At 34.4% G+C, this 70935-nt stretch overlaps 6 protein-coding genes and 1 long non-coding RNA gene across 18 annotated transcripts; 1 reads left to right on the top strand and 6 right to left on the bottom strand.

Moving 5' to 3' along the window:
- Positions 1–17283: 17283 nt before the first annotated feature.
- Positions 17284–20553, bottom strand: LOC112288947 (phospho-2-dehydro-3-deoxyheptonate aldolase 2, chloroplastic). 5 transcript variants are annotated; one of them, XM_024533725.3, is made up of 3 exons: positions 20107–20553; positions 19342–19568; positions 17284–19212 (listed from the first exon to the last, which is right to left on the bottom strand). In XM_024533725.3, the coding sequence occupies exons 2-3, from the start codon at positions 19517–19519 to the stop codon at positions 17792–17794; spliced, it is 1599 nt and encodes a 532-aa protein (XP_024389493.1). In that variant the 5' UTR covers positions 19520–19568; positions 20107–20553; the 3' UTR covers positions 17284–17791. The 5 variants fall into 5 exon arrangements, with proteins under 5 accessions (XP_024389493.1, XP_024389497.1, XP_024389492.1 ...); XM_024533729.3 differs by having other exon boundaries at positions 20433–20542; XM_024533724.3 differs by having other exon boundaries at positions 19941–20528.
- Positions 20554–25381: 4828 nt separating this feature from the next.
- LOC149988114 (uncharacterized) lies at positions 25382–27494 on the bottom strand. Its single transcript, XR_016505325.1, has 2 exons — positions 27184–27494; positions 25382–26688 (listed from the first exon to the last, which is right to left on the bottom strand). It is a non-coding gene; the product is annotated as an uncharacterized LOC149988114 (long non-coding RNA).
- A 2087-nt stretch (positions 27495–29581) lies between these two features.
- On the top strand, positions 29582–34352 carry LOC112289034 (glucose-1-phosphate adenylyltransferase large subunit 3, chloroplastic/amyloplastic). The gene is made up of 13 exons (XM_024533947.3): positions 29582–30025; positions 30513–30626; positions 30826–31089; positions 31205–31288; positions 31467–31522; positions 31856–31949; positions 32109–32221; positions 32461–32533; positions 32742–32822; positions 32956–33042; positions 33336–33440; positions 33594–33761; positions 33904–34352. Exons 1-13 carry the CDS (start codon positions 29747–29749, stop codon positions 34003–34005), a joined length of 1620 nt encoding a protein of 539 aa, XP_024389715.1. The 5' UTR covers positions 29582–29746; the 3' UTR covers positions 34006–34352.
- Positions 34353–43764: 9412 nt separating this feature from the next.
- Positions 43765–48418, bottom strand: LOC112288950 (protein NRT1/ PTR FAMILY 8.1). Of its 4 annotated transcripts, none has more exons than XM_024533733.3 (8): positions 47716–48418; positions 47410–47579; positions 46930–47080; positions 46588–46805; positions 45976–46147; positions 45427–45799; positions 44592–45126; positions 43765–44469 (listed from the first exon to the last, which is right to left on the bottom strand). In XM_024533733.3, the coding sequence occupies exons 2-8, from the start codon at positions 47497–47499 to the stop codon at positions 44119–44121; spliced, it is 1890 nt and encodes a 629-aa protein (XP_024389501.1). In that variant the 5' UTR covers positions 47500–47579; positions 47716–48418; the 3' UTR covers positions 43765–44118. The 4 variants fall into 4 exon arrangements, with proteins under 4 accessions (XP_024389501.1, XP_024389504.1, XP_024389503.1 ...); XM_024533736.3 differs by having other exon boundaries at positions 47410–47588; positions 47716–48014; XM_024533735.3 differs by having other exon boundaries at positions 47410–47588; positions 47682–47821.
- A 2672-nt stretch (positions 48419–51090) lies between these two features.
- On the bottom strand, positions 51091–53886 carry LOC112289008 (uncharacterized). 4 transcript variants are annotated; one of them, XR_016505394.1, is made up of 4 exons: positions 53514–53837; positions 52948–53122; positions 51767–52753; positions 51091–51556 (listed from the first exon to the last, which is right to left on the bottom strand). XR_016505394.1 is itself a non-coding variant. In XM_024533863.3 (3 exons), the coding sequence occupies exon 3, from the start codon at positions 52634–52636 to the stop codon at positions 52055–52057; it is 582 nt and encodes a 193-aa protein (XP_024389631.1). In that variant the 5' UTR covers positions 52637–52753; positions 52948–53122; positions 53514–53886; the 3' UTR covers positions 51091–52054. The 4 variants fall into 4 exon arrangements, 3 of the variants coding, with proteins under 3 accessions (XP_024389631.1, XP_024389632.1, XP_024389633.1); XM_024533863.3 differs by having other exon boundaries at positions 51091–52753; positions 53514–53886; XM_024533864.3 differs by having other exon boundaries at positions 51091–52753; positions 53449–53519.
- Positions 53887–60675: 6789 nt separating this feature from the next.
- LOC112288383 (uncharacterized) lies at positions 60676–65244 on the bottom strand. Of its 2 annotated transcripts, none has more exons than XM_024532499.3 (13): positions 64760–65244; positions 64418–64654; positions 64215–64304; positions 63951–64049; positions 63721–63783; positions 63513–63581; positions 63221–63263; positions 62694–63028; positions 62402–62515; positions 62041–62199; positions 61813–61867; positions 61367–61524; positions 60676–61191 (listed from the first exon to the last, which is right to left on the bottom strand). In XM_024532499.3, the coding sequence occupies exons 1-13, from the start codon at positions 65198–65200 to the stop codon at positions 61033–61035; spliced, it is 2022 nt and encodes a 673-aa protein (XP_024388267.2). In that variant the 5' UTR covers positions 65201–65244; the 3' UTR covers positions 60676–61032. The 2 variants fall into 2 exon arrangements, with proteins under 2 accessions (XP_024388267.2, XP_024388269.2); XM_024532501.3 differs by having other exon boundaries at positions 60676–61185.
- Positions 65245–65265: 21 nt separating this feature from the next.
- On the bottom strand, positions 65266–66226 carry LOC141045909 (uncharacterized). The gene is made up of 2 exons (XM_073537133.1): positions 65725–66226; positions 65266–65582 (listed from the first exon to the last, which is right to left on the bottom strand). The coding sequence occupies exons 1-2, from the start codon at positions 65795–65797 to the stop codon at positions 65281–65283; spliced, it is 375 nt and encodes a 124-aa protein (XP_073393234.1). The 5' UTR covers positions 65798–66226; the 3' UTR covers positions 65266–65280.
- Between the last annotated feature and the right edge of the window lie 4709 nt (positions 66227–70935).

Genomic DNA, 70935 nt, shown 5'->3' with positions numbered 1-70935 from the left:
AATTTCTAATTTTAATATAATTATTATTTAGAATCAACATACAACATCTATATATGGATTTGTAAATATTTTGATACAGATTATATTACTAATTCATTCAAAATATTTTGCAAAATCTTATTATAGGCAGAATATATTTTAAGTCAAATTTTAAGATTAGCTGAAGTTAATTATAATTTAATAAATTCCATTTTTTTATAATTATTAAAGATAAAAGATAAAAATAGATATTAAAGTTATATACTTAAATAATTAAAAAAATGTAATAATTGTAATTACCAATAACCAATTACGTAAGTCACTAAATCAATTCAATTGGGTATTTAGTACTTAGCAGATTGAGAAAAAAGTGGTGCTAGAACAAATGTTTAGTAGTCCTATGTATGTGCAAGATTTTGTTGGATACATAGATAATCATATTAGATACAATATTTTCTATGGCTTAATGGTCGCTAACTTAAAGGTTATGCAATATAATGGTTGAATAAAGACTAATCATACTATAGAGGAAGTAAAAGTTTTTAATAAAAATCAATTTACCATTTAATTCAATATGGTATTTACTTTGGCTGTGAGTTTTTTGAATGTAAAATTGAGTAGAATAATATAGTCACAAGATCACCATATGATTTTATTTGTTGATTTTTTTTTTAATGATAAAAATTGCCTTTGAGTTTTAGTTGTTTGAGATTCAATTTATATCATAGTAATAGCAACTATCATAGTGATGGAGTCTCAAGTTCTCAGCAAAGAAGTGATAGATCCATACTCAAAGAAGGGAGTTGTGTTTTTAGCTAGATCAAATGGCTTATAATGGTCATAAAGTTTCTCAATCTGTAAAGGAACAACCTATTCAAGTCGACTCTACATCAGCAATTAGTGATATATCAAGGACATGAATCAAAATAAGAAGAATTTTAAAACACTCTTGTGTAACTCAAAAAGAATAAATATTTATTCCAAAAATAATACATCATTAAATCTAGAATGGCTATTTTCAAAGACTAAAAGAGTATAGACTCTCAAAACTAAACTAAAAATAAAAAAACCATTGTCAAAAATAAAAAAAAAATGCTTCATTCTTACCTCCATATATATTATCTAACTAGAAACTATATGGTAATGTTTTATAGGACTTCCAACATGTGTTTAAATTGCAAGACACATGTCTTAATTTGCAAGGTAAGTTTTTTACCTTATAGTCAACTTATTCGGCAAGCTACCAATATATGTAATATGTGGCTAACTTATTAGCTAAGTTCCTAACTTATAAACACATGTAAAGTTAAATTTATATCTATAAAGCTCCTAATAAGTTTTTTAAGAAGATATTATAAAATTAATCTATTTTTATTTACTTCTATTTAATCATATAGATAATTATTGAAATAAATAAATATATTTCCATGACATTACGTCCTCCTTTTTGTTTTAGAAATAAGTTCTACAAGGAGCAGCCATCATATGTTGAAAAAAATTATGATGCAACAAATTGTATTTGCTACATATTTTGATCTTTATTCTCTTTGAAGATGGTTGATAAATCTTTTTAGCCATCAATAGTATCTTATGCCAAGATAAAAGATCATCTTTTTATTTGATTATTGTTGAGGCCTTCACAACTCCCTTCAAATAAAACATTTGGAACACCACTTGTAATTATTTTTACGTCTAATAAAATCACCTACCATCAAAAGTCTCTTCTAAGGTCATGATACCAAACATGTTGTATCTTGCCATTTATTTGAAGAAAAATATGTCGTTCTTCAAGAACTTTATCTCAATTATGTCATCATGAAGGTTGTCACAATTATAATATTTTGTCCAATAAGTTAGCAAACGATTGCTTTTGAATTGAATCTAGTAGTTGTTGTTTCTCTATCTCTTTAGTGCTATTATGATGCACTTAATTTAAGTATATAAAAGATATTTGGAGGATAATTAACTTTACTTATAGGAAGGGAGGAATATAATGCTAATATATTTATAAATTTGAATGGAATTTAGAATATGAGATTGTTGGTTTAAATGGATTATTCAAGCTTTGAGTATATTATCTTTTAGGATAGATATTCGATTTTATAATAATTCAAAGCAAATATTAGAAGATTAGGGTAGGGATTTTGGATTTTGGATTTTGGATTTTGGAATTTTTTTTTTTTTTTTTTTTTTTTTTTTTGCTTAGATAGAAGTATGTACAAAGCAAGGTTGCTAGAATTTGGAAGCGGCAAGTTGCAAGACTAGCTTGGGATTTTCAATTCTACTTATTAAATTTTTATCTTTCTATATTGAGATTTGGAAAGAAGCTAAATCTCATTGTTAGTTTTCCAACAAGTTTTAGCATGTAAAGTGAAGAGGTGTAATGAGGAAGATTCATGCGGATTTGTAGGAGGGAGGTCATTGGAATTTTTAAGCAACACAATTCAAGACTAAATTAGATGTTTTTATGTCATTTCTTGTATTTTTTATTTTTTTCTTTATTTGAAATTTTAAAAGAAGTTGTGTCTCATTATTAGCTTTTCAACAAGCTTTAATATATAAGAAGAAGAGTTATAATAAGGGAGATCCAAGGTAATTTGTGGACAAGGAATTTAAAAGCAGCGACTATAGTAAGCAGTCAACTTTTTTTTTTTTGATTTGGCTCTCATTTTTTCAAATTTTTGTTTATTAACTTTTATAATTTTAAGTTTGTAACTTGAACTAAGTTCAATAAATTAAACTTTGCTTAGATTAAATTAATAATAAAATTTATTATAGATATTTTAGTAAGAAGAGATTTGAATTTAAAATTAGAGCTAGGAATTGGAAGCATCTTGGCACAAGAAAGAAATTAATCTAAAATTTGTACTCAAATTTTGAGCTATCTTTTTTATATTTGAATTCACAGAGACAACATTGTACTTTTTATAATCTATTTGCAATTAAAAACCTTGTATTCTACAAAAATAATTAAATAAGTTATATCAAATTTATTATCAATAATAATAATAATAATAATAGTAATAATAGGTTAGATTTTTAATTTGGCTAAAAAAATATAAAACATAGATTCAAAGACTTAACATAATAGGTAATATAATAATAGCCTTAAATATGAAAAAAATAAGAAATTTTAGCATATTCAAATATATATATATATATATATTTAATATTTGAAAATTTGAAATAAAAACAAAAATAAAAAGTTGTTGATAAAAATAACTTTTATCCTAAAAAAATGAAAATTCAATCAAAAATTGAATCCTAAAAGAATAATAAAGTATTACCAAAGAAGATTCTACTTATGAATAAGTAAGAAAATATATTATCAATTATTTACACAATAACTTATTTATGGATCATATTAAAATAGAACAATATCATAAATGTATTGTACTCTAAAATCTCAATTCTAAATATGGATTTTCTTATGACATTTATAAACTAGAAGCTATTATTGCAATAAATAGATCTACAATTTAAAAAACAAATGACATAATATAACAAAGTAATGATTAATAGTCATATATTGTCAATTTTTTAAGCCACATAAAATATTAATGTACCATATATAATTTTAAGATATGTCAAATAGAAGAGACTTAAAAAAAAAATAACATATATATTATCCAAGAATATTAAAAATAACCAATAAAAAATATACATAATTAAGTTTTGGCTCAATTCCTCTATAACTCCAAGTTCTATTGAACTATTATTTTATTCTTCTTTTTATTGAATTCAACATTTTAATAATTTATTTTGCATAAAAATAGTGAATTTCAAATAAAAAAGTAATAAAACCTTTACAATGACTTTTAGATCTTATTTTTTAATAAATAGAATAAATTATATTAATAAAAGAAAAAAAATCTCTATATATTAAATAATATAACAAATATAATTCTTCTAATTTCTACATATAAGATTAGTAAAAATATACTTATTATATATGATATTAAAGGATTAAATGAACTTTAAAAATATATAAATTTAGAAGCTATATTAGAAATTATTAACTTACATATAATACATTAATGTTACTTAAATATAAATTTTGTAAAATTAAGATATAAAAGCTAAATATAAAAATTTATTTTGATATAAATTATTATATAAAAAATATAAATAATTTCTATTTTTATTTCTAATTTGGCAAGAGCTAGAAGTATTTTTACTTTTATAAATTACATCTTAAGTGTTTGATTGATTATATAGTCTTGTTAATAAATAATTGAATCATATTATTTTTAAATAAATTATTAAATTAAGACTTAGAAGTAAAAAAATATATAAATTAAATATACATGTAAATATAATAACTTATTAAAAAAAATATCTTAAACATTTTCTTGTATAATAATTTGTAGAAATGAAAAAAATTAAAATATGAATAAAAAAAATTAATATTTTTTAATATAAAATAAAATATTAAAATATTCATAGAAGAATTATATATTTTATTTTTAGAATATTAAGGAAGATAGTATAAATATTTTAATTAAATTAAATATTTTTTATCTTAGCTTGTATTTAAATTATTTTAAAATAGTTTTTATTATAAAATATAAAATAATATTGCATTATTAAACACCTTTTAACAGAATTTTTTATCTTATTTGTACAAATATAAAAATTAAAATTAATATACGTGATAAATAATAATATTTTTAGAATTACAAAAAGTAGTGACTAAGGTTTTTTCAAAGATAAGAACTTAAAAAATATTAATAATAAAGTAAGATATTTTTCAAAGAAGGTTGATAAAAAGAATAAAATAAATATGCATATTTAAAAAGAAATTGGAATAGTTTTTGTTAAAGATTAAAAAAAACTAAAGACTCTTAAAATTGAATTAGAAGAAAAAAAGAATTAAAAAGAGTGAGAAAGACCTCATTCTTGCTTCTATATATACTAACTAACTAACTAGAAGCTATGTAATGACATTCTAAAAGACCTCCCATTCATGTCCAACTTATAAGACACATGTCTAATTTGCAAGGCAAGTTTTTTTTATATGTACGCTACATGTCCAACTTGTACTAAAAGTGGCCAACATTTATAATATATAGCCAATTTATTGGCCAAGTTTTCAACCTATAAATCACCTATATATATATATATATATATATATATAAGAAAATCTTATTCTATGAAGCTTCTAAAAAGCTTTTTTATAAGATATTATTATATTTATCTATTTTTACTTATTAATATCTACTCTTATTATCTAGATAATTATTAGAAAAAATAAATATATCTATTATAAGTTTTAATTATAATGATAATGATTAATTATTTGAATCATTTCCTAAAAAAAATAAAAAATTTAAATATGTTTCATATAAATTATCATAAAAATCAAAGAATTAAAAAAAAAAAAAAAAAAAAAAAAAAAAAAAAAGATATAAAAAAATCAAAAAAGCTAAAAACATTTAAAACATGATAAAAAAATAGAAAAATTAGCTGAATCTAAAAAATATAAAAATAAAGTAGTTCTTTTACAAAATTAAGAATATAAAGATATAATTTTTTTTAAAAATTAAATAAAAAATAAAGATTTTAGTTCTAAATATTTATTTTAAAAGAATAAAGAATAATATCTATTGTCTTATATAAGAATATTTATTAATATTCATATCATTTATTATATCATTTATGAATAAAATTATAATTTATTTCTAAAGATAGAAATTTTGGAAAGCATTTATAAAGAATAATTTAACATTATAGAATTAATTCTATTTCATATTTGATACTTTAATCAAATTTAGTCATACATAGATAAAATTGCTAATGAACAATTTTCATTACAAGAAAAAATAATAAATTTTAAACAACAAATATAGTTTAACTAGATGTCAAGGAAATAAATCACAAACAATAAAAAAACTCAATATATTCTTATATCACTCAAAAGACTAGATATTCATTTATATATAATATAGTATTAAATTATAATGACTATTGCCAAAGACAAAAAGACTAGAGATTCATGAAATAAGATTAAGAATAAGAAAGACAATAATAAGAGTGAAGAAGGCTTCATTCTTACCTCCATATATAATACCTAGTTCAAAGCTATAAAGTAATGTTATTGTAAGACCTCCAATATGTGTTTAATCTACATGACATATGTCTAACAAGGTAAGTTTTCTACATATGCACCACATGACCAATTTATACCACAAGTTTTCAACATATGAAATATGTGGCAAAATTATTGATTAAATTTTTAGTCTAATATGAAAATAAAATTTATTCTTCAATCCAAATTACAAGATGTGCTCAATCAACAGTTATTTATAATTGATGGTATAAAATAAGACAAGAAAATAGTAAAAAAAAAAAGAAAAAAAAATAAAAAATAAGTAAAATGAATTTAATCAATTAATTACTTACTAAAAAATTTAGTTACAATTTATACATTAAGTTTTTTATTAATAAAAAAAATAAAAAAAAAAATAACAGTTTTATATTTAAAAATCTAATTTTATTATCTTTTTAACGATATGAGAAATATTCAAATCTAACTTATTATGACTAATTTATGTATGTTTAAAGATAGTAAGTAAATAATAAAAAAGTTAAGTGAAAACATTTTATTCCCAAGATAACTTATCTATAGGTTAAGGATTAAAGTCTTATAAAGTCTTGTATGTAATGTATATAAGTGTTATAAATTAGCCGCTAAGCCTTATTTTTATCCTCCTACCTACATCTAAGGTGCTAAAATCCATGTAGAACTTGTCCACCTTCTTTTATATAAGGACTAAACTATTTGCTGGTCTTTTTATTCTTTACTAGTAGATTTTATTTTTTTATTTTTTTATTTTTGATATTATCATGGTGTTTCAAAATACCTCATTAATATAGCAGCTATATGTGACCTTCAAATCTTACTCCAATTCCTCATCATAGCTTCTAAGGTAGTAAAATTCAATCTTATCAAAGTCTTGAAGTTTTCACTAAATTTTTTTAAAAAATTGAAAAAAAATTACAAATATATATTTTTTTAATAATTAAAAGCTATTTTTTCTAATTTGATAATTTTTTATAGTAATAAAATAAATTTAAATCAACTATAAATCATATTTTTTATATGAATAATTAAAAGATTTTTTTCATGCTTCTTTTAAATACTAACTTATATTAATAGATTTTTTATAACTAATATATGTAGATAGAAAGCCAATATAGATATTGGTGTTAATAATTAACTATTAATATTAAAAAATGAAAAAAAATACTAAACTAACTAAGATAATTGTCTCTAAGATCTACTAAGACTCCATTCTTATAAGGTTTCTTCTAATAATATTTTTTAAACTTATAAGTACTCCTAAATTCTAATAAATACTTAAATAATAATTAATTTTTTAATATTAATATTTTTATTATTAAATGACTAAATTTTATGTTTTTAATCAATCTACCAATTAAAATTTATTAGTGGCTCTCACATATGGCAACAATTTGGATCTATTATTAAAAAAAAAAAAAAAAAAAAAAAAAATCCTATTGTTGCCTTAACACAATCTATAAAAAAAATTAAAGAATATATCAAAATAGACACTAAAATCGATTAGAAGAAAAAAATAAGAAAAAGAAAATACTAAAACTTTTATTTAGGAACAAAAAAATCTCTTTGTTTTGGACTCAACATGTTTCAACATAGAACAACTTCCTACTTAGTGTTAGGGACATAGTCCTTAGAACCTTCAAGAGACAAGTTTCTAGAACCTTCTAGAAGCAAGTCTCTGAAACCTTCTAGAAGCTTCTTAGTTGGTAGCAGATGTTAGGGACATAGTCCTTAGAACCTTCTAGAGACAAGTTTCTAGAACCTTCTAGAAGCAAGTCTCTAGAACCTTCTAGAAGCTTCTTAGTTAGTAGAAGTTACTTGAGAAGCTTCCTAAATAGGAGTATATATTGGAATCAAGGCTGAAGAGTTCTTCAGTCCCGACAACACATCTCTTAGAGCTCTTGCTCACCTCTTTGGTGTTGATCTTGTATTCATCTGATTAATCTAGTTCTTGCTAATTCTTCTTGAACTTCTTGTTAGATCTCGAGTCTGTATTTTTGTGTCCGTGATAGTTTGTCGAGACTTCACTCACCTCAGATATCAGAGTTACTTTCTTCCTCGTTAGAGTGTGGATTACTCCTCTGCTTGAAAGTGTACTAGTATTTTAGAGGTTGCGGATTGCCCTCCTCTAAACTGATATTTCTTTTGTTACAATATTGGAATCTTATTCTTCTTAGAGAGAGTGGATTACCCCTTTTCTTGAAGCTCTTAAGGCATTTTAGAGGTTGCGGAGTACCCTCCTCTAAACCAATATTGTCTTCTTGTAGAATCATTTCTGTCCTTCTCTTAGAATGGCTGGAGGCCAAGACATTAGTATGACAAAAAATTCGGAGTCCAAGTTGGATGCTATCATGAATGCCCTCGCTACGTTATCACAAAGAACTATAGAGATTGAAGGAGTCGTGGCAAGGCTTCATAATGATGGAGCATCTGGGATGGCACAATCTAGGTTGCACCAGCCTCAAACTTCTGCACTTGGAGAAGTAACTTTGCCTCAGGTTCGACAAGCACCGCTGGTTCTACTATATAAAGAGCCCCGAGTTAGCCTTTCAGACAAGTTTGATGGTATGCATTCCAAGTTTCAAGGATTCGTCAATCAAATCAAGTTGATAATAGTTTTATTGCCCGAACGCTATTCAATGGAGGAGTCACGTGTTGGACTTGTTGGAACCTTACTTACAGGGCAAGCTCTATCATGGTTTGCTCCTTTGTTTGAAAAAGGATCGTCTATACTAAACAACTTTGAAACCTGTTTGGAGGCATTTGCGGAAGCATTTGGTGAACACGACAAGGTTCAATGGGCTACAACAAAGATCCGGTCACTTCGACAAGGGATGCGCTCTATATCAGTCTAAGCATCGAACTTCAGGCAATTAGCATGCAATATCAATTGGTACGAAGAAACGTTGATGAGTCAATTCTATTGGGATTTAAGGGATGATGTGAAGGATTTGCTGTTAACTCTTCCTAATCCACAAATGCTCAATGAAGCTATTAGCCAAGTTGTGAAGTGCAATAATCGCCTATTCCAACGCTGCCAAGACCAACGTTCAAAATAACATACGGTTCGCCACGCCCCAACTATGTTGACAAGCAGCGTGAATTCACATTCAGAGGTAGAATACATGCAAATTGATGTGGTATGTGTCAAATCCCTTATCTAGGAAGAAAAAAAGCGGTGTATGGAAGAAGGTCTATACTTGTATTGCGGTGAAGAAAGCAAAAAAGTTAGAAATTGCCCCAAGAACCAAAATCGATGTATTGTTGGGACTAGGGGCGCGTTTGTTCGAGAAAACAAGGATGCCCAGCTACATTAGGAACAGTGCGGTTGGACAGTGAAATATCGCAACAACAACCAGGTTCCTTTCTTTCCGCTCAACTTGCCCTTTGCTTTACAATCCCTTTGCTTATTGGCCCTCAAAAACTAAGAACCTTAGCATTATTAGATTCAGGAGCATCTGCTTGTTTTTTAGACGAAGAACTTACAAAGCGTCATAAGATCCCTTTAGTACAAAAATCCAAACCTGTTCACGTTGAGGTCATAAATGGGCGACCTTTATTGTATGGTAGTGTCATCCATGAATCAAAACCTATAGAAGTGGTGTTTAAGGGCCATAGTAGTCATATTATTTTTAATATTATTAGAACCCCGTCAAATCCTGTTATTCTTGGTCTTTCCTGGTTGGAAAAGCATAACCCATCCATAGATTGGAGGTTGCGGAAGATGACCTTTTCCACAAAACCATCCAAGAACAAGCCTAGTAGAAAACCCCAAATAGAGAAATCTTTATTCATTGGAACAAGAGCGTTTATAAGATCGTCCAAGAAAGGCACATCATTTGTCATTTATGCAGCTCCAACTACCGGGGAGAAGATCTCGACAACAACTATATCTGAGCAATATAAGGATTTTAAAGACATGTTTCAAAAGAAGAATGCCGACATGCTATCGAAACACTGACCATATGATTGCGCCATAGACTTACAGGAAGGAGCACAACCGCCTTTTGGCCCAATCTACAATCTATCGCAGATGGAGTTGGCGGAGTTGCGGAAGTACATCGACGAGAATTTAGCCAAGAACTTCATCCGTCATTCAAAATCGTCAACTGGAGCACCCATCTTATTTGTGAAGAAGAAAGATGGCTCGTTGTGGATGTGTGTAGACTATTGAGGCCTCAACAAGGTAACAAAGAAGAATCGTTATCCGTTATCCATGATTTTTTGGTCTCTTAGAACAACTTCGATGTGCAAGGATCTTAACAAAAATTGATCTAAGGGGAGCTTACAATCTTGTACGAATCAAGGAAGGAGATGAGTGGAAGATAGCGTTTCGTACAAGGTATGGCCATTTTGAGTATAATGTCATGCCCTTTGGTCTTACCAATGCTCTAGCAGTCTTTCAACATATGATGAATGACATTTTTCGAGAGCACCTTGATGATTTTGTTGTCATGTATTTGGATGGTATTTTGATATTTTCCAAAAACGAGGAAGAGCATGAAAAGCATGTTCGTTTGGTCTTAGAGAAACTACGTGAGTGAGGACTATGTGCCAAGTTGGAGAAGTGTTTATTTCACTAAATAGAGATGGAGTTTCTGGGATTCATTGCGACTACGGAAGGCTTGAAGATGGACCCTAAGAAGGTGGAAGCAATCGTGTCCTGGGAGGTTTCGAAGACGGTTAGAGACATACAATGCTTTCTTGATTTTGTCAACTTCTATTCCATCTTCATCAAGAATTACTCTCAAGTTGCTGCTCCTCTCACTCAGTTCACATGCAAGGATAAGCTGGAATACGGACCTCTAGCGGAGAAGGCGTTTCAAGACCTGAAGACTGCATTTACTACGGCTCCAATCTTGGTACATCCAGACTTTACAAAGGCCTTTTATTTAGAAACTCATGCTTCGGATTTTGCTTTGGGAGCTGTAATTTCATAAATGAAAGAAGACAAGAAACTCGATCCGATTGCATTCTATTCTCAAAAGTTCTCTATTGCTGAAATCAATTATGAAATCTACGATAAGGAACTTCTTGCTATAGTGGATTCTTTCCAAGAATGGCGTGACTTTCTTGAAGGAGCTGCACATCCAATGACCGTATACACGGATCATAAGAATTTGGAATATTTCATGTCGGCTCGAGTTCTAAATCGACGTCAAGCTAGGTGGAGTATGTTGCTATCTAGGTTCGATTTTGTTATCACTTATCGACCTGAAAAGCAACAAGGACTATCTAATGCCTTATCGAGGAGATCGTATCTTATACCAAAGGCTTGAGAAGCAGCGTTTGATCAACAATGTACGACATTGTTGAAGCTAGAGCAATTTCAGCTTTGCGCTACTATTGTGCCAAATGATGCTGACTTCCTGAATCAAGTATGTGCCGTGACCATTGAAGATTCAGTAGCCATTGATATTAAGTAGCGTGCCAATGACAATAAGTTCAAGGTGGAGGGAGATCTTTTATACTTTGAAGAGCGATTATATATCCCAAAAGGACCAGCACGACTCCAAGTTCTTCAATCTCACCACGATTTTCCAGTTGTGGGACATTTTGGATTCAAGAAGACCTTGGAGCTTATTTCTCGAGATTTTTGGTGGCTCCAAATGTGAAAGGATGTGAAAGATTTTGTCCTCTCTTGCGACATTTGTTCAAGATCCAAGAATCCTCGGCATTGCCCTTATGGACTTCTACAGCCATTGCCAATTCTACGTCGACAATGGTCTTCAATTTCCAAGGACTTCATCACGGACTTGCCATCATCGAACTCATTTGACAACATCTTTGTCGTGGTAGATCGGCTTACAAAGATGGTGCACTTTATCCCTTGCAAGAAGACATGGTCCAATGAAGTCACAAAAAGGCTCTTTCTCGATAATGTGTATTGATATCATGGACTACCAGATGATATCGTATTAGATCGAGGAACCCAGTTCGTATCAAAGTTTTGGAGATGTCTCTTTGAGATACTGAAGGTGGATATTAAGCTTTCTTTGGATTTTCATCTCAAACTCACGACCAAACGGAATGGGTGAACCAAGTCTTAGAACAATACTTATGATGCAGCATCAACTATCAGCAAGACGATTGGACCGCATATCTGTTGCTAGCCGAGTTTGCATATAACAACATTCTCCATGCGTCGACTCAATACACACCATTCTTTTCCAACTATGAATATCATCCGAAGCTTGATTTATTGAATCCGTCAACAAATAACAATCCAGCAACTGAAGGATTTGTGAAGCAACTATTAGAGCTTCAAACTATGTTGAAGCTTCAATTACGATCCGCTCAAGAATCCTATAAGGCGTCTGCAAATAGATTTTGGAATCAAGCACCTACTTTCAAAATTGGAGATAAAGCATGGCTTCTTTGACGAAATATCAAGACCAAGCGACCATGTGATAAGTTGGACTATCGAAGATTGGGACCATTTATCATCTAGAAGCAAATCAATCCAATGGCATACCGTCTGGAATTACCGGCTTCTATGAAGGTACATCCAATCTTTCATATTTCTCTGTTGAAGCCTTATCGAGAGTCGTCTTTTCCTGGAAGAGTGCAATGTCCGCCACTTAGTATTGAGATTGAGAACCACGAAGAATACGAGGTTGAAAAGGTGCTGGATTCACGGCAAAGGTGGGACAAGTTGGAATATCTTATTCATTGGTGTGACTACGACATTAATGAGCGAACATGGGAGCCAGCTGAAAATCTCGTCAATGCGCCACAAAAGATACAAGAGTTTCATCAAGAACATCGTCATAAACCTAAGTCGATTTGACGATAGCTTCCTTTTAAAGCTTGTTCACCCAAGAATATAAGAAAGGGGGAGAGCACCACCAAAATTCGTAGTTGATGTAGTTATTTTCTCCAAGATAAAGTAAGATTTTTTCAGTAGCCATAGTTTGGTCTTCTGATATAGATAGTCAAGAGATAGATACTATGTCAGTCAGATTATCTCAACCGACTAGCTCACGAAGGTGACCCTGAGATGAAGAACCGCCTACACCACAACGACGACGGAGGATACCGAGTAACCGATCATTGGTGATTGTATTTGAGTCCGAGCCTACTTACGATGGTCAGCCAGAAGGCATGTTTGTAGGACAATTTCACAATAAGGATATGAGAGTTCATGCTTGGTCAGAAGTCGAAGGCGTGGGCCACTACCATTAGCTTCAAGGGCCGATGAACCATTTATCTTGTGAACAACAATTGGAGTTCTTAGGAGATGCTAAACGGCAGATCTTCATTTTCTTGCATTAGTACTGATTAACAAGAACATTGCTTCTCAAAGACCTCGAAGCTAAAAGAGGGGGAACATAGTCTTTAGAACCTTCTAGAGACAAGTTTCTAGAACCTTCTAGAAGCAAGTCTCTAAAACCTTCTAGAAGCAAGTCTCTAGAACCTTCTAGAAACTTCCTAGTTGGTAGAAGTTGCTTGAGAAACTTCCTAAATAGGAGTATATATTGGAATCGAGGCTAAAGAGTTCTTCAATCTCGACAACACATCTCTTGGAGCTGTAGCTCACCTCTCTAGTGTTGTTCTTGTATTCATCTAATTAATTTAGTTCTTGCCGGTTCTTCTTGAACTTCTTGTTAGATCTCGAGCTTGTATTTCTGTGTCCGTGACAATTTCTATATCCATGACAGTCACTTACAATCATGCATAAAGTCAAATTTACATTTATAAAGCTTATTCATAAGATATTATCAAATTTAATTACTTTTATTTAATTCTATCTAACTCCTTTAATCTAGATAAATATGTATGTTTATGATAATAAATTATATTCTTAAATAAATATGATGTCTTATTTTAAAATAATACTTTGAATATAGCTACAAAATTTATAAACATTAGGTAGATCACTTGTTTATTTACATTATAAGTTATAATTTTTATTTTTAAAATATATAAATATAAACATAAATTTTAAAATAAAATGAAATAAAATAAAATTATAATTTATATTTTTGATAATCATCTTTATCATTCTTTCTACGTCTATATCTTATTCTATGTTTATATATATTTTTGTATAAATTAAAAAATCTTAAAAAATAACACTCTTGTATTATATAAAATTCCTTGATGAAGTATATGAATCCTTATTTTATTGTTAAAATTAAAGAATATTTATTATAATAGCCTATTTATTTGATTTAGATGAGCAAGTTCTTGATATTTTTCATGTGAATAATAAATATCTATAAACTAAATTTTACTTCAAACAATTTAGTATACAACCTCTATCTTGGTAAAGATTTTTTTTTTTCTAAAATTTTATTATTTTAATCTCATACAAAGAAGATCTCACCATAGTTCATGCCATAAGATACTCTTCAATTGATGTTGGATATAGATATAGGCCAAAATAATAAAGTTCCTATATTTTTCTTGCCTCATCATTTGATAAGAGTATAACTTGCATAATTCAAACCTAATACATTTTTTTGTGATGATTTAGTACTAAAAGAAAAAAAATATTATATATCAAAAATATAAGACATGCTATAAGTATAAGATTTTGGTATATAAAATAAAAGTTATCAAATTATCTTCATTTAGATTCCAATCATTTTTAAAGACTATATTATTAAAGTCTTATTTTTTGGCTCTAAGTCTACTACTAAATAGCTACTATTAAATTCAATGGATGAAAGATCTTGTGATATAACACACATACATATATATATATATATATATATATATATATACATATATATATATATACACACACACACACATATATATATATATATATCATTATATATTATTATATTATTATATAAAATAGATCAAATTGTATTAAAAGAAGAAATGTCAAAGCTAAGTATTTCCTTTGTAGCCATGTCTATGCACATAATTGCATTTGTAATGGCTTTTAAACTATATAAGAATACTCTTTGTATAGAATTTTTATAATCTTGTTCTAAGAAATTTTAGTATTTATGAGAAGACAAAATAAGATCTATCATTAATAAAAAAAAATTACATGTGCTTCTATACTCATCATGTATTATTAATCTATTCATGCTAATTGATTTGTGGATGTAATTTCTATGCTAGATTGCATTATATTTCAGTTTGTACTTTAATGTATTAATGACTACCTTTATTCTATTTTAAGATATTTTACATTTCTATCTTGAATATTTTTATTTGATTGGTGGAATATGTAATGTAGTTAACAAATTTAAAGGTTGGTTTTAATATCTTCTATAGTAGAAAGAGTTAATGCAATAGATTTAAACAAAAAGAATAAGCAACAATCTCACAAGGCACTTATAAGTATTGTGAACTAATACCTTATAGATGAAGGCCACTACTATTTGTAGAAATAAAAAATAAAAATAAATAAATAAATAAATGTTTAGAAGCTTTGCTTATTGGAAGTATCTTCAAGTCCATCTAATTTCTTAATTTGATTTTAGTGGTAGAAATAGCTAATACAAAAGGAAAATCAAGCTTCATCAAGGCCAATATAATATCCTCCCTAGTTGATACTAAAAGCTCAAAAGTTGAAGAAACTATTCTTGTGATTTTTTATAACATAGAATTATTATTAATAAAAAGCTTATTATCTAAAGGAAACTTGTTTTTTTTATATGTGTTAGAGAATTAGGTTTTTCCAAAGTTTGAAGTCTATTTTCTTTCTTTCTTCCAAATGATACTGAAGTATTTGCATTTTTTCTGTAATTCCTTTTTGCCACCTATTTAGATCCATTAAGAGACAAAATATTTACAAATCTCACAAAGTTTAATATGGTTTGTATGCCATGTTTGTATTTTGGCTATTGATTATGTTTTTATTTGTATTGATATTTTGACCCCTCTTTGTATGTTATTAATATCTCTTGTATCTTTTGTTTGTTTATTCTTAATTATTTGCAATAAGATACAATCTTTAATCTTGTAATTTGTTTTAGAAGTTGGAATTGAATATCTCAAAAAGAAGTTTATGTATCTTTTGAGTGGACAATAAAGGATTTTGTGTTATTATTACAGTTGGTGAGTAGGATCCATAGATTTTGTGTTATTATTACAGTTGGTGAGTAGGATCCATAGATTTTGTGTTATTATTACAGTTGTCTATAGATATATGCATATATGTACACTTCTTTTTGTCTCTTTTTTGAAAAATTAATTCAAAATTAATACTTATGCCTGTCAATGTATATGCACTAAATGATGAATGTTTCTTTGGAGGTGACACTAGTTTTTCTAAACAAAATAGATGGCAAAACCGAGCAAAATAAATAGATAAAAATATTTCATCAAATCTCTATCCATTTCTCCCAGATTCTGGTACTCGAACAATGGACAAGATGAGACCAAAAGAGAATCACAATTGACTGGAAAAAAATGGTCCATTTCAGCCAGGCATTGTCTTCATTCAAACCCACATTGGTTAGCTTTTTCTACTAACCTTTTTTCTTTCTTTGTTTTGTTTTGCCCACAAAAAGCTACTCTGAATATGCCTCAAGATCTAAGCAAGAAAAAAAAATCAGTATGTTTAGTATTCTTTTCTATTTCAAATGATGTCGATTCACCCTTCATTGCGATTCCAAAACTGCCACTCTTTGTAAGCGAAGCATTGCAAAATTTGCCCATTGGTCACCCTAGTTTCCGTGGAGAGGGCAGGAATCTCCGCTATTCACAGGTAAAATATTCCCAACATTCATGTGTGCCCACATGTGTGTATTCAAGGACACATGCACAGAGTACAAGAGCCAGAATATTGAATATAGAAAACTTTCTTATTCCAAATTAGTAAGAAGATTGAAATTGTAGTGCATACAGAATGCGACAACGATAATATCACAAATCATCCAGAGCCTGAACAATGACCATCAATTCAACTATAATAAGCTCAACGCATTAGTCGACAAAAAAAAACATGGCAATGAACTTAAAGTAAGATGCATGAAATTGTTGCAAACGATGCGAAGATATGGTGGGCTCTCTCCCAGAACAAAAATTAGTGGAAAAAAACAGCAAAAATATAAATCCAAACGGTATTCTTAACGCAAATCACCACCGATTCTCAGCGATTCGTTAGCAACCTGATGAAGCAACTAGTTTCGGTTCATGCTCTGTCGAGATCCGAGAAGGCGGATGACCTGTGATCCGGAGCCTCTGCTGATGCATAATTCTGTAAACACAGAGAAGTTCCGTACTACGAAGCCTGTGAGATGTTGAGACATGAGTGCATAAAACAAGTATCTCTTCTATACAAAACTTTGGGAGCTACTACAACAATACACCGAAGAGATCATCGAGGTACGCACATGGTCGATAAGTTATTTGAGTTTTCTATGAACTATAAGTAAGGCTCATGATGTAGGTAAACAGCATGACAGCTCTGAAATGCCGACGACCAAGGAGCAACATGAAACCCATCAATTGCTGGAGTGAAAACTGAAATATTACAGCTTCTGGAAACCTACCCAACTCCGTGCAAACATTTTAGTTTGCCTACATTCAGTCTAAGTAATATAAATCAAACCAATTCGGCTTCTGTGGATCATCCTCACCTCTTAGGAGGGCGTTTTCTCTCAAAGTGGAGTATCAAAATTCAGCTGCATGTCCATTATAGCCGTCATCTTCACGTCGCAGTATGGAACAATTAGCTTGAGTCTCGTTTAATTCTCATCACACGTCCTTTTTTCAGAATCCAGCTGGAAATTTGCGCAAAGGAAGAAGCTCTAATGCTCTCTAGAGCACGCCGCTGAGCTGAGAAGAAATGCTCTCCACAAGGGTGTTGTTGGGTCCCGAAAGTCGTCTCCTCCGAAGACGCTCGGCAATGATGAAGGAAAGCTCCAGCGCCTGGGATGCGTTCAGACGAGGATCGCAGTGTGTGTGGTAACGCGAGCTTAGATCTTCGAATGTCAAGTTATTGCCTCCACCGACACATTCTGTTACGTTCTGGCCCGTCATTTCAAGGTGAATACCTCCGGCGTGAGTGCCCTCCTGCTCGTGGACGTCGAAGAAGGCCTTCACCTCCTCCAAGATGGCGTCGAATGGGCGAGTTTTGAGACCTGAAGGAGCCTTAATGGTGTTGCCGTGCATGGGGTCATTTACCCAAGTGACGATGCTTCCAGCCTGACGAACTGCACGCACCAGAGCGGGGAACTTCTCCCTGAGCTTGGAAGCGCCCATGCGCACGACCACAGTGAGCCTGCCGGGCTTGTTCTCTGGGTTGAGAATGTTGCACAAAGTAACCAAGTCTTCAGGTTTCATCTTGTCACTTATCTTGACTCCCAAGGGGTTAGCAACGCCACGGAGAAATTCAATGTGAGCGCCGTCAAGCTGGCGAGTGCGCTCACCGATCCAGAGCATGTGCGCGGAGCAGTCGTACCATAAGCCCGTGGTGGAGTCCTCCCGGGTGAGAGCTTGCTCGTAAGGGAGCAGGAGGCACTCATGAGAGGTCCAGAATTGGGTGGAGGTCATCACAGGATGGTCAAGGGTGAGTCCACAAGCGGTCATGAAACCCAAGGCCTCGTCAACTCTGTGAGCAAGCTCCCGGTATTTGTCGCCTTGCTCACTGTTCGCTGCGAAGTCTAAGTTCCATTGCGCAGTTCGCTGCATTGCGGCAAACCCTCCCGTAGCAAAAGCACGCAATAAGTTCAGGGTTGCGGCTGCCTGGCTGTAGGCTCGCACCATGCGCGACGGGTCCGGGACGCGAGCCTCCAATGTTGGCAGATCCGCGTTGATGTTGTCGCCTCGGTAACTGGGAAGCTCCAGACCGTTAACAGTTTCCGTATCTGCCGATCTCGGCTTGGCGAACTGACCCGCCATTCTTCCGACCTTGACAACAGGCATTTGACCTCCGAACATGAGCACCACGCTCATCTGCAGAAGCACCCGGAATGTGTCCCTGATGTTGTTAGCATTGAACTCTTTGAAGCTCTCTGCGCAATCTCCGCCTTGAAGCAGGAAGGCCTTGCCAAGGGCTGCTTCCCCAAGGCGCTCTTCCAAGCTTCGTGCCTCTCCAGCAAACACGAGAGGAGGAAAGGCGCCAAGGACCTTTTCTGTCTCAGCAAGCTTCTCAGCATCTGGGTAGTTTGGCTGCTGCAGCGCAACTTTGTTTCTCCAGCTGTTAGGGGACCAATCCTTCGTGGTGCCTGGCAAATAATCTGTAAAAAAGGCGATCCTCAAGTAAGAATCGAATATTCCGTCAGGCATGCTACTGAAAAAGATGTGTATAGACAATTGCTACAGAGTACCTTGCAGAAATCGTTATTAGAAAACCTCAAAATGTTTACCCTTGTTTAAATTCGTTTTCGGGTATTCCACGGTTTCGACACCCTTTGCACCTCCATTTGCGAGTGTAGCATTGATTTGCACCCGGCGACTCACGCTCGTGCTTCGGTTGATACCACTGGGATTTGCAGACAGGATCTCTACCCGAGGGGTGACGAGGACCCGGCTGACGAGAGCCATGGTGTTGCCAAAGAAGGGAAAAAGAAAATCTGCTACAAAGCTTTACTGCCTGCGCAATCACAACTGAAAAGTCGTCAGGACAGCACCAAATCCAAACTTCCATTGCAACATGGACATGTAAGTAACGAGGACCTAACCGCCATATCTAAATTCGTAATTTTTGAAGACTGGTATTTAAGTGCGAAGTTCCATACTGACAACGAACGCAACCAGAAAAACAGAAATTCAAAGACAATGTGATTACATGCGAAGAATCTTGACAAGACAATAAATTGAGATTGAAGAGAGTAAACTGAGGGATAAACTTTACAAGAAGAGAAACAACATCAGCTAGAACACTGCTTGGACACTATGTTTGAACATTGAACAGAACAGAATGGACTCATGTGAGCCGGTGTAGAGCGAAGAGTCAATCCAGTACCGCAAAATCTTCTCAAAACTTAGCAATGTTCTCTAGTCACTGCGATCGCAAAATTATTTCTCTGCACTAATCCACAAAGAGAGAGGGCAAAATTAAGGGACGCCTCTCGCAACGTGCAACGCAGACACCAAAACCACCCCCCCCCCCTAACAAATCCTTCCCTCACCACTATCTCCTCCTCCTGTCGCTACTCAAAACGTCCTGCAACCGCAACGAACAGTACGGATCACTTCCAAGTCGTCCAATGGTGGCGGCGCCGCATCTCTCCCCGCAACACACGCGCTTTGCGAACAAAGAGACCATGAAACCACGAGGAGAGATTTTCTAATATCCACCTCACTTCACCCCTGCTACACAACAAAAACGCAGCGAATTCGGCCGCGAAACCACGACCCACCTCCCTTAAACCCTTACACTCCTAAACCCCTAAACCCAATTAGCACACCCCCATAAAGTAACCATAATATCTACCTCTAGAGCAAAGAAACCCACCAGCTTGCTACAAAACGGGACTCACTTTCGAGCAATGTGTGCGAAAATCTAGGCAAGCTGGGGCACTGCACCACACAAGAGATGTCTGACTGCGTCATTCTGTTATTCACGTGTGTTGCCTTCTCGTCTAGGTGAAATCCTAACCCTAAATCTACGTTCTCTACACTCCACTGCATAATTGCATGGTATCATTGTGTTGTTTGTGTTTATATGTCAAATTGTAATCTCATATTTTGTACAACCACATTATATCTCATTTGCGTAAGTTAGATGAGGCAGATGTGAATTAGGAGGTCTTTTTACACAGGAGACAAAGTGAGAGGGACATAATTTTTAAATTCTTTAATTGGTTGAAAATAAAGAAGTGTCAACATAGTAGGTTTAGTACTTAGAAAAATTTGACTAAAGGCCTTCAAAGAAAAAGATGGAATGGAATCACAAGATTTAAAGTTGTGGCGTCTTACATTGTATCCTAAGTATTAAAAATTAAAATAAATTAAAATTAAAAAATCATATGCTCTAATAAAAACTAGACACAAATTGAAATGAAATGTAATCAAGTCAGATATGATTGGGTTGCAATGTGGCAAAGAATGGAGTCTATAATCAAAGAAAAAATAAATTATGACTGAAAGCAATCTAATATAGAAGGTAAATTGTAATTAAATGCTAGTAGCAAAAACAATTTTAAAAAACCAAGAATAAACAATAATCATGATTTAAATTAGATAAAAGTAAGAAACAAGCACATTAAGAAGAAATTAATAACAAAAAACAAGCGCCATGTGAAGAAGTTGAAGATGATTAAAAATTATGATTAGACACACCATGGATAAATCAATATAATATATTGAGAGGAGGTTGAGGGAATAAAATAAATATAATAAGAAACAATTGATGGCAAAAAATTTCAAAATGAAGAGAATAAGTTGAAGGCAAATACTAAACATAACTACAAGAAGTTCTAAACAAACAAAAAGCAATTTTAGAAGAAGTTAAGAATGAACAATAAGTACAATTACAAGAGGTTAAGGATAAACATTAAAGAGAGAAAAAAATAAATAAAAAATGAATAATTAAAGAAGGAATAGGAAAAAAAAATTAAAACAATAGGTAAACAAAAAATTAAAAAACTAACATTTTAAATCTAAAAATGCTAATAATCTAACAATTAGCAATAAAAATAATGTGTAGAAGCTTAAAATAACAACAACAAATGAAAATAGGAGAAATTATTGATAAGGCCTAAAATGATATATAAGTGAGTACATCAAAAAAGAATTAGAATGTAAATTACTTTAAATTAGTGTAAGAAAAGTTACAATAATGTGGAAAAAATAGCAAGCATAAATCAAATCAGTATGATAAAATAAAAATTTAATAAAGCCCAAATAGAATTAGATTTTAGAAAAATAATTAAGGATTAAAGTTATGAAAATTTTAAAAATTAAAACCTAAAAGATTGAAATAAAAAAGAGTAACCAAGATCCAAAAGATGCAAATATTAGTAATTATAATACTAAGAAAAAAAGTAAGAATAAAAAAAAATTAAAAAAAGAAGAAATAACTAAAGGGCATATAAACATGTAAACCATAAGAAGACCAAATTAATAAAATAATCAAAGAAGTACACCAAGTTGAAGTAAAAAATATAAGTGTTATAGTATTTTTATTGACTGGATTTTAGATATGGTTTTGGCTACATTTATTAACTATATTGTATCCTTTTTTCACACAAGCAAGCCGTGGTTTTTATTAGATTTTATAGTGACAATTTTTCATTATCATTTGTTCTTCTACACTTTTAAGAATTTCTTATCTACCAATTTTTTTAAATTGACAACTTCCTTGTGCACTTCATATGAATAGTTTTTTATGATAAACTTATTTTTTATTATTCATTATTTTTGTACTTATATCTAATTCTTGAAATTTAGATATATTTTTTTACATATAGAATTTTTTAGTTTAAAATTTAAACAATGTTAATAAATACTTTAAAAAAGATTTTGAAAAAATTAAATAGTGTTGTGGGCTTGAAATGTAAACAATTTCTTTAAAAGTAACTAAATCCAAATATAAAATATTATAAATTTTTAAATTATTAATTTTAATAAATAAGCAATCAAATAAAATTTGGTTATTTATTATTAAGTATTTTAAGAATATTATTATCCAAATTATAATTCAATTTTTAAAATTACTCTTGATTTCAAATATATATATATATATATATATATATATACCTATGTGTTTTTATAAAAAAAATTAAATAGATATTGACCATCATTCGAATCATCAATAAAAGAATAAAATGATTAATGAAGATTACGTAATACTGAATAATAATATTTTTATTTTTAAATTAAAAAATTTAAACTTTAAATTCTATGTTTTTAAGAATATTTATCATGTTTATGTTATTAATAATATTTATTTATATCTTTTTCAAAGAGAAGATATAATATCATATATATGATTTCCTAAAATACTTTCATATCTTTTAAAAAATAAATATAATCTATTCATAACTTATAATTCAGTTAATATTTATATTACAAGTTAGTATTGGAAGATTAGCTAATAATTCTTTGTAAAAGACTTGAATTAGTTTGTAAAAGACTTGAATCTAGCTTAAATTGTTTTTTTTAAAGAATAATTTTAAAAATTAATCATTAGATAACTGAAAATGTTAAACAACAAAATTATTTTAAGATAGTAGTTGTTTTGTATTATTTACAATTTCTACATAAAAACACTCATTCATAAAAGATCTTCACATCTGATACGTCCTAAATTTGTTAGATTGGAAAAAACTGAATTAAATTTTCTTTAAAATCTAATTTAACAATTTTACTATTTTATTATCTTACTTTTTTCATTTCTTCTTGTAAATATTGACTTTAACCTAAAGCACAATGAATTTAACCTATAGCACAATGAATTTTAAATGTTAATATAACATTCAAGTCTTTAGATAAAAAAGTAGAAAAATTAAAATGCATAATTATTCATTTTTTCATGTTTAATCGAAAAATTATTGCATTGAATTTTGATTTTTATTATTATTATTTTTAAATGGTATTAACAAAACAATATCTAAACTTGTATGCTCTAAAACACAACAAGATCAAAAGATTCAAAAGAATCATAGTTTATTTCTACTTCAAAACGTATAGTACATGTAAATATATATTCTGGTGATGTTTTGTTATTATTATTATTATTATTATTATTATTATGTAGATACAAAAGTTACAAATGAATTTCAATTTCCTATCAAAATTTATGGCATAAGTAGTTCACAATAAAATGCATGGTCTATTTTTAAAATATTAAAAAATAATATGTATTATTTTCTGAAAATAATTAATGTAAAATATTTTTATAATTCATTATGTGTCATAATATGGACTGTAAAATAAGATTTTAATTTTATTAAAAGCTTTAACATAGATATGTATCTATTTACATTTAAAAATGTATTATATCTATTTATGGTTTTCTACATATATAAGTTATTTTTGTTAATGATATACTTTTAACAGAACATTCTAAAAGTATATCGATCTTCAAATAGTTGTACAGAAAACTTTGGATTAACTATTTCCTACGTAACCAAAGTAAAAAATAAACTATGGTAGAAATAAATTGATCACTATTTCTTAATTTTTCATCTCATCCTAATTTATTTCAACATGAAAAATAGTTTCACTTTTGAATTTCGGTGTGTTAATATTTTCAAGGAAATATCATTTTTTGATCATTTTTGTGCACAAACTAGTTCTTTGAAGAGTTTATAACATGAGGTTATATTACTACATTCCAAATATCATGTCTACAGTCTTATTGTTTCTACTAAAATTTATTTATTTTTAAGTGTAATGTAACTGTAATATTTCTTATTTACTACTTTATAATTTTTATTTTGTGATATGTCTGAGGAAAATAAAATCGGTTATTTGACCTTTTGCTACAGATTTCCACAACTCAAAATTCTGAATTCTTTAAAATACACTGTAAAGTTTTAAAAAGTCATACAATAAAATTTGATTTAAAAAAAAATAAAAATAAAAATAAAAATAGAAAGAAAGAAAGAAAGAAAGAAAGAAAGACAGTTTACTCTCTACAAGACTTAGATTTTTTAATACCAAATTATTACCAATATTTATCTGCTCATTATATTACTATGTGTATTTGTAGAAATTAAATTATATAATTTTTAATATGTGTTTGTATGTATTTAATCAGCATACTTCACAACAATCTAAACAAATTTTAATTTTTAAGTTTAAAATTCTCTTTTTAGGATAATTAAAAAAAATTAATTGCAAAGATAAAAACAAAAAAATAATTAAATTAACTCAATGATTCAAAAAAATAAAAATAAAATCATAAACTTAATTAATTCAAAAAATACAAGTTTTTATAACATATATTTTTAAAGTTATTATCTTATAAAATAAAATGTAGAATAGTTATATTAAAATAACATAATTAATATATATATATATATATATATATATATATATAAAAAGATATTATAACCAAGACTTGACTATATCTAATATAACACGTTTTTCACATTTATAAATTCCATGTAAAAAAATGAAGAAAATTAATTAATAATATTTTAATTTCTTTTTCTATTATTTTTAGTATATTTTATTTAAACCAATAGAATGATAAGAATGAGTGTGTATTTTTTATGAATATGTGTTTAGATACAAATGGTATCAGAAATTTTAAGATTATAGTACATAAAATGTACATTACAATTATATGTGTATATATATATATAAACTTTTAAAAAGTATTCTATGCTTAAATTTTGATTCTAAAAAAAAAAAAAATATAATATTTTTTACTATCTAACTAAATTTGTTAATGAAATAAAATAAAATAAGAATTTTAATTATTTGAAAACTAATGAAATTGGAGTTGATTAATTTTATTTTAATTTTGTAGCATTATTCAAACATCTTTACACAAATGTAATTGTTTTCCATTCTTTTCTACTAAAATGTCTTGGGAACCATAAGAGCTTTAATAATCTTAACCATAAAGTTAATTATATGATTTTTTTTCAAAATTATATATTTTTAGTTCTTACATAGCTCTTGAACTACATTTAGAAATTTATAAAAATAAGATTTACAAAAAGTATTTAAATAAAAACGTGTCGTTTTTTTATCACATATATTTGAACATGATTAGTTTTAAATATAAAGTTCACACATAAAATCAATCAAATCTGGTTAGAATCTATAAGTATTTTATGATATCTCTTAATAATACGTGCGTGTGTATATATGTAATTGTTTTCATATCATATCTTGATGTTACATTTAATATTTAAGATTTTGAATCTTTTACACTATATTTCCAAACAATCATATATTTATATTGCTAAGTTTCAACATAAAACCACTTCACATAGTAAATAAATAAGTTTTATGTGATTATTGAAAATAATTTATTGAATATTTTTTATAATATTAAAATCCAATTTTTTTTTTTTTATTTTATTATTTTATATTTTTGTAATTCTCAACAATTTTTTTTTTCTAAAGCTATTTCATTATATATATATATATATATTTCCAATCATTTTATTTTAGATAATTTATTTTTTTCATATTTTTTAAAGCTAAATCTAATAAATTTCACCTTAAGACATTAATAGTACAAACATTATTTATATTATAAAAATTAAGATGGCAAACATATTTATAATGTTATCATAGATATTTTATTGATTAAGTAATATACAAACTTTACATTACCATTGTCCTATACCAACCTAACTTTATTAAAAATCATATAAGAAATGAACCTTGTGCATTGTAATAAATATATAGTTACATTTATTAAGTGAAGGTGGAAAGAATGTCATAGATTTCATTCATTACATCAATTATTGTGAGTGAAATGTGTCTTACATATCCAATAGAACTTAATAAAGCTCTTTTTGCCAATCATCACAATCTACTTTACACTATAAATAATGGTACCTTACATTGAAATTCACTGATTGGCTAAAGTTTTCAGCATGTCCTTGAAATTTGTTAAATGGATGAATTTTTGAGCAAGGGGAGCAGTTACTGATCAATAAAAATTAGAGAATCAAAACAATTCTGCTAAAGTTGTTTACAAAATTCCAGAAAGGGAGTTTTATTCTGGAATGCATATTTGATTTTGAATGTGCATTAACAAGTTTGCAATATTTCATTTTTTATTCTGAATTCTATTTGACCTGGAATGACAAACGAAATCTCTTCAATAATTAGGATTAAAAAAATTAAACATTTACCAATTTTACTGTTGCTATACGAAAAAATATATTTTGATGTTATTTCATTATGATACCAACAGTTTAATGTTGACCAATATTGAGCAATATTCATATATCAATTGCTCATGCAATATATCAAAATTTGTTGAACATTATATATATATATATATATATATATATAATTCAATCATCCAGCTTGCTATTTGATTGCTTTCATTATTTATTTATAGAATTTTACTATATAATTTTTTTTGCCATTTTTGCATGTATAATTTTCTTTTATTATTAAAAAAAAATTCTATTCATATTTGATATTAAAAACACATTGATGTTATTAGTCTTATTACAGTCATGTATGTAACCAAACCTTGTGTGAAGAATAACCCAAGTATATATTACACAAATGTGCCTAAAACTTTGTCAAGTTATTTTATATGATAGATATGTGAAGTTTACCTCAATGCCAACACATCTTGTACTCATTGCCACTTGCACATCCAACAAATTAAAAATAACAATGACAAATTCCACATAGAAAAATCAAACAACAAAATTCTTTATAAAAGAAAAACAAAAAACAAAAAACAAAAAAGTGCACAGAAAGTAAGGAAATAACGGCAAGGACGCAAAAGAGAGAAGTAACGGAAGTCTATTTTTCAGTTGCATAGAAAGATCCACCAAAATGTCGAGAAACCAAAATATATGGCCACAAGTATCTGCCACATATCCATCTCCAGCCTATGGTGTGGCCAGGGAAGCCCTGCCCACGCTGGCATATGGCACCCATCACCGACCCCTTCGGTTTGGAGGCACAAGGAAGAAGCTTCTCGAAGGATCTCCTACACAAACGGCTTCCTCCTCCAGACATATTTATCATTCATTCTCGTATCAGCACGTTTATTCATCCAACAGAACAGATAGTAATGCATGGCTCCTTTGGTGGGGCAACTTTGGATGCGCAATCTCCTTTGCGAAGGAGCATGGCCTGGGTGCCATGGGACGGGAATAGAATATCCCCCATTTGGGGTGGTCGGTTTTAGGCCCTCCTTGGGGATTGGACGTCAGCCCCTCCCTCTCCCCTCCACCTCAACCTCCACCTCAACCTCCACCTCAGCTTTTCAGGGATGGCCTATGTGGTCCCCACCACTTGGCCCGGTCCAGCTGGCCCGACCATCTGCCACCGTCAATTCCCGCCCTGGTCACTGTTCCCGTCTGCCCCTCCTCTTGGGCAGCACGTTTAGGGTTAAGGGTACCTTCTCTGCACCTTCTTCACTCCTTCGTATTACTTTCTTTTTTCCTCAGTGGTGGAGATGCTTCTTGTGTCTTTCGTTTTATTGGAAGTCCTTTTTAACATCCTTATTATTATTATTTCAAATTTCGGTGTTTGAATGTAGTTGGAGGGTTTGTGAACTTCTTAAACACCTTGTTTAGGACCATAATGTTTTGTATTATAGCATATGAATCAAACATGATATTTTTTAAAAAATACAAACAAATAAATAAACAAATGGAAGCACAAATTAGTGTTTCCTCAAATCTATGTGAAGAAGAAAAAATAACAACTTTTTTTTTCTAAATATTGAAAAATATACACATCATATCCGAGAGTCTTTTTTGGGTTTTTACAAATCAAAGTCCAAAGTTATGAGATTGTCGGCAATAAAGATAAGAAAAAAGAAGAAGTATTATCTAATCATAACGTTTAAAACATTTAATTGATTTCTATGAGAAACCACTATTTCAGTAATCGTTTTCAATAATTAATTATTTTTTTTACCATATAAATATCCCACATTTTCCAAGACAAATTTTAAAAAGTACCAAAGTAAAAGGTTCCCTCGCACTCGAAGTGCAAAGCGAAAGCTATATTCCACGCGCAGAATGTCCTCGTCTTTGGAGTTTTCCGCCTCATTCCCTGCAAGGGCATTACGAGATGGAATGGTCCCACAGTCGACACCATTATGGGAACGCGGTGAAAGGGGTAACCGTGAGAGTAACCCAAAGGCGTGCATGACATCAGCAACCGTGGCCGCTCCGCGCGACGCGTCGTCCTCGCGGTGAATAATTCTCGATTCTGGAGAAGAAGAAGAAGAAGAAAATAAAAAGAATACTTCAAATCTGGGTTTGAATACTCATTTCCTGCCCGAAATGGCTGATCGAGCTTCCCAATCTGCAAAAATTACAAAACGTTACGAAGACAAACTATCCGGAAACAGGCAACGCCGTTGACAGGCGTCTTCTTCTTCTTCTTCTTCATCCTCGGCAGCAATTCTAATCCATTCAGAATCTCCTTCTCGTGTATTTGGTCGATTCCACAACGAGTTTATCTGCAGATTCATGATTTCCTACTGTGGTAGTTGTGGAGAGTAAACGACGGAGACAGTTTGAGGGAAAGGCAAAGGCATGGATCCGGGAGGTTGGGTTGTCGAAAGTGACTCAGGTAGCTGGGGATCCCTGACCGTCGAAACCTTGCGCAACGTCGATGCAGCTCGTGTGATTGATGACTGCCTCGCTGACTCTGACTCAGCTTTCAAATTTGGGTTTTGGTTGGAAGCCTGGTTTGGGAAATCGGGGGAGGGAGGAATTCGTTTGCAACCACAGGAGCCACCCTACTCCTCTGCCCACCACGAAATGGAAGAATCCCCCCCCTCTCTCTCGCCTTTCGAGTTCTGGTGAATGCTTCCAGAGGGGCTTTGATTCGTCGTCGAATTTCTTCACTACGAAGGGCCATCATTACCAACCAGTACGCCGCCCCCTCTCCCGGCCAATCGCCTACAACTTTCCTAGATGCTGCCTCCCCTACCTCACCCGGATATTTCTTTACTACTTGATTTCCAGCAGCAGTCGTGATCTCGGAGCAGTCGCTTCATTGATCGAATTCCTCCAATGCAACGTGCTGGAATGGTAATGTAGGAGAGGTTTGGATTTGTACGTCCAACTGCGACGTTTCGAGTGGAGGGAGCAGTAGTTGGAGTTTAATTAGTGCTTGGTTGCTTGGAGAATTAGCCCTTCTCGCGAGATGGCGGCTACGATGGCGTGCGTGTCCACTAGCTGCTGCTCCATTACGAGTTCTCGGGACAGTTATGGACGCCAAGGGCAGCAGCAGCAGCAGGGAGGCCAGGGTGCGGCCCCAGCTTCGCCTCCATTTCGGTCTGGCTTTTCCGGGGAGAAACTTGCAGCGTCACTGAAAGCTCAGGCGTGGTTGCCAGTTGCTCCCCTCAAGCAGCGGAAAGATTCCAAGGGCCCTCTCTCGGTCTCGTCCGTCTTGATGGAGCCCCGACCTCTTGAAGACACCATTGTAAGTATTGTCTTAATACGCTGATTTCTGCATACATTCGAGCTTGTTCGGCCTCCGACATGAGATTACGCGGAGCTTTTGCTGAAGATCGAATTATGTTTTTTTTTATATATTTTTTTTATCAACTACCATCTTTGTCGCCCACTAGAATGTTGTCCATCGGCGTGTAGTGCCCCTAACCGTAGTCTAATAGTTGATCACTTCTGTCTTTGGAGGGGTTGCATTTTCGCTCAACGCCCCTGCTCAAGTCCAGTTCCCATCTGTCAATGTTAGCACTCCAATGTTTTCGTTAGTGTGGTGCCATTGCTTGTGTGATTGTACCACGAAACAAGCGGTGATGGATTGGTGTCAGTCTTTCCTTCGTGTTCAAGTTTAATTGGGAATGTATGAAATCAGAATGGCGATTGCCATTCTACAATTCTTGGTCGGGGCAGAGGTAGACTTCAGGCGTTCAGATACTGAAATGGGTTGTGTGCGTGGCTTCCAGGTTAACACTGGGGAGGCCACGCGAGTTGATCCGAGAACAGTTCTTTCAATTATCCTCGGAGGTGGTGCGGGAACGCGCCTGTATCCCCTCACTAAGAGACGCGCTAAGCCCGCCGTAAGCTTCTCCCTCATTCAAGAGTCTGTGTTGGCAGTGCACTATTCTAAGCCCCTACGATTAATAATATGTTTGTTGTTATCAGAATCAAAACGAATGAAATCCTGTGTTAATTATACCATCAAACGTGCAACATAATTGTTCTCCAGTACTGGTGTGAATGCCAGTTGGGTGAGTCCTATGCGTCTCTGTATTGCAGGTGCCTATCGGAGGTGCGTACCGATTGATCGATGTACCCATGAGCAATTGCATCAACAGTGGCATTAACAAAGTCTTTATCCTTACTCAATTCAATTCCACTTCTCTCAACCGTCATCTCGCACGCACCTACAACTTCGGCAAGATTAATTTTGGAGACGGATTTGTAGAGGTCTTGGCAGCTACCCAGACTCCAGGTGATAAGGGAGCTGAGTGGTTTCAAGGGACAGCTGACGCCGTTCGGCAGTACTTGTGGTTGCTTGAGGTATCACCCAGCATTTTAATCTTAATCTAGTTTCAAAACGTTCACTTCATGCACTTGGAAAGCCTGAATTTATCGCTTGTACGTATCTTACAGGCTCGTCTGTTGAATGTTTCAGGATGCCAAGAATAAGGTTGTGGAAGACGTAGTAATTTTATCCGGAGACCATTTGTACCGTATGGACTACATGGACTTTGTTCAGGTAAATCCTCAGTCCCGTGTTCAATTTTGTTGTCATTGAACTCATAGCTACAAATAACTCTGGTTGTTCACCGCTAGTCATCTGAATTTGTACTCAAGTTTTTTCAAATGAAGATCTCAAGAGGCGTGTGATTTGGTAGCAAGGTTCCTCACAGTGTCTTGTTTTACGCATTTGACAGAAGCACAGGGACAGTGGTGCTGATATCACAATCTCTTGCGTGCCAATGGACGACAGGTATACTTAACATTCCTGGTTTGGAGTTACAACGGTTTCTGTATAAGTTTTGTTGGCGAAAGTACCTGCCTTGAGTATGTAATAACACGCTGGGCTTCTGGATTAAAATTAGCGTGTTTACTCACTCTGTCCTGTTTTTCTCGCGTGTAAATGTAAAGCTCTCCTTCACGATTCCCAATTTTTTTCTCAAGTGAACCCGTGAGAGATTACTACCACAGTTAGTATTCAGGGTATGACGTTTCCATTTCGTATTAGGATCTGAAAACTTAATTCAATTAATTTGTGACTTGACAACTCATTACTGAATTTCTTTGTTAACTATCTGCATTGCAGTCGTGCTTCAGACTACGGGCTGATGAAGATTGATGATGAAGGACGAGTTCTGTATTTTAGTGAGAAGCCAAAGGGTAACGATCTGAAGAACATGGTGAGTCTTTATCCGACTAGCACCACCTCACAAATCTATCTATTCAAGTTTTTCTTTTCATGTTGTTTCGCAGCCTTCAAAATCAGTAAGTTATAGTGTATGAGCCATCTTATTCTTGAGATGCCTAAGTTTAGTAACCAGAGAGTTGATCGTTTGCAGCAAGTTGATACAACAGTTTTGGGACTGTCCCCCGAAGAAGCTGTGGAGAAGCCCTATATTGCATCTATGGGCATATACGTGTTCAAGAAGGACGTTCTCATGAAACTTTTAAGGTATGCTACAGTTTTCTGACAATAATCTTAACCCAGGTTGATTTTAAGCTTCGATTTAGTATTACTTGATTGGTTAGTTTCTTAATGAACTGCATTATAGACGGTCTTAGAGGGTTTCAACTTCTTGGACTCTGAGATGAACTAAGTACAAAATCAGTAATCCTGACCGCGATAACATGACTAATTATAAGAAATGAACCATTGGATCCCTTTGATTTAGACTTGTCTGGACACTGCAGGTGGAGATATCCAACTGCCAACGACTTCGGATCAGAGATCATTCCCGCATCAGCCAAGGAGTTTAATGTTCAGGTATCCCTTTGTTAACCTTATCCTCTCCCAAGAACATCAGATTTTCCTTCACAAAGGATGTTATTAATTTGAAGAAATCCTGCTCGGATGTATAATACGTTAAATCTTCCAACCTTCAGATTTATAGAAGATTCTAGATCTTCTTGAGACGTTACTATTCTAGTTCAAAAGTGTGAGATGCAATAACTCATTAATACTGTTTGTGCAGGCGTACTTGTTTAATGACTATTGGGAAGATATTGGAACCATTAAGTCCTTCTTTGATGCCAATTTAGCTCTCACTGCTCAGGTATGGCACCTTTGTTTTATAAAAATATGCTTGGTCAGTGATTTGAGTACTGGGTCTGCTTTGTAGGACATGAAGGATTATTATTCTCCATGTGGAGTTCTAAAATGTTTTCTTCTCTGTTGTCTTCCTGCAGCCACCCCAGTTCAGCTTCTACGACGCTGCCAAACCTATCTTTACGTCACCACGATATCTTCCCCCAACCTCAATAGAACAATGCATGGTAAGCATGAAGGAAATATAACTGAATGTCTAGTGTGCTACTAATCCTGCAACTAGGAATATCTGTGTGAAAATTACTTCTCCTATGTACAAGTTTATTACCTTCGGAAACCAGTAGCAGTGTATTGTCAATAATTTTTAGATAGTGTCGAATTAAACCGTTTGAATATAATTTGTTTTGTAGACAAGGTGGTTTTATTATTCGTCACTGGACCCTCTAGATTCGATAGCATCTAATACAGTTCCTAATCCAGCACTGAGAGTTCTAATTCTGACTGAACTGTAAACTTTCAGATTAAGGATTCAATTGTCTCGCACGGATGCTTCCTAAAAAATTGCAGTGTAGAGCATTCAATTGTCGGAGTTCGATCTCGTCTGGAGTTTGGCTCCGTCTTGAAGGTGAGAGACATGCTTTGGACATTGATGCACATCGCCTTCCTCCGATTCGCAGGCTAGTGTGTGTTGATTGCCCTACATGAACGCACCTTCTATCAAATTGCAGCAGTCTTAAGTGCCTCATGAAAACTATTAATTGGAACGCTTGGTTGTCAGGACACAATGATGATGGGGGCTGATTACTACGAGACAGAGGATGAAGTAGCTGCGATGTTGAAGAATGGAAAGATCCCCTTGGGAGTTGGTGAAAACTCTAGAATCAGCAACTGCATTATAGACAAGAACGCCAGGGTCGGAAAGAACGTCATCATCGCAAACACTGATGTAAGCACATGCTGAAACTCCAATCGCAGTTCTACCCAGTTGGAAATTTGTTGGTTTTAGTTGTCGATGTCGGGTAATATCGAATCACTTCAAATGAAAATCCTTAGAAGATGAAGAGTGCCATTTGTTTGGATTGATGCAGAACGTTCAAGAATCTGCAAGGCCAGAGCTTGGTTTCTACATCAAAACCGGAGTGACGGTGATTGAGAAAAACGGCATTATCAGGGATGGAACCGTGATCTAAATCTGGGAATAAGGACAGGGGCGTTGATTTTACCAAGATGAAGAACACACCATGTATCTTAGTAAACACCCAATTTTTTCTCTTTTAGCTCCACTAATCAACCTGATACCAAAACACATTCATTTTGTAGCTTACTTACCTGTAGGAAGATGACAGCGTAATTTTTTAATCTTTTTAATCTTTTTATTCTGGAAATCGTATCGGGGTGAAGTGGTTTCTGAACAAAGCGTGGTGATGATACTTAGTAACAACGGGAAGACCAGGTGACATAGTAGTAGAATACGCATTTGTAACATTGGCCATACAATATTTCTGTCAAAGCATTTTAATTTAGCCACACACTTCAATAGTTTGTTTCAAATCGTTCAATGGGCATCTGTTGGTCATTTTGCAACCCCCCGTCAAAGTAACGTACCGCAGCTCTCTCCACTTCTGACTAATTCAATACATTTATATCCAATCCGTGTAACCATTGTAAATCCCATATATTCCTTAAACACAAAAAGCACAATCGTCACCTATCAACAAACGAAATCCACTACCGAAAAAATTCTAAATTACAGTTTTCGAATGCATCCACATTTTTCGTGAAGAAACCCAACATTTCAATACGTAGGTCATAGCACCAGCACCTTCTACATGTTCCGCACACAATGCTGTTCCGAATTGGAATAGTAGAAACTGTCCGAAGAGAGACGAATAATGCAATGTAGACAGCAAAATAATGTAGTAAAGTCCTCATATTAATGGCGCTACTGGCAGTGTAACGAAGAGGACTAGTTTCAAGCTGTTCTGGGATCACAACTGCGAGACAATATTGAACGCACCGCGTCGATGCAAGCGAGTTTATCTGCGACTCAACTCGAGGACGAAACCGCTGCAGGATTCCAATTCTGTCGGCGACGGTGTCGGCACCCACAGAAGCGAAACGAGACTTTAAAGTTATAGTGTTTACTTTTTTCTCGGAAACGTAAAACAAAAAAAGGTGATTGGTATCTATTACAGGTCATCACTTTGCAAGTGTCCCAAAAGATTTTGTGAGAAAAATAAATTAAAATGTTGGTCGCTTTTGCAACTACTCTTTCATTATGGAAAAGTGAGAGTGGTTCGTGAGAGAACGTATTTATGGAAGTATTGGATATGCATATATACCCACATATCTATCTATCTATCTCTTTTAAACTTTTAAAAAAATCAAACTTATTGTTTATAAATAAACCATCACTTGTAAACACTGTTAAGTTTTAATCATATTATTAATACGTATTCAACTATACTAGATATATATATATATATATATATATATATATATTTTATCTTTACAACATGCAAAGTTAAACGCTAAATCTACTGCTATTTTATTTTAATATTATTTAGCTGTAGAAATCACTATGAAAATGTATTTTATAAATGTCCTTCAGCTTAAGCTTTCGAATGTAGATAACTCAACTACTGAGATGAACATTTTTTGAGGTAATTAAATTTTTAAATAAATATTTCAATTATTTTAAAGTTATAAAAATATATACACATTTTAATTTGAAATAATGTTTTTTGAGGCACATATGCATGTATTGAATTTCTAAAGTAAAAGCTATATTGGTTTTTAAAGAAATATATATAATTTTCCATATATTAAAAAAATTAATAATAAGGTTTATTTTTTATTTTTTTTAAAAATCTTTAGGTTCCTAAATCAAAAAATTAAATTTTATAAAACACAATTTAGATTAAAAAAAATAACAAAATCTATTTCTAAAAAGACAACAGATGCATTGTAATGCCAAAGCAATTATAAAACTTTTATTATTTCAAATATAGTATAGAATGAATATATACATAGAGTATAAAGATTTAGGTATGAATCTTTAACAATTCTACATGAGAGCCACAATGTGCTTCATAAATTTTATTTATATTAGAAAATAAATTTATTTTAATTTATTTTTAAATTTATAGTATTTTTTAATAAACCAAAAACTTATTTTTTCTATACATTATTTAGTACTGTTTATAGTTCAATTCAAAAACTTGTTTAAAAGATAATTGTTTATTTTTTCAAAAAGTACTTTATCAGCTTAAATAATATTAAGAACTTCTATATAGGCCCAAGTTATTTTATTTTTTAATTTACAAGATAGTAACACCTAAACACATCTAATTATATAAGTTAAAGTAAAGTGCATCATATAATAGTTTATTTATAAATAAAAATGGCATGTAGAATAAACACTTAAATAGATTTTATTATTGGCTTCAATCAAACTAGTCGTACTTAAATTAAATGTTATCTCGTGACCAATTTCCTAAAGGTGATGTTTAATTAAAAATCTTTTTATTTTTTTTAAATAAAAAAATAAATTTTATATTGATAATAATTTAAATTATATATTTTTAAACTTCAAAAGAAAGTAAGAATATTAGGCTATGGTACTTGTGCTAGTCAAGTACAATATAATATACAAGGTCTTAGATCCAATTTCTAATATTAATATTATTTCTTATAACTTTTTATAATATTCTTTTGAACCAAATATAACTATTTTATTTTTTTAGAAACTATTTTTTTTCATTTGAATTTATTACACATAGATAAATAAGGCATGTAGGCATGCCAAAAGATTTAAGACTTACTTGAATATCCATTAAGGGTGCCTATCTACATGACACCCTTATTATATTCAAACTTAAGACTTGTCTTATCTTAGAACAACCAAAAGATTGATCTTTAGCTTTTTTACAAAAATTCTTTATCTCTTTTAAATAATATTACAAAATCTTAGTATACAAATAAAATGGTTGTGGATTAGTGTCACGGACACAGACTTGAGATCTAACAAGAAGTTCAAGAAGAACTGGCAAGAACTAGATTAATCAGATGAATACAAGAACAACACTAGAGAGGTGAGCTAGAGCTCCAAGAGATGTGTTGTCGAGACTGAAGAACTCTTCAGCCTCGATTCCAATATATACTCCTATTTAGGAAGCTTCTCAAGCAACTTCTACTAACTAGGAAGCTTCTAGAAGGTTCCAGAGACTTGCTTCTAGAAGGTTCTAGAAACTTGCCTCTAGAAGGTTCTAAGGACTATGTCCCTAACATCTTCTACTAACTAGGAAGCTTCTAAAAGGTTCCAGAGACTTGCTTCTAGAAGGTTCTAGAAACTTGTCTCAAGAAAGTTCTAAGGACTATGTCTCTAACATCACCCCCTCCTTTAGCTTCGAGGTCTCTGAGAAGTAATGTCGTTGTTAATCAGTACCAACGCAAGAAAATGAAGATCTGTCACATAAAGTCTGCTATGAATTCCAACTGTTGTTCACGAGGCAAGTGGTTCATCGGCCCTTGAAGCCAATGGTGGTGGCCCACGCCTTCCACTTCTAACGAAGCATGAACTTCAGTGTCCTCATTGTGAAATTGTCATGCAAACACGCCTTCTGGCTGACGATAGTAAGCAAGCTCGAACTCAAATACAATCATCAATGATCGGTTACTCGGTATCCTCCATCGTCGTTGTGGTGTAGGTAGTTCTTCATCTTGGGATCGCCTTCGTGAGCTAGTTGGTTGAGATAATCTGGCTGGCATAGTATCTATCTCTTGGCTATCCATATCAAAAGACCAAACTATGGCTACTGAAAAAATTCTACTTTATCTTGGAGAAAATAACTACATCAACTATGAATTTTGGTGGTGCTTTCCCCCTTTCTTATATTCTTGGGTGAGCAAGCTTCAAAAGGAAGCTATCGTCAAACCGGCTTAGATTTATGAGGATGTTGTTGATGAAACTCCTGTACCTTTTGCGGCGCATTGGCGAGATTTTCAGCTGGCTCCCACGTTTACTCATTAATGTGGTAACCGCACCAATGAACAAGATATTTCAACTTGTCCCACCTTTGCCGTGAATCCAATACCTTTTCAACCTCGTATTCCTCGTGGTTCTCAATCTCAATACTAGGTGGCGGACATTGCACTCTTCCAGAAAAAGACAACTCTCGATAAGGCTCCAACAGAGAAACATGAAAGACTGGATGTACTTTCATAGAAGCCGGTAATTCCAGACGGTATGCCACTAAATTGATTTGCTTCTAGATGATAAATGGTCCCAATCTTCGATAGTCCAACTTATCACATGGTCGCTTGGTCTTGATATTCCGTCGAAGAAGCCATGCTTTATTTCCAATTTTGAAAGTAGGTGCTTGATTCCGAAATCTATCTGCAGATGCCTTGTAGGATTCTTGAGTGGATTGTAATTGAAGCTTAAACGTATTTTGAAGCTCTGATAGTTGTTTCGCAAATCCTTCACCTGCTGGATTTTTATTTGTTGACGGACTCAATAAATCAAGCTTCGGATGATATTCATAGTTGGAAAAGAATGGTGTATATTGAGTCGACGCATGGAGGGTGTTGTTATATGTAAACTCGGCTAGCGATAGATATGTGGTCCAATCGTCTTGTTGATAGTTGATGCTGCATCGTAAGTATTGTTCCAAGACTTGGTTCACCCGTTCCGTTTGGCTGTGAGTTTGAGGATGGAAAGTCGAAGAAAGCTTGATATCCACCTTCAGTATATCAAAGAGAGATCTCCAAAACTTTGATACGAATTGAGTTCCTCGATTTGATATGATATCATGTAGTAGTCCATGACATCGATACACATTATCGAGAAAGAGCCTTGTTGTGACTTCACTGGACGATGTCTTTTTGCAAGGGACAAAGTACGCCATCTTTGTAAGCCGATCTACCACGACAAAGATGCTGTCAAATGAGTTTGATGATGGCAGGTCCATGATGAAGTCCATGGAAACTGAAGACCATGGTCGACGTAGAATCGGCAATGGTTGTAGAAGTCCATAAGGGCGATGCCGAGGATTCTTGGATCTTGAATAGATGTCGCAGGAGAGGACAAAATCTTTCACATCCTTCTACATTTGGGGCCACCAAAAATCTTGAGAAATAAGCTCCAAGGTCTTGTTGAATCCAAAATGTCTCGCAACTGGAAAATCATGGCGAGATTGAAGAACTCGGAGTCGAGCTGGTCCTTTTGGGATATACAACCTCTCTTCAAAGTATAAAAGATCTCCCTCCACCTTGAACTTGTCGTCATTGGCACGCTGCTTGATATCAATGGCTACTGAATCTTCAATGGTCACGGCATGTACCTGATTCAGGAAGTCAGCATCAATTGGTACAATAGTAGCGTGAAGCCGAAATTGCTCTGACTTCAACAACGTCGTACATTGTTGATCAAACACTGCTTCTCTAGCCTTTGGTATAAGATACGATCTCCTCGATGAGGCATCAGATAGTCCTTGCTACTTTTGAGGTCGATAAGTGATAACAAAATCAAACCTAGATATCGACATACTCCACCAAGCTTGACGTTGATTTAGAACTCGAGCCGACATGAAATACTCCAAATTCTTATGATGTGTGTATACGATCACTGGGTGTACAGATCCTTCAAGAAAGTGATGCCATTCTTGGAAAGAATCCACTATAGCAAGAAGTTCCTTATCATAGATCTTATAATTGATTTCAGCAATAGAGAACTTTCGAGAATAGAATGCAATCGGATGGAGCTTCTTGTCTTCTTCCATTTGTAAAAGTACAGCTCCCAAAGCAAAATCCGAAGCATCAGTTTCTAAATAAAAGGCCTTTGTAAAGTGTGGATGTACGAAGATTGGAGCCGTAGTAAATGTCGTCTTCAAGTCTTGAAACGCCTTCTTCGCTGGAGCTCTCTATTCTAGCTTATCTTTGCATGACAATCGAGTGAGAGGAGCAACAACTTAAGAGTAATTCTTGATGAAGATCTGATAGAAGTTGACAAAATCAAGAAAGCATTATACGTCTCTAACCGTCTTCGAAACCTCTCAAGATACGATTGCTTCCACCTTCTTGGGGTCCATCTTCAAGCCTTCCGTAGTCGCAACGAACCCCAAAAACTCTCTATTTGGTGAAATAAACACTTTTCCAACTTGGCATATAGTCCTTGCTCGCATAGTTTCTCCAAGACCAAATGAACGTGCTTTTCATGTTCTTCCTCATTTTTGGAGAATATCAGAATATCATCCAAATAGATGACAACAAAATCGTCAAGGTGCTCTCAAAAAATGTCATTCATCATATGTTAAAAGACCGCTGGAGCATTGGTAAGACTAAAGAGCATGACATTATACTCAAAATGGCCATACCTTGTACGGAACGCTGTCTTCCACTCATCTCCTTCCTTGAATCGTACGAGGTTGTAAGCTCGTCTTAGATCAATTTTTGTAAAGATCCTTGCACGTCCAAGTTGTTCTAAGAGACCAGAAATGAAGGGTAACGGGTAACGATTCTTCTTTGTTACCTTGTTGAGGCCTGGATAGTCCACGCACATTCGCAACAAGTCATCTTTCTTCTTCACAAATAAGATGAGTGCTCCAGCTGACGATTTTGAATGATGGATGAAGTTCTTGGCTAGATTCTCGTCGATATACTTCTGCAACTCCGCCAACTCCGTTTGCGATAGATTGTAGATTGGACCAAAAGGCGGTTGTGCTCCTTCCTCCAAGTCTATGGCGCAATCATATGGTCAGTGTTCCTGTAGCATGTCGGCATTCTTCTTTTGAAACATGTCTTTAAAATCCTTATATTGCTCAGGTATACTTGCTGTCGAGATCTTCTCCCCGGTAGTTGGAGCCACATAAATGACAAACACTCTGCCTTCCTTGGATGATCTTATAAACGCTCTTGCTCCAATGAATAAGGATTTCTCTATTCGGAGTTTTCTACTAGGCTTGCTCTTTGGTGGTTTTGTAGGAAAGGTCATCTTCCGCAACTTCCAATCTATGGATGGATTATGCTTTTCCAACCAGGAAAGACCAAGAATAACAGGATTTGATGGGGTTCTAATAATATTGAAAATAATATGACTACTATGGCCCTTAAACGTCACTTCTATAGGTTCTGATTCATGGGTGACACTACTAGACAATAAAGGTCGTCAATCTATGACCTCCACGTGAACAAGTTTGGATTTTTGTACTAAAGGGATCTTATGACGCTTCGCAAATTCTTCGTCTAAGAAACAAGCAGATGCTCATGAATCTAATAATGCTAAGGTTCTTAGTTTTTGAAGGCCAATAAGCAAAGGAATTGTAAAGCAAAGGGCAGGTTGAGCGGAAAGAAAGGAACTTGGTTGTTGTTGCGATATTTCACTGTCCAGCTGCACAGTTCCTATTGTGGCTGGGCATCCTTGTTTTCCTGAACAAACGCGCCCCTAGTCCTGACAATACGTCGATTTTGCTTCTTGGGGCAGTTTCTAACTTTGTGGCCTTCTTCACAACAATACAAGCATAGACCTTCCTCCATACGCCATTTTTTTTTTCTAGAGTAAGGGATTTGAGACGTACCGCATCAATTTACATGTCTTCTATCTCTGAATGTGAATTCACGCTGCTTGTCGACATAGTTGGGACGTGACGAACTGTATGTTGTCTTGAATGTTGATCTTGGCGGCGCTAGAATAGGCGGTTATTGCACTTCACAGCTTGGCTAATAGCTTCGTTGAGCGTTTGTGGATCAGGAAGAGTTAACAGCAAATCCTTCACATCACCCCTTAAATCCCAATAGAATTGACTCATCAACGCTTCTTTGTTCCAATTGATGTCGCATGCTAATTGCCTGAAGTCCGATGCATAGACTGATGTAGAGCGCATCCCTTGTCATAGTGACCGGATCTTTGTTGTAGCCCATCGAACCTTGTCGTGTTCACCAAATGCTTCCGCAAACGCCTCCAAAAAGGTTTCAAAGTTGTTTAGTATGGATGATCGTTTCTCAATCAGAGGAGCAAACCATGATATAGCTTGCCCTATAAGTAAGGTTCCAACAAGCCCAACACGTGACTCCTCCGTTGGATAGCGTTTGGGTTGTAAAACTGTTATCAACTTCATTTGGTTGACGAATCCTCGAAACTTGGAACACGTACCATCAAACTTGTTCGAAAGGCTAACTCGGGGCTCCTTATGTTGTAGAACCAGCAGTGCTTGTCGAACTTGAGGCAAAGTTGCTTCTCCAAGTGCAGAAGTTTGAGGCTGGTGCAACCTAGATTGTGCCATCCCAGATGCTCCATCGTTATAAAGCCTTGCCATGATTCCTTCAATCTCTACAGTTCTTTGCGATAACGTAGCGAGGGCATTCATGATAGCATACAACTTGGACTCCAAACTTTTTGTCATACTAATATTTTGGCCCCTGGCTATTCTAAGAGAAGGACAGAAATGACTCTACAAGAAGACAATATTGGTTTAGAGGAGGGTACTTCGCAACCTCTAAAATGCTAGTACACTTCCAAGCAGAGGGGTAATCCACACTCTAACGAGGAAGAAACTAGCTCTGATAACTGAGGTGAGTGCAATCTCGACAAACTGTCACGGACACAGAAATACAAACTCGAGATCTAACAAGAAGTTCAAGAAGAACTAGCAAGAACTAGATTAATCAGATGAATACAAGAACAACACCAGAGAGGTGAGCTAGAGCTCTAAGAGATGTGTTGTCGAGATTGAAGAACTCTTGAACCTCGATTCCAATATATACTCCTATTTAGGAAGCTTCTCAAGCAACTTCTACTAACTAGGAAGCTTCTAGAAGGTTCTAGAGACTTGCTTCTAGAAGGTTCTAGAAACTTGCCTCTAGAAAGTTCTAAGGACTATGTCTCTAACAATTAGTGAACAATATAATTCTTTTTTATCAATTGATAAAAAATAATTATCACTTATATTTTTAATAGTATGTTAAAAAAAACTATTCAAATTTATTATAATATTATAATATCTATTATATATAATGTATAGTATTAAAACATTAAATTAATATATATAAAAATATTAGAATGTAAGAATAAATAGGCATATTGATTAATTTTAAATCCTAATTTCTACCAAACGAAAGAAAAATGTACCATCATACATAAATCTATTTATTGATTAAAATGTGATTGATTTGTATTTATATATAATTTTTTTAGTTATATATTATTATTCTAAAAAATATATTTATTCGAATAGATATGTTTTGAATAAATATAAGTGTGTATATTTTAAATATTAAAATATTTACCTTATTATTATATTTTTATTTTTAGTTATATATTTTTATATAGAACATAAATTTATTTATATTCAAATTATGTGATTCTATCAATCATACAAGTATTTCAAAAGATTGTGTAGGCAACCATTCTAGACCAATTTCACAATATGTTTTAGGTAATTGTCATATTTACAAAAATACAATATTAAACATAATAAAAAAAATATTGATGGCTATACATCAAATGTACACTGAGATATTGATTTATTGGAGTCTTTACCTCAAGGTATAGTTTATAGAAGTACTCTACAAAAATAGGCATGCATGACTTGTTTTATTTTATAAAACCAAGTTTAGATTATATAGATGATGAAAAAAATATGGATGATAAAGATTATTTTTTGAATCTCATATAAAGAATCTTTTGTTCAATATATATCTTGTAAAATCCAACAATATGAATAATTATAAAATTTTAAAAAACATACACACATATACATATCTTTAAATAAAAATAAAAACATACATACATGAATATAAAAGCAAGGTTTTACTGTTTGTGTGTATATATGTATGTATGCACATATATATATATATATATATATATATATATATAATGCTATTTGTAGTGCCTTTGGTGCTTACAGCCTAATTTTCAAAATACACAGTATTACAGACTTCAATTTAGCATATACAGAAAAGCACGATTAAGTTTTCAAAAAATATCATGTTCTTCAGCATTTAAGACTGGGACAACTTAAAATAATTACAATAAACTAATGAACACAATTTGGACAAAAGCAAATCAAAAGAACCATCAAATAATTTTCACATAAAGAACCTACCAAAAATTGATTGTTGGTTTACCACCATGTTTAAAAAAATGGGGAACAAACCATTTTCCCACATGCATGTGATTGTGTCTCCACAGACTCATGGTTCGAAGAGAGAACTGGGCTTGTGCTCACCAGAATCTCAGGCTTATGCTCACCAGGATGCAGAAACTGGTTCTCCTTGAGAGGTCTAGAATGAGCGATGGAGTTGCATCAGTCGATCAGAGGAGGCTCCGCAGGGACCTCAACATGATACTTCACTTCACGTTGCATGGTGGACTTGTATGTGTAGCCGCGGGAGACCTGAAAGAAGGCAACAAAGTTGACAGCGCTCAACAGTGCCAGCATCCAGTAGTAATTATCCAAGCGAGAGTCGTTGATGTTGTCTACAATCCAAGGCTGCCTGCCATCTCTGCCTGTCACGCTAATGACGAGCTGCAAGATGGACGTGCAAACGAAATGGGCAACGCCAGTGTTGGAGGTGAAGAGGGCTGTTCCAATGGTTTGCATGTCGTCTGGGACTTGGTCGTAGAAGAACTCCAACTGGCCCATGTACGCGAACACCTGCACCGGATTTTACCCAAAGGGTTCAATGAAATGGCACAAGCCGAGCTTAATGAAAGAATAAGAAAAATCTGGGATGTCAAAATTGGGTGGGTTCAAGGCAGTGAGGGTGGTATTATTACCTGTGCTATGCCCATGATACTGTACTGGGGGATGAGCCATAACACACTCATGGGGACCGGTGAGATGCTGTGCTCCAAGCCGTTCTCTCTGATAATCTCCAACCTTCGCATCTCTACAAGCGCTGCAACTGCCATGCCTAAGACGGTAATCACAAGACCAATTCCCAGCCTTTGCAGCAACGAGAAGCCGCGTTCGTTGCCTGTAAATCTTCGAGCGTAGGGGATAACGTAACTGTCATAGATCGGAATTAGCATCAAGGCAGTGCTAACAGTAGCGAGGTCTAGCGATGCTGGAGGAATCTTGAAGTTTGGCCCCACGCTTTGATCCATGCTAATGCCTTGGCGCAGAAAGAAGGTGGACATCTGCTGCACAGTAACCATAAAGACCAGTGTTGTGAACCAAACGGGCATCACAAGAGCGAGAAGCTTTACCTCCTCCACTTGCGTTACTGTGCACAACCTCCAATTATATGTCACCAAGGGTGCTGTTTCATTGTCTTTTTCTCTCACTTGTACAGCTGCCTTGTCAAGGAATCTGCAGTCAAATAGCTGTTATAAGTATTGAGGTGAAAGCACAAACTCTCCATTCCACAACCCAGGATTATTCTTCTGTAGTAAAACTAGCCTAAGAAAACCTCAAGGATGAGTACCTATGAATCAATGTTTCAATCGACTGACACACCAATCGCGTCAAATTAAAAGACAAAATACACTTGACGTTTTACAATTAAATATATTTAGTCCAAGTTGCATGAGTAAATATAGTGCACATAAGTGCTGCTGCCTGGAGCTACTTCGTGAAAGAGTAATTAGAAAGACCATCTGATGATTGTACCTGAGATGATGAGTGTGATGAAGGTTTCGCTTCAGAGGGTGGCCCACCTCGTGAAGGAGAGCACTATCAGTGGGAACTTGGACATTGCGATTTCGCATTGCGGCCACTAAAACACATGCCACTTGTGTTAGGGGACTGCCCTTAGGGTGTTTGTAGCGGTAGCTACGTGTGCCGAGGAGAAATACTGCCAAGGCAAGGGCCAACCCGACCGTGGGAATGCCATAGCCCCATCCGAACCCTACGTGATCTTCTATGTAGACCAGAACTGTGAGTGCAAAAAAAGAACCGCTGGTGACTACGAACCACCAGTAATTGAAATACGAGTATTTCATGAACCGCTCCTTCTCGTCTTCCTCCTCAAACTGATCAGCACCTAGCGATAAGAATTACAGGTTAATAGTTTGAAGCAATAGACGGACTGAGCATGTTGGGCATCGCTGTTACTTGATTCACACAATGCCAGAAAAGATTATAGCAATTTCCTTTGCACTGAAAGCGAATGTGGATATTCAATGATTTCGTGAAAGATTAAGAGCTTTTTCTTCCCACCTAGAGTTGAGGCACAGGGCTTGACGCCGCCCACTCCGATTGCAACAACGTACAAGGCGCAATAAAATACTCGAACTTGTAATTTGGAAGCAGACTGACAGTCGATGTTTGTGGGACATTCCGGTGGCCTAAGGCCAGGAACCGATACAGTTAGTGTCAAGAACACCATACCCTGGAATGTAAAACACAATGCCGCTGAGCACCTCAAAGTTAACAGAAATATCGGCAGCAGTCCGAATAAAACCTAAATCCACGCTTCGTGCAGCCCAAAAGATTGGTTAACTGGGAAAGTTTCCTGACCAGCAAAAAAGGAGCTGCAAAATACTCGCTATTTGCTAGCCCACCCCGTAAAATCTAAGTACCGAGTTGTTTCTTTTTCCCAGAACGTGTCGGAAACATCAACAATGTCCACAACCATGCGAAATCTACAGCCATTGCAACAAAAGCGATTGCACAACCACAAACTAAAAGCGTCTGAATGAGAGAAAATGGGCGTAGTGTGATCCATAAATTCTGAGAGGCATCACCTCATAGAAAGCATGAGATTGCGCGAGTACAGATTCTAAACAAGAGCTGAAACTGACTTTTTCAGTGGGTTATTGAAGAACGTACCGCAACGTAGATGATCAAAGAGTAGGTGATCGTCCAGTATCGACCCAAGAACGAATCGGCAATGAAGCCTCCTAGCAGAGGAAGAAGCCAAGTAACACCGCCCCAAACCCACACGTTGGTGACGGCATCAGCACTCCCTTCGTGAAGCTTGATTGTGAGGTAGGAGATGAGGTTGGAAGCGATTCCATAGTACGCCATTCTCTCAAGAAGCACCGCCCCTATCACAGATCCCAACACCCTGATATCAAATTTAAGTCTCAAGAAAAGGGGCGTCTTTCCTTCACAAATAGGGAGAATATCCTCACCAGAACCATGGTGGAGTTAAAGCCTTAGCTTGCTCACCCATGATAAACGACACTCCTTTCCAGCCGCCGTATTTAGATTTATCAACAGGCCGACCTCGGTAATCCACCGTGCCATCTCTGGAAACGTCCGTAATACACCCCTCGTAAACATTCTCTGAGTCGTAGGCTCCAGTTTTCGCTTCGCTTGGCTTCTCCACCCACACATCAAACAGATTATGGAGAGAATTGAATGAATTCTTACATTTTAGGTCAAAGTAAGATGTGGAGCGTGAAGAAGCAAAAGGAGTTGCGATCGGAACAACGAGCAGTAGAATGGGTTGCTTTGCTGCTCTCACCACACACCCTACCAGCAGGTTTAAGTTCCCGTCCTCGGGACAGGATTACATGCTTCCAAAATGCCTGCTGCAGAATATGCAGAATACAGAGCCGCATGGCATAGTGAACAAGATTGCTACCACCAACAATTGACTCGGGAGTTTCACTGAGCGGTATTGTAGCCAGGGCTGGATCTCCTTACCGGAATGAGTGGCTGTGTCAAATTTTCTTTCGAACTCGAACTAGACAGCACTATTGGAGTCGAGCTTGGGCGCCCTGCGTCCGTCCCCATCCTGAAGTGAATCGCTAGAATGGAACTTCATCAATCAACGTGTCTACGAATCAAGGGAGCCCGCGTCAAAACTCATCTTCCTGCAAGCACTTCCCACCAACAAAATTGCATCAATTCGTGAGCTGGGTCGTGGAATCTGACAACCATCTAAGGTGACGAGAACAGTAAGAGCAGGATCTCACTGATGGATCAGTTCACTGGTGAGTCAGATAGTACCACGACGTTGTGACTTAGCCCTAGTGCTGATCACAATACAGCTTGATGGCTCAAATCTTCTCGAAGCAGACACCACCGCCAAAAGTTCCAATACCCTCAGATATACACAGGAAGCACCCCAGCGCAAAATATCATTTGCTCATACCCAGAGATTATCAAACTTCAACAGAACCTGGGGCAAACTGTCCAGGACTGCACAAAGTCCCGCATTAGCAGGGGCACAAGGGAAATAGGACCCTAGCCTGGCACGGCAGGCTTTCGATGAGAACGATGCGGTCCAAATTGGGTTTGTCCAACTGAGATCAGCATATACGATAGAATCAGGCGAGAAAGTTGACTCTAATGTCACACATCGCTGCGCCTACGCCGGACAAAGGACATCTCATTCATTTTAAATCACGTTGTGTGGTTTGCTGGGGTGGGGGCGGCTGGGATGCGGTGTGCGGGGGTGCGGCGGCGGCATCGATGGCGTCATCAAGCATCGATTTCCTCCTCCCTCCTCCCTCCTCCTCCTGAATTCACTCCTTCTCCGCCTCCGACACGAAGTTACTCCTGCTCCGAAACCAGGGCAGGCAAGCAAGCAAGCGCGAATGTCCATGCTCGGAGTCGATGATTCATGCAGCAGCTCTCTCCTTCAAAATCAGAAGCCATCCTCCTGGTGCTGCTGCTACTGGATGTGCTTCGTGGTGTTCGCATGGTGTCGAATCTGTCTTGCACCCGACTAGCATAGAATTTTTGAATTGTTTTCGTATTTTTTTTGTTTTTTGTTCTTCATTGTATACATATTTTTAACATATTTTGTCATAATTTAGGATTTTATACCAAATATATGTATATATATATATATTTTTCTTCTTCTTCTTCTTCTTCTATCCAATTGTTTTTTTGTCAAAAACTTAACTCATTGCATTTTATTTGAATAGTCCTAAAGTATGTATTTTTATGTTTGGTATAGAGGACTTTTATGTCTATTATTTTGTCTCTGCTAGTTTTAAATAATATTTGTTGTAATTTCTTAAGGTTTTAAACTATCATCTTAGTAAATTTATAATAAAAGATGTTGCAATTGTACAAAATAAATGCCAAAATTGAAACTAGTAATGATGGAGTTGATGGTTTTAGTAAGGTTGTGAATAAAAAAATAAAAAAATAAAATCTCAATTATAACTTTATTTTTTATATATAAATTAAACATTGAATTAATGTAAAGTAAAGTTTTTAGGTTGAAACCGTTTTTATGATATTCTATAAATTTCCTACTTAAAACAATGCATAGAAGAGAGTAAAATAGTGGCAATATTAAGTCATGTGGCAAACAATTTGGCATGCATATACATTACAACAAACACTATTTATTCTAAGAATTTTCTAAGAAAGATAATTAGATTTCTTTTTATAATAAAGGTGGATCTAGTTGCTAAAGAAAAAAACTTTAAGAATGTAACGAAACAAAACAAGATATACAAAAGAAAATAAGAAAGTATATACATTCAAGAAGAAATTAAAATGGCTATTGTCAAAAATAAGAAGATTAAAGAAGCTTGAAACTAGAGTAGTATCAAGAAAGATGTTCACAAGAGTGATAAAAACCTCACTTTTGCCTCTACATATACTATCTAAATAAGGATCTATGTGGCAATGTCCTATAGGCCACACAATATGTGTCCAACTTAGATAACTTGTATTTAACTTGTAGGGCAAGGTTTTGACATATGCGCTATATTGCCAACTTGTAATTCAAGTGGTGAACATATGTTGTATGTCGCTCACTTAGTCTTCAACCTACCAATCACTTACAAATACTTGGAAAGCCAATAAGATATTATCAATTTGATCTAATTTTATTTATTCTTACCTAATTCTTCTTATGTTACTTATCCAAATAAATATAATAATAAATGTGGATATCCACAATACTTGTATGTACTTTGAAATAAATTAAAAACTTGCATAAAAAAAAAGTAAAGAAATTATGAGATATAATCTATTCCAATTTAAAGCACATATTTTTTATAAGATGCTTCTAATTTAGAAATAGAGTATGTGGTGTATTTACAAGTTTTAATGCCAAATAAATTAATTATAATGGTATAAAATGATACCAAAATACATAGAACTATGAAGAATAAAAGTAAAAACTAATAAAATTAAGCTTAGGATTCTAAAGATGATCCATATAACCAACTTATATGTATAGGCTTCTAACAACACATTATTATGTTATAATAAAACTATAAGGTGAAAGTATAGGATGAAGACTAATAAATACACATATATATATATATATATATATATGATTCTGTCGGACCAAGTGAGCTTTACCAGCTGCATGACACACATCGTATGCATGTAGAGATAGATTGCTGTGAGGACTGCTGTGACTCGTTCAAGAGGGCAGACTCTCATTTGAGGTGGGTTCGCATAAATAAGTCCGAATTATCCAACATTTGCATCTTCTGAATACTACCTTGTTAGGTGCATGGCGAGCCTGTGAACTTGCAGTATCAATCGAAGAGATACCTTTTTCGAACTTGTACTTGTTTTGTTTGTTTTGAAGGAAGTTGACGTGAGGATGCACATGGTTTGCAATTTGGATGCAAGTCTGCGTGAGATATGAGTGGTAGCTTCGAGGTTGTCTCGAATGTGCGGTGTGGATGGAGTGATATCATGTAGGTGAGGAGTTATTAGGTAGGACAAAAACAGAAAAGAGGTGGACTCAGGGTTTGCGGCAAAGTAACGTTGATTAGTTCTCGCATTAATGTACAAGTGTGAATACTAAGCATGCCCACCGTTGGTGCTCATATAAACCCCCAAAATTTGAGGCTTCCATTACGATTTGAGAGGGTTTCTGCCAGGGAGGCCATTCCAGGCGGGTATCGTGCGCAAAGCTGGTGATTGCCCTGGTTTTCTTCAGAAGTGCAGCGTGGACAATATACGCAAAAGATTTACCAATTTCATTACTTGGGCGTTTCTCCAGTTTCACTCATTGCAAGCTTTACTTAACACTGAACTACTAAATTTAATTGTAGAAAACTTGAATATGGTCCATCTTGCACTTACTGCGAATAGAATTATAGGCTGCCGTGGTAAAATAGCTTGGGACAGATCCGATGTAGCCCTAGGCTGGGCATCTTCACATTGCATAAATCACCCTTAGAGTACTGTGTGTTTTAGGTTTAAGATTTTGAGATTTATGTTCACAGAAAGGGTCAAAGAGAGATCTCCACACAACATAGAACTCAAAGTATGAATACACTGCTTGAATTCACAAGGCTACGTTGCAACTTGGGAGCAGAGCTCACATATGCAACCCTGATAACTAAAAAGAAAAAGTCGAAATTACTCAACACATGAGACTAAGAAAATCGAACCAAGTTCTATACATAATAAATGCATTTATTGATGATGATTCACGGCCTACGTAATAAACAAACTTCACGAACAATCGATATCTGATCGATCGCAAGAGATTTATATCTGGGAGGGAAGGAGCAGGGATAATTAATTCAACGTAACTGGAGCGAGCATCCTAAACTTAACGGACTCTCCACGGGGATTCAACTAAGGTAAAATCAAACCTTTTTTTTACTGACTGTTGAATGTTTTCGACTAAACCCCAAGCCAATTAAAAGCTTCAACAGAACAGTCATCCAATTTTAGACTACATGTGTCAAGCTGAGAGGAGGAACTACTGCCAGCACTTGACTAAACTACAAAGACCAGGGCATTGCGCAGGACAAACAAAGAGGGCCACAACCTGTGTGAGCCTCAAAGTTAGTCTCAATTCCTGGCGACATTCGACGCGTAGGTGTGATGGAAACCTTGTTGCACCTCTGGCATTCTGCAAACAGGCTTTTAAACCAGTTAAGGTCCGGAGAAGGAGACCCAAGTTGAAATGAGCTAATTTGATGCGACTAACAGACGACTGTTAGTGGTTGTTAGGTACTTCGTGAATAGGAAGACACCTAACTATGGCAAGAAATCTTGCGGAAAGACCTTGCAATCCATCCTCGGTAAATTAATTCTACGAGGACTAGGTGAAGTCAGGAACCTTTCAGATGTTTTTGCGCCTTCTTTCAAATGTTGGCTGTTCTAATTGGCATTTCAAAATGCCAAACCATTTGAATTCACTGCCCGCCACTTGCCTTTTGCTTGACAATCCGAGCTTGGCTTCAAGCACTTTGACACTTCAGGCACCTTCATAAAAACGAAAGAAAGGCTCCAATGATAGATTTTCACTATCGGTATTCTGAGGTAGGTCGTATCCTAATTTGAGGCAAATGCCAAAGCTTGAAAAACAATGTAAATTGTAAGCCTCATCAGAGGCATCCACGACAAATCATGGCAAACTCTTCCGGTGCCCACGGTTGCTGAATGTCTCACTGCGAGAAAGCCCGGCGCGCTGCCATAGCAATCCCTTGGTCTTGGGAGGCGTCCCAAGCTCGATGCTCTTTCTTAGAATCTGCCGCATAGCTTGGGCCAAATCTGCTGCGGGGTCTTGACGTGTGAAGGTGTTGAATTTGAAGCAAATTTTCATATGGGCACTAAGGGCGTCTTCCATGGAAGTCACCGGACCCATGCGCATCCTCTCCTCCTTGACAGCTTCACCACAGAGGCCACAGAGTAGACGGCCACAGTACATGGCCTTCATGCGAGCAACGTATCCCGGTGTGCACTCCTCCGCCAGTCCACAGCACTCGCACTTAGCCATGTACTCCTTTTCATCGTCGGGCTCCTCCTTCACGGAATCCACGGAGGACACCGCGAAAGTGAACTTGGAGAGGCTCTCCACAATCTCCGCGAGTTGTGTCTCGGGCTGAGAGAGCGTCTTCCGATGGTTGAAGCTCTGTGACTTAACAAATCTCTTTGGTCTGACAAATGTACAGACCGGACTCATAACCTCTACCTGCGCGGTACCCATGGTAATGTCCTGCTTGAGATTCACACCGAACCTCGATGGTCTGATCGGAGATGCCTTGGCGTCCCCTGTGCGACGAGACTGGAAGGTAGCTATTTCTCCCTTGTGTGTATTTCCCAACTGCAATAGATATAAACAAATAAATTTTAAGAACCACACCACTGCCTGAGAAAATGGAACAGCTCTAACGCTGCAGGTTGAATTTTAACACATGCGTTTCGTTCACGCACAACACACACAAAAAAATTAGAAGAAATAAAAAGCTTCCACGCGAAGGAAGATAGTCATGCGCTACAATTACAGACATAGCTTACATTAAATGTATCCCTGAATTATGTTTCTTTCAGAAGCTACTTCCCTCCTTGCTACTGTAACAGACCAATAAATCTTCGACAACACGTGAGAGGTCTGGTCCGAAACCACAAGACCACCTACGACACTCTCTTTCCGTGTGTCTGTCGGTGCAACCTCCCCATCACCGATTCATCTCTGCAATCAATCAGTCAACAACCGCCACTGCAACCATGAGAACCACCTCCGCTGTCACATCCACACCAGCACAGGACCTTGCCCCTTTCATCCCAACTCTCACAAAGGAATCTCTCCTTTCGAACGATCACACAACAGACAAAAGAACCCATTTTTCTGATCATTTTTCAGGTCAGCACCACTTTGCCTTGATCTCCGTCAAATCCAACTCTTCAGAAACCCCACCAATCCATACCTTGCCTACAAGAAACCAGACCTCGACTAGTATTAAAAAAAGGACCCTAACTATGAATTCTCGTCCACAAACAAAGCCACTCCATCATTACCCCGTAAACAAAAACCCTGAATACTGGACTTAAGCACCCATGAGTCGGCGATTTGCGGCACAAACCTTTCCGACGGCGCGATGGAGCAGCACAAGAGCCAACAACTCCACCAGTGGCATTCTCGTCCAGGCTGCCAATCTCCTGCCACGCCGGGCGGCACATGGGGCTGGCCAGGCGGCAGGCTAAACCTAGTGGCTGCTGTTCCTCCGTAGGTTGCTTGCAGCGCTGATGCCGCTGCCTTGTGCTCAGCCGCTGCACCAATCTCCCTCAGCCACATACGACCCTTGGCTCCCCTTATCCGGGCCGCAATCCGGGACCCACCCCGCTCTAAGAAGGGCACCTCATGGAATCTGCCCTGCGAGCCGCGATACATCGCATCGCGTCGACTGGGAGCTAGACGGCTGGATGGTCCTCATACCAGCCCAGAATCAAGCAGCCATGGCGCGGCTGTTCTTAATGATGCTCCGAAGGTTTTAGCTATATTTAGGCTTTTCTTCGCGCACACGGCGCCAGGTTTACGTCTGTTACTCCTCTTTCGCTCTTCAAATTTCCCTCCACTATACCTCTCCACGGTGCGCTGCTTGTCGGCCTACTCTCGTCCCTCTCCTTCTCCTCCCATAGCGCGAGTAAATGAACCTGCAGAACCAGAATTTCTCGTCTCACTGCCGTTGTTCTTCAAAAGCAAGGAATCAGCTCATAATAGCCACATCGGCAGCGAGACGACGATATCCACATCACCAGCGATGTGGCTCTCTTCTCGCCGATCCCGCATCAAAGATCTGCAACCCCAGATGCATGCCATTGATTGTGGGTTCACTTGCAACTTGCACAACCTCGAGGAAACAGACAAAGCCGCTACTCAAATTGCTTGCTTGGTCGCTCGCTCGCTGGTTTTCTCCCATCCCTGTGCAAAGGCAGCGCCGCGCCGTCTTGGATGTTGCTCCCCACCCGCGGTGCATCCGAGGATTTTGAAATTTTTCTCACTGTGCACAGTGTGTTGCCATGCACTTGACATTTTGAATTCGGAGTCGGTGGTTCACAGAGACGTGATGGCACGCCGGGGGCTGAATTTGGCCCTTTTTTTAACGCTCTTTTTTGAAACGCCTGTCAAACAAGTTGTATAATAATAAATAATAAATCCGAGATCAGATAATAAAAGTTGTCGAACTGACTTGGCAGATAGTGTGGGGTTTCTGTTCATGGTGATTTTGTTGATTCAAAAGTGTGTGATTGGTGGAATAATGTTCTCCGAAAAATAATATTAATGTTAGGGGGTGTAAAGTGATGTTTGTGAAATAATAGCAAGGTTGGCTTTTTGTAAACATGTTGTGTACAGTGGTGACTGAGTAAGGCTTCCCATCAAAGATAATCTGTGTTGTGTTGTTCCAATTGTGGCGAAATCTGATATATACTAAATAACCACTTTGAGCTTTGCACACCCAACTGATATTATCACATCTTCAAGCAATCTGTAGTTACTATTTTTTTTAATCATAATTATGCCAATATTTTGAATATTTAAATTTTCAGTAATAAATTTATTTTTTCCCAATACACGTATATTACTCTGGAGGTGTTAATTATATCAGGGTAAAATTTAGAGGATTGATTGGGCTAAAACATTTAAAACATAAATGTTTATAAAAAAAAATTTGATTTTTTAAAAGACAAAAATATGATGCATTAGATTCTTTGTGTCTTTTTTGAAAAGTTGGACAAAGAGAGAAAAAAAATCTTTAAAAAACCCGAGTTATATATGTATGTATTAATTTATATTTGACTTAATAGCACTATCTATCATAACATCCCTAGAATCTTCACATATAGTTGTTAAATTTACTTCATTTTATTATTTATAAAAAGTACTTTGAAAATTTATTTACCTGTTATTTTAAATGATTTTGATGGTCTATTGAAATCTTTAAATGAACTAATATATTACTAAAACAGATAATTAGAAAAGAAGCTGTTTTTAATAAAACAAAGTTCATAAGTACATTTTGCATGTGATATATTTGAGATAGCAGATTTTCAAAAACAAAAATTAAAAATTAAAAAATTTCATATTCTACTAATTGATATATATATATATATATATATATATATATGTATGTGTGTGTGTTTCTTGTTGAATTGATAATATATATATATATATATATATATATAGTTTTATATACAAAATAGTAATAATTTATTGATTTGATTCGGATAAAAATATCAAATCATTATTTATTGTAATACTTTTAGCTCAAAATAATATGACAATCTTAAAGAAATATGCTTTGCAATAGTATTTTTATCTTATAACTTATTGATTACTTATACAAATTTTTCTAAAGTAATTCAAATGTAGCAATGTATTGTGCTTTGAATCAATTTAAATAAATTTATAATATCTTGGTTTATGTATCACTATTTTTTCATTGAAAGTTTTGGAATTCATATATTTAACTTGAATTTCAGTATACTTTTATTACATTTCTTTTTTATTTATTTTTAAGCATATTAATATAATTTAATAATATGTGCTCTAGAACATAGGCTACACAATAGTATGGACTTCCTCAACATTGATGTATTTTAGAACAATCACATTCATTTACTTTAATAGATTTTATTTTTAAGAATATAATTTAGTTTTTTAAGATTTAATTTTATTTATTAATAAACTATCTGATTTAAATGATATATTTTGTATCTAGTGTAATATTATTATTGGTAAGAAATAACCAAATTATTTTTTAATCTCATCAATTGATATTGTAGATTTTAAAATGATATTTAATATAATTGAAGATTCTTATTTGTATTAATCTTTTTAATTTTTTTTTCAAATATTAAACTTTAATATTAAATCGTTTTAAGAAAATTATCTCTAAAATAATGTATAAAGAAATTATGTAATTAAAGTAATATTTTTTTTCAAAAAATATTATCAATTATCAAAAAAATAAGTTTAAAAACTTTTTTTAATCATCGACAAATAAATATTTAAAAAATTATACATTCTTTTGTTCAATAAACACTATTTTTTCTAATTTTATAGTTATTTCTTATAATTTGATCTTTTAAGTTTTTTGAAAGTTGATAATTTAACTACAAAATATTTAGCTAATTGAACATCAAACAATAAAGAAGCTACTACAAAGAATGTAAAAATAGGAGCAAGTCAATACACATACATTTTGAAAAGCACAATTTGTATTCAAAGTTGGTAATAAGATTTTTTTTTTTTTTTTTTTTTTTTTGTTACAATTTTTTTGTAATAAGTTAGATTATTGAAGGTTTAACATGTCTTCTATGTATTTGTGGTTTAACTTCATACAAATTCTATTGAAGTTAATAAAGTTTTATCATATCTTCTATATATTTGTTTTACTTTATGAATGAATCAATATGAAGATAAAGAAGAAATTACCACCAGCTACAACTAAGATAAAATAAAATTCAATAGTTTGAAGTAGAAGTAATTTTAGATTCAAAGTATTTCTAAAATAAAATTTAATTATCTTAAACACTACTAGTGTTTTAAGATGGTATTAAAAGTTTTAAATGTCTTAAAGATGGTATTAATCTTGCACAAGGTACCAAAAGTTTAGAAGACCATTTTAATCTTTGATACTTCAATTGGAGGTAAGTTTTATGTTTGATAATATTTTGATTTACTTTATTTGAAAGCTAATTTTAAAGATCTCAAAAATAATAAAAAAAATTGGTAGTCTTTTTGATGGTTCAAAAGATATATCAATAATCTATATATAGAATATAAAGAATAATAAGTTGTAAATATTATTCAATAGATTTTGAATTTTATCAATTTACAAAAAATATGAACTATAAATTATGGAAGTTATATCTAAAATTATACATAATATAACAAATACCTATACTAATTAAGTAAATATAAATAAGTATAAGCAAATATATTTACTTATATATTCTAAAATAACAATAAAATTAAGTAAAAACTTATCAAATATATATTATCTTTGTTATGAAACATTAAAAACTTCATAGGTTGAATTAAATAAAAAAAATATTTTTAGATATAAATATGGTTATAAAATATTTTTACAAAAATTTAATATTTTTTAAAACATACTATTATAATAAATTTTTATATTATTTAAATAAAGAAAAGTAAATAAAAGTAGATAGGATATATTAGGCAAATAATATCTTTCTTAAGAAACTTTGAAATACATTCTTGGACATAATATATATATTTGGACTCTTATAGATATGCCACATAGATATTAAGTCTTATTTTGATAGTTTCTAACTTTTAAAAAGTCATTTTAGAAGCAACATATAACTTAATAATTGGACCACAATATATGTGGATCTTAAGAAGCTATGATAAGACATTCTTAGTAGCTAGTATATATAGAAGTAAGATTGAGGCCATCTTCAATCTTGCTAATACCTTTTTTATATTATATACTTATTTTAGGATTATTTACATTCTTTATTATTGTTAATAGGCTTTCTAGTTCTTTTCTAGTCTGTATCTACTTCTTATCTATCTTTTTTTATTTTTATTTTTAGAGATACAAGAATAATGTTTTTTTTCAAAGTTTTATCTAAATTTATGTTATTGACAACTATAGGAGTAATTCACAACTAAGAAATTTAGACCACGATCCTTATAGCATTTAAAAAGTTTTTACATAGCTTTATTTGTAGCTTATATACATAGAGGCAAGATTAAAGCCATCTTTAATTTTGCTATTGGTCTTTTTGTATTTTGATATAGAATTCTAATTATTTTCTTTTCTTTTTTTAATATTTGGAAAAATCTATTTTTTATTTTTTGAAAGTTAATAACTAATTTTTTTTAGTACTGTGTATTTGTGCTATTTTAAAAAATATATAAATTTGTGTCTATTATTATAAATTTTAATATAATACTAAAATCATATCTAAAGTTTATCTTAAATAAAACTAAGTTGACTGTAAAAATTATTTTTCTTTTATAATTATAAACTTTAAAAGTCTTTAATTTTTATATAAATTTTTAAAAATAAAATAACTATTAAGTTGTTAAAAGATTAAATTTAGAAATTTTAGAGAGTCTAATTTTTTTTTAAATTATAAAAATAAATTATTGTTATAAAATAAATTTTTAATAGAAAAGAAAATTTATATTATAGCTTATAAATATATATATATATATATATATATATATATATATATATATATTTAAATTAAATTTAAATTATTTCAAATATTTTTGTAGCTTATAAATATTTTGATTTTTATGATATTGTAATAAATTATATAATTTTTTTTAAAGCTAAAAACAATTTGTTATTCAATGATTATAAAAATAAATTAAATCAAGATAATATATAATAATAATTTTTAGAACATTTTATATTAATAATTAATAATTTAAAAAATTTAACAAAGTTTTAATAATTATTTAATTCAATTTATAAAATTTAAATATTATAATAAAATAATAATAATTAATTCTAAAAATTAATTCTAAAAGTTAATTTAAATTAATAAAAAAAAACTTAATTAAAAAATTTTAGACAATGAAACTTTGATTCAAAGCTTAAGTCTAGAAGTTTTGAGGGTGTATAAAATGATCACATTAACTTTAATTGAATGAATTATAATCTCTTATAGCCTATATGTTTTTTTTTTTTTTTTTTTTTTTTTTTAATTTCTTCAAGTATAGTGAATTTTGTATCTTAAATAATTGAAATGATTGTATACCCATATAACTACACTTTTCTAAAATATTAAGTACAATATTTTTCTTGGATATTCACAAGATATTACAAATTTAATTCCATTGGAACAAGAAAAACCAAGGAAGAAGAAAAAATATTATTTAGTACGTATCTATTTATTTATTCCTAACCTCATTATAAAATTGAACTAGTTTTTTTTGCTTTCTTCTACTTAAATTAAGGTTATCCAACTTTTCCATAGGCAACAAAGGAGGACATCAAAACATGATTGTGAATTATAAAAATGATTGTAACTAGCAAGTGGAGCCCTACATCAATTCTACTTTTACTTCTTACTAGTTCTTTTATCAAGCCAACAACTTGGACCACCAGTGAATAGTTTTTTTTTCCTAAATTATTATATTTATTATTTGTTCTTCAAATTTGTGAATGATGCTCAAGCGTCCTGTTCTGGGATCTTGACACTGTGAATCTGGGTTTTGGCAAAAGTATGTAGTCTCTCTAGGATCAGATCTTTGAAAGCACACTTTGAAGTCCACTGTGGAGTGTGAAAGTGGATACAAACGTCAGCCACATATTATATATATATAGATATAGATACATACCTTAGACCAACACAAGGGAAAACAATAAGAAATGCATCACTCACTGCCAATCAAGCATTTGGTGATGTGAGGACTAGTCGAGCTAGCAGTTGTGGCTGGAGAGGCCTGGAAATAACGACTGCACTTGCTGCCGTGGAATCGAAGACAATGATCTCATGTCATGACTGGTTCTTTTGTATGTTTGTGTTTTTTGCTTGTTTGCTTGTTTTCGGGGACACAGAGCCAATGGAGTTGTTGTGCATGAGTATGAAAGCATAATCTACGCAAGAGATTCCTCTGAGATGGAATAATCCTCGGAGCCACGGGGGGCTGAGCACACGGTGCAGCACGGCGTCTGATGCTGGCCTGATGTTTCACGATTCTGTCTCCACAAGGGTGGTGCCGAAGCTGGTTGAGAATCGTGTGGCAATATAAACATCACTAGGAATGATTTTCTATAATGATATCTGTTCGTATATATATATATATATTGCGTGGTATGCGTGTTGCGGTTAGTTTTGTCTGAGACATGGTGACGGAGTCGTAAGCCTTTCCAGACACTCTTCGAATATGCTGCTGGATGTGAAACACACGGACTAATATTGAAGCAAGCCTGCCAAATTCTTCTCAGAAATCTATTTCTGGAATGGTGTTGATACTCCAAAAGTGTTCTTGCGGTGCAGAATATGCTTTCATACTGAACACGAGTGGACTCGAAACTTGAAATTTCAGACACCGTTAGTCATTGAAACCAACGCCAGGTTTGAGATCCGGGAACTCCATGGCACTGACGTTCAAGTGCAGAAGATAACGTCGCCGATACGTTGGGATACATGAGATGCATTTTGACTAGTTCAAAGATTAGACCAAATGCCCTTTTCCCGTTCACTACCTCGATATAGCGAATGGATAATGATCTGGGTTTTGCTAGAGACATATTTCTTTCTGCTTTTGTACATTTTATTTCAGACAGATGCCGCACATGAATCTTTCTGTCGAGGTTTGCAGACGCTGTTACGAGTAAGGAATTTTTTTTACGCTATTGACGCAGCGCTCCTGGAGCAATGAACTCCTCGGCAGAAGAAACACTGAACAATCACAAATCATGAGCCATCCTGGTGGACATCGTTCATCTCAGCTTTCAGCACCAGTCCCACGCACCTCAACAAATGCTTCTCATTCAGACTTTAAATTGGAACAACAGCTTCTTCTTCTTCCTCTTTCATTCTTTTTCTCTATCCTTTCATTTGTTAACATGATAAATGTAAATATCTAAAAGCCTGAACACGTTTTTTTCAATTGATCCAGTCGTCGATGAGATCGACACACAAAGCTGTAGGATCTCCAACTCCAGCACATCCAATGACAAGCTCCTCGTCCTCCTGAGCTCGCAGGATTCGCTTTGCCGTTTGTAGAAGAGTTCTCTTCACTGTGGCAGAAAATCCCTTCTGTCCCTGGACAACGTGGATCAATGCGTAGCTCTTGAAAATCGTATCGAATTATCCATGAGTTTTGCAATACACTGAGATTCTGATAGACTATACACACACAAATATTGCTATATATATATATATATATATATATGTGTGTGTGTGTGTGTGTAGTGTTCAACTATAGTGAAGAACACACCTGAAACTCAGCAAACTTGCAATCCGCGGCAAAAATTCCGGTGGTGAGATAATCATCCTCTCTGCCGTCCATGAAAACTTTGGCGGCCTGTTTTGGTGTCATTCCATGAGCTTGATGCAATTTCATGTAGACTTCTTTTGTTTCCTGATACGTTTGCCCTGCACAAAAATTTACCATTTTGAGGGGTTAATGCTACAGAACATACGTAGTAGGAATAATTTATAATAAAATAAATAATAATGATACAAATAAGTAGTTCAGTAACCCTTTTAAGACAAGAATTTTAATTTGTAATAGTTTGGTTTTCTTTTTTCGTTTCCTGTAGTTAAATTTAAGTTTCTTGTATCTATTGAAACTTGGTTTTGAAAGTTTTGTTTTTAATGGTAAAAGGTGTGTGTGTGTGTGTGTGTGTTATTTTTTGTGAATACAAAGCATGTTGATCATACCAAGAATACCGTGCACTTGATGAGAAACATTAATTTCTTTCAGTTGGAAATTAATCTGCAATATGTTTCCAATCCAATGCATGTTACAGAAAGTGTCAATTTAATCCGATTTGTGGTAGAAAATTATTTACAAATAGCTGTGAAATGGTTTTAAAAAATAAGAAGATTCTGTGTTAGAAGTATTTTAATAAGTAAAAAACAAATGTGCATAAATTTAAAGTTGCTTACATAATTAGCTCCGGATCCATGTATACCAAAAGTAGGCTTCATGATTGTTACATTGAAGTCTATTACATTGGGTATACGAACATGAATGAAAGTAGGATAATAACTAATTGTCATTCGATTGGATTGACTTATAAATTCATTGCCTTTTGGAAGTTCCACCTACATAACATTTATTATTCCAAATCTGGATTATTTAATATCTGATTAAATCATATTACATTTCTAGATTACTAAGTGTACCAAATATATATATATATATATATATATATATATATAAATACAACATGATATCAATTTATTTTATTTTTTATTAATTCTATTCAAAAAGCTATTCTTTTCATATCAAAGATTCTCAACTTACATTGTTAATCTTAACAACAGATCCTATAAGGTTTGATTGGCTTTCATTTAAATGTGGATGTACATTGATGAGAACATAATAATTATCATATATAACACCGACCATTGAAATAAACTGCAAAAGATGATCCAAAAAAATGATTAGTTAGCCCTCTATAAAAAATTTAGTTGTGAATGTTATATATTTAGTATATAAACATAAATACACATACACATACATAAAAAATAATATCAGTTAAACACACCACATAAAAATATGTAAAATGCCAAAAAAAAAAAAAAAAAAAACTTACTGAGCTACTTTTATGAATTCCCTGAAAGAAGTGCATATTAATTTGTAGCGTTGTGTCACTAATGACACAATAATCTTGATTGTTTTTGCCATGGAAATCAAAGCGTTCTCCATGTTTTCCAAAAAAATGAGGATCTCCAACAACATGTCCATTTGTATGTGGGGTTGATGGAGGAGGGCACATACAAGTGGATGTTGGTGTTAAAACTGGAGGCACTGCTATTGGTGTTGGAGGTGGCGGAGATGGTGGTGGTGGAGATGGTGGTGGAGGTGGAAGTATGCACTCCTGAGGTATCCATTCACAAAGGGGGGGCAAAGGTGGTGGACACATTTCACCTAAAATTGGGAGAGGGAGGGGGAGAAAAAAAAAAATGAAAAAAAAGGATTTTAAGTACTAAATATGATTATTTAGTATTAGTTCATTTGTGTGTGAGGATGTGCTTATGTATAATGTAAATGTATATTCATGTTAAATGTATTATCAATTGTGCTTAGTTTGAATCAACTTAGAATGTTTTGGAATGTTACTTTGCGAAGAATTGCCAGAAAATAGTCCATTAGAAGGTGCCATCTGTCGACAAGTTGTTTGGAAAAATTATGAATCGTTTACAATCCTTGTTAAAAGAAGAAGAAAGAAAGCTATTCTTTTGTAAAGTTACTAATTATTTATAATTTTGTTAACTTATTTGTGAGATTTTTCTAATATCCATAGATTTTATTTTTGAAAATTTTGAAAATTAAGAAATAAAATTAACAAACCGAACTTCATGTGGAATGAAATTTGGAACTTGTAAAAACCCCAAACAGAAATGGAAAATACCGTGTACTGGTCTCCTCGTTTGGGACAAAATTCACATATCCGACCACCGCAATAAATTGCATTCGCATCCTGCAAGTAGGAAATTCACGAAACATTCACATTCATACACACGTATCCACGAGGGAAAAATGTCCATCTTTTCAGGAAATGCCATAAGCAATTCACTGCAAAAATATATATTTAACTGGGCTCCATCCAAGCTGGCTACCTTCTCTCTGCATCTGATGAAACTGGCCTGTGCAAAGCTTTTCACTGCAACGGCAAAGCCACCCTACATCACACACAAATGCAAAATCACTTCGTAACCCAAACTCACGATCAGATTGCTGAAGATTGATTGATATTCACGATTGTTCAATCTCAAAACTTCACTGTGCAAACCGCTTGAGCAGAATGTATAGACTAGATCAAACGGCAGCTTTGCCAGCATGCACTCACCACTCCGCTAAAGCCAGAGAATTCAGTCTTGTAAGCCACGAATTCTACTCCGTGTGTGTGATCTATCCCAGCTTGCAACTCAACATCACCTCCTGATGCCTGCACAGCATTGTTTGACAATCATTCGAACGGGGAAATCGTTAGTCTTTCTTGATAAAGTCCTGTTCGAGAACACATCGATGAGTTTAACAACAGTAGGAATGCAGAACAAACGTCGACAACATCACGCATAAATGTACCCAAACACGGCACATGAGTACTCACCTTAGCAGTGTTGTTGAGGAAGCTGCTCATTTTGACATGCGCAATGGAGCCAGAGGAGAGGAATGCCAGCAACATGGCGCCTCCATCAACCTGTGCAGATATACGACTGAAATGAGCTCCGATTTCCACGACTTTGTAGCCTGAAACTGTTCACCTGCAGCAACTCTGTTTGTGCGACACTGGAGCTCAAGAAACCAGCTTACCCAGGCGGTGTTGTTGACGAAGCTGCAGGTAGTACACTCGAATTTGGGTCCGCCAAGGTGATGGCAGTGAGGGAGAGCGTCGTCGACGTAAACAGCGCCTCCCCAGCTGGCTTCGTTGCGCCAGAAGGCAGTATCGACAACAGTGACGCACGTCTTAATGCCGCACTGACTCGAGTCGTTGAGGGGCACGGGATACTCCTCAGCTGATCCCACGAACAGTGCCGCTCCCCGGGAGGCCTGCACTAATCCCTCCAAACAAACTATGTTAGCCAACAAACCAAAACAGAGAAGAATGTGTTGCGATGAGTACCGAAACTTGGAGTGGGAATCAGTGGCGCTTGCCTTGTTTTCCTCGAAGACGCAGCTGCGGATGTGGGCGAGAGCTCCCGCTTTCACCATGACCGCGCCTCCGCTCCCGGACACCGTGTTATTGCGGAAGAGGACATTGAGAGCCAAGAGACGACCACCTTGACCATGCATGTTGCCCGACACCAGGACCGCCGATCCTTCACTGCAGGTGCCCCCACAGATCTCCAAGTGCTTGAGGGTTAGCATTCCGCCGAGGCCAACAATGAAAATCTGACCCATGCCTCCACCGTTGATCATGCACGGATCTCCGGAGCATGTACCCACTATTGTTGTCTTTGAGGTTATGTCAGGAAGCGGCAGGGATTCAGAAACATCAATGTCGCGCGTGACGACAATCTGGGGTTCCTTGGTGAGAATGGCCTGCACCAAGCAGAGGGCATCGGCACACTCCACCAGCCTTGGCCACGTTGTCATCCCTTGCGGTGAACCGCTGTTATCTGCGCATCCTCATCTCCATCACATCTCCACGTTAGCATCACCTAACGATGTATTATTTAGCGATTGGCGCAGCACAAGTTGTGTGGAAATATGAGCTTGCCTTCTAATGATACAGAATCGACGAGAGACTCTCCTTCGGGGTGCAGATAAACATGACAACCAGCCTTCTGACTAAGCACCGGATAATTTGCCAGGTGATGCCGCCTGGAAGTTCGCCTCGTCAGCGTCTGTGATGGCTCAATGTTACCCGAGTCCTTGCGGTGCGTGTGTGAGTTGCTTGTCGATTCTTGAACCCAGTTGCCACTACCCTGTGCGGCAGTTGTCTTCAACTCCGGCCACGATGTCACTTGTGGGACATCTGTTGAGGCAACGCGCATGATTCTGGACGTGAGTGTAGACAATGACACACAAAAGGATTGTGTATGAAGTTCGATGATTCAGTGACTTTACTTGACTTCAGCAAAATCCAAGAGTATGAGGGAGTTAGACGACAGTAGCACCTTGTGTAGCCAAGAGGATGACCAGTATCCAGACTGCGGCAGTTTCACTTCTCGCAGCCCGCAGCTGCCCCATCTCTTGAGATGAGCCTCTTGGTCACCCAGTCAAAACTCACCGTCTTTAAAACCGAACATATTTCTCTACTTTTTATCTTTATTCCTCCAACTTTTTAGATCTAGACAATGCAGCAGCATATTCTGAAATAGCTACTCCCTGCACTACATAAACTCCTTTAACAGCTGCACAGGATTGTGATAAGAATCCGACAATTTATTTCATTTATGTTTTTTGTATGTTCAAAGTCTCCGTTCAAACCAGCCTTCGCTCAACCTTGAGTTGCGGTATGGGTCTCCACTTTTGAGGGGACGCAGTCACGAGCACTGTGAAAACACACTTGTCGACATTCATTTAGCTTATTAGCGGAGAGGGGAGGATGAGAGTAGCATTCTTCGAGTCCAAATGAGTGAAATAATACGAGGGGAAGTGAGGAGCGGGGGGGAGCTGTAACTAACCGAGAGATAGAGGGAAGCGGTTATCAGTAACTGTCCGTATAACTCGTAAACTTCACCAAATTTTAGTGAGATCTCTTGACTCCGTGTCACAACTGAGAAACTCCAACCTGCATATGATTTCGTCCATTTCGGAGTGCCTATGGCTGGTTCTCACGGTTGTAACTGGTTCTGCTGAGGTTGCGAGAGGTTCTCTTCCACGAAATGAATGGTAACAAGGTATCTGGGTTCCTGGAGCTGGCGAAGTGAAACTGAGCTAATACCCGGGTGAAAATAGTACACAGACAGAGAGCCTTTTTTCTACTATATTCTCATAATGTTATTCCGACGGTGATTTCCTTCACTCTAAATTTACATAGTGTTGTTTATAAAAGCGCTCAAACACGAAGACACACACACACACACACATACAGGAATATTCACTTTCTTATCCAGAACGGGCTCACAAGTATGGTTAGTGCAAACCCATGATTTTCGGGAGGCTATTTTTGTCCTAGCCTGCTCAACCAAACTAGTTTGGCACCTGGTAGAATTGATTTCAAAATGTTTAAAGTTCTTAAAATCAGTGGTAGGAAGTTACTTTAATTTCGTTTTTCATTCCACAGGGGTTGGGCTGCTCATAACCCTAGATCCAGTGGACGCAGCGGGTAAACCTCAGCGGCATCAGAAGCCGGTTGCTGGAGCTGGAGTAAGCGCCATATTTCTTCAATGAAATGGCATGTTCCGTGCACAGACTCCGTTCAAGGGAAGATTACTTTTGTCCATTCACAAATCGAGTTCTTTCACAAAGAAGAGTAGACGCTGCCGAGAACCAAGCTATTCGTGGTCTCTCGACTCACCCACTACCTTGGAAGTGTGGTACGCGTCGTAGATGGATGATTGACGTCCAGAGGCCAGGTGCGTTCTGCAGGAGAAATCTGTCGTGCACACCAAACCCCGTTCAAGCGAAAGCGTAAAGACTAGTCCTCTGACGGCCTTTATATCGTGAATGCCGGAGCACTGAATGATTGGGGCTCATTGCAGGGGGGTTCAAGGCAGGCTTTAGGAGACTTTGGGCTCCCGCTTCCATTCTGTGATGCTGATATGCTGAGAGCAGTTCAGTCTCGTGCCCAGGCTGCTAGAATTAGTGATGCATTCAAATAAAACTTACAACTTAGTTAGATCGTTGGTGACTACAGCCAGTTTGCAACTCCACGGAATCCCCTGAATCATCATTCTTGTGCAGATGAGTCCCTTTTTGAAAACCTCACGCGCTCTAGACCTTTCCGTTTCATCTTCTTTTCAATCGACTGATTCACTTCAAGCTGCTTCTCATGGCATTTTTTCTTTTTTGGGTACTGTAGGTACAACGTTCGAGGTCGAGAAATGGTAGCCAGTGCATGGAAGGCACCGGTCCTCACGGTCACGCTGATTACCTTGGCAACTGTGCACATCCGTCCCATTGAAGCAAAAGGTAATGCACTGTACACACAATTCAATATCTTCAAGTTCTTTCTGAGAATGTCTGGAATGCTGTTAGTAGCCTGGGTATGAAGCTTGAAGGTCGAATCGACCTGGAAACTCGCTTGCCTCTTATACGACAGGAGAAGAGATCAATTCTGCCTTCCGTGCAGGAGTGAACGTCAACGAATGTAGTGTGGGTTCCTACGAGTGCGATCCAAACGCGTACGCTCCGCAACATCCACCACCAGTTCCATTTCTTAAAATAATAAATAAATAAAAACACAGCTTCTGCTTCCCACAACCACCGCTTACGACTTACCAGCTCACAGTGCACGCACTGTGGTGTCTTGCTGGTTTTAAAACTCTGTGTCCAGTCCAAAAGCGTCGACTAGCAGAATGGGAACTCCTGCTCACACTGGTTGGATCGATATTCGGTGAGACTCTCCTCGTGTACTTAGGTTGTGCGCTCATCCGCAAATGCATCAACACCAGGCAATTACAAAACAACGTGGGGCACAGTGAGGATTACGGATTCTCGGCTGCGAATTCCTGCGCTTCTGCGAGCAACAACGTCAAGGTTGCCGCGTCGGTGGACGCAGTCTAGTTGGACCTCATTCACGGCTACAGAGCGGCGAAATCCTCGATGTGGTGTTGCCGCAAAATCTAGACGCCATAACACTCTTTGTTTTGCAAACTTGTCCATATCGTAATTGTACATTGTTGTTGATGTTTTATTTTTTCTTCTTCTCTTCTTCTTCTTCTTCTTCTTCTGCTTCTTTTTTAAATTTATCTTTCTGTTGAGCAGGGGGACTAGGAGAGTATTGTTTTGTTTTGTTTTTTGTTTTTTGCTTTTGTTTTGTTTTGTTTTGTTTTTTTTTTTTTTTTCCAGCCGTCAAGTTCAGAATTTTACATCTGGGATTTGCATAGCCAGCTTATTTCGGGCAACTGCTTACCATCTTTTGAAGGACAAGTTCATTGCAGATGCATGTACATGATTTCTGCTACCCCTTTCAGCAAGTTTTCAAGTTGAGTGAAGTCAATGAGGCAATATTCAGATGTTGCCATGCTTGATGTATTGATATTGGGTGGTTGCGTCTTTGAGTAAACATTCATTGTGGATTACATTTAAATTTTAAAAATTGAAAAATGATGTGTCTGCAATGAAAAGGTAAAATTTAAGCTCTGTAAACTATAAAATTTTATATTTTAGAAAATAGTATTCTTCTTTAAGCACTAAATAAATGGATTTTGAAAATTATTTTAATTTAACTAAATTGTGATAGTACAACATTTGTAGGGATTATGAATATTATAAGGCACTTGCATGTAATATGGTATATGTTAATTTACTCTAAAATAATTAATTAAATAGGTAATATTATATGTTCAAATTGTGTTATTATTAGTAGTCAATTTCATATTAAACATCATGTGTTGATATGAACACTTGATAGTTCATAGGTGTATATTCCAAATGTTAACTAATACATAATTGAATAGTCTATTTAGTTGTACTCTATCTTCTTAATAATTACATTCTTGTGTAATCAATATTTAAACTAGTTGTCATTGGTTCTATACTAAATAGTAGCTTGTAGCTTTGTACTATGTAAGAGCTGAGAATTAAGGCTACTTACAATTGTTACTCTTTTTAAATCTCTAATTGTTGGATTGTCAAATTATTTGATTTAACATTATTTAAAATTCTATCTTATTCTAATATATTCTAATATGAACTGATCTAATATTAAAACCTAGCACTTTTGATTTTTTTAAATAGCTTAAAGAAAGTTGAAAACAAAACTAAGAGTGGTCTAGTTCTAAACAAACTTTGTATTGAAATAACCTTTGAAAATACTAAATATTATTATAAATATCACATTAATAAATCTTATGAAAAAAAAATGCAATACTAGTAGATAATATTAGATTTCAGAATTTCAAAGAAGTAAGATTTTACAGATAGAAAAAATAAAACATATTCAACAATATATTTAAAATAACTATTGGACACTGTTTACTATTTTAAATGAAGTATTTCAAGCTACAGATCGAATAAAGCCTTATGCACCTAATAAAATATATTAGTATATGCAATTTAATATTAAAGCACAAATAGTACAGATTGAAGAATCAAACAAATTAATCACAAAAGCAATAATTTATTTCTTCAATATTCATACATACATATATATATATACATATATATATATATATATATATATATATTATAGAATTCATCATCTTTATTCAAAATGATAATGCTAATTTATGATATTTTAATAATATAAAATAAGAGGTTGGATGCAATTATTAAACACATAACCAATTAAACTTCTTCCACCTTTGAATTTATAACCTCACTCAATTTAAATACAAGTATAGAATATTAGTATAAATTATTTTGGTTTAATTTAAATTAATAAATTCAAAATTCAAATCCTTGTCTTTTTTTTAAAAAGATATTCAAAAATATTTTTATACTATAATATACTAAAACAAAAAAATAAATACAAAAATAGATATCTATGATAATGATTATAATTGGTGTTAATATTTAATTTTAATTTATTCCTATTAAATGTGAATTATTTTAGAATCTTTTATTTTACATATTTCAGATTTATTTTTATTTATTTTTATATAAATATAGTATTAGATATATATATATTATATTAAAAAAATATTTGACTTCTATATTTTAAATAAGTATATATTTATAAAATTGAATATATATATATATATATATATATATATCTTTATATATGGAAATGTTAAATTGACATTGACTTTTACTAAATCAATCTACTTATCAAAACCATCATTGCACCTCTTTTTCTATCTTTCTCCTCCTCTTTTCATACCCTATTTCCATTCACTCTATTTCTAATTCTTCTCTCCAATTCCTTTCATCTTTATTCTTAGCATCCATCTCTTATTCCCTATGCCTTCCATTTCCCTTCATTGTTTCCCAATCCATGTCATCTATTTCACATAAATAAGTTGACTTCTTAAAAGATTTTGTCACAAACGAGTTTTTTTCAAAGAATTGACTGCCTCAACAAAAAGATTAAAAGATAATATTTTGATACTACTTTTAAGAACCATTGCTAGAAACTAAATATTTTAAAAATGATTATTTAAAACATTGCTAAAACATGGCATTTTAGTTATTCCATACTCTCATTTAAGACCACCTACCACTTGCAATAATCAAAACATCTAGAACTAAAATTACTTATGAATTATTTTATACCTAAG

This window comes from Physcomitrium patens, chromosome 11, assembly GCF_059467195.1.
Source record: "Physcomitrium patens ecotype Gransden chromosome 11, ASM5946719v1, whole genome shotgun sequence".
NCBI classification, from domain to species: Eukaryota; Viridiplantae; Streptophyta; class Bryopsida; order Funariales; family Funariaceae; genus Physcomitrium; species Physcomitrium patens.
This window is presented reverse-complemented; position numbering and strand designations above follow the sequence as displayed.

What these genes read in the sequence shown, in the direction of transcription:
- LOC112288950 (XM_024533733.3), bottom strand. Translation starts at nt 47,499, where the DNA reads ATGGGGACGGACGCAGGGCGCCCAAGCTCGACTCCAATAGTGCTGTCT. An exon ending in TGACACAGCCACTCATTCCG is followed by an intron (nt 47,081 to 47,409) that starts GTAAGGAGATCC and finishes TGGGTGGAGAAG; the next exon opens with CCAAGCGAAGCGAAAACTGG. An exon ending in GCCCTGTGCCTCAACTCTAG is followed by an intron (nt 45,800 to 45,975) that starts GTGGGAAGAAAA and finishes TCTTATCGCTAG; the next exon opens with GTGCTGATCAGTTTGAGGAG.
- LOC112288383 (XM_024532499.3), bottom strand. Translation starts at nt 65,200, where the DNA reads ATGACAACGTGGCCAAGGCTGGTGGAGTGTGCCGATGCCCTCTGCTTG. An exon ending in TCGTCAACAACACCGCCTGG is followed by an intron (nt 64,305 to 64,417) that starts GTAAGCTGGTTT and finishes ATATCTGCACAG; the next exon opens with GTTGATGGAGGCGCCATGTT. An exon ending in AACGAGGAGACCAGTACACG is followed by an intron (nt 63,264 to 63,512) that starts GTATTTTCCATT and finishes ACTTGTCGACAG; the next exon opens with ATGGCACCTTCTAATGGACT.
- LOC141045909 (XM_073537133.1), bottom strand. Translation starts at nt 65,797, where the DNA reads ATGGGGCAGCTGCGGGCTGCGAGAAGTGAAACTGCCGCAGTCTGGATA. An exon ending in CATCCTCTTGGCTACACAAG is followed by an intron (nt 65,583 to 65,724) that starts GTGCTACTGTCG and finishes TTGCCTCAACAG; the next exon opens with ATGTCCCACAAGTGACATCG.
- LOC112289034 (XM_024533947.3), top strand. Translation starts at nt 29,747, where the DNA reads ATGGCGGCTACGATGGCGTGCGTGTCCACTAGCTGCTGCTCCATTACG. An exon ending in AGTACTTGTGGTTGCTTGAG is followed by an intron (nt 31,090 to 31,204) that starts GTATCACCCAGC and finishes TGAATGTTTCAG; the next exon opens with GATGCCAAGAATAAGGTTGT. An exon ending in CCAAGGAGTTTAATGTTCAG is followed by an intron (nt 32,534 to 32,741) that starts GTATCCCTTTGT and finishes CTGTTTGTGCAG; the next exon opens with GCGTACTTGTTTAATGACTA.
- LOC112288947 (XM_024533725.3), bottom strand. Translation starts at nt 19,519, where the DNA reads ATGGCTCTCGTCAGCCGGGTCCTCGTCACCCCTCGGGTAGAGATCCTG. An exon ending in GAAAACGAATTTAAACAAGG is followed by an intron (nt 19,213 to 19,341) that starts GTAAACATTTTG and finishes CCTTTTTTACAG; the next exon opens with ATTATTTGCCAGGCACCACG.
- LOC112289008 (XM_024533863.3), bottom strand. Translation starts at nt 52,636, where the DNA reads ATGGGTACCGCGCAGGTAGAGGTTATGAGTCCGGTCTGTACATTTGTC.